This window comes from Cetorhinus maximus, chromosome 8 (assembly GCF_964194155.1).
Source record: "Cetorhinus maximus chromosome 8, sCetMax3.hap1.1, whole genome shotgun sequence".
Lineage (NCBI taxonomy): Eukaryota > Metazoa > Chordata > Chondrichthyes > Lamniformes > Cetorhinidae > Cetorhinus > Cetorhinus maximus.
In genome coordinates, this window is record NC_135886.1 from 4,336,449 (window position 1) to 4,408,537 (window position 72,089).

A 72,089-nucleotide genomic window follows, 5' to 3' on the forward strand; every position below is an offset into this window, starting at 1 on the left:
ACATCAATCGCCTTATTTTAAATTGAATAATGCAACTTTTAAAAAAAAGCAAGGCAAGGGCTGTATATATGTTGGGTGAAACTGCGTGGCTTATGATATGGCTGCAGTGTGGGCAAAGGGGCTTTAAATTCCAGGGGCAGGAAACCTTGAACATCCAGATAATGGTGGCAGGATTTTGCCGCCAAATTTTGATGAGCCCGCTGGGGGCTGCGATGAAGGAAAAAATTGCAGGCGTTTAAATTCTCCTCTGCAGCCAGGGTTTGCGAAGATGAACCAGGCAACCTGCGAGCTGATTGAGCGTTTAATTAGAAAGCCTCCAGGGCGCGTGGCGAATCTGCCGGTGGGAAATCGCAGATTTCCACTTTGAAAATCGAGAGTTTCTGTTTTTTTATAATAAGAAATAAATCCTAGAGCCGCTAAGAAGGAAAATGTGAGGGAACCGTGCCGGGATTTGCGCTGCGCCGCTGGGGTCATCGGGATATTCCTGGCGTTGCCGAATCTGCCGATCCGAAATTCGGCTCGCTCGGTGGTGGGGGTGGTGGTGGCTGGTTTCGGTGGCGCGACGCGAGAGCGCATCCGAACGTGATTGTCCCCTTCCCTCCCCCCCCCCATCTCCTCTCGGTCGTTGATGGACAATCGGATCGGCCAATCCGGCGGTGGGTTGTTTTTCAAACGCACCAATGGGAAGGCGGCTAGCGTGGCGCCGACCAATGGACGGGTGAGAAAGGGGCGGGGCTACTGCTCGGCCCAGCGAGTTTGGTTGCCCTGGAAGTATTTTGCTCTTTTATCTCTAGTTGTCCATTTACTGAGGGAATTCAGTCACATTTACTCCTAGTGTTTGAATATATATATATATATATATATAAACAACACCAGGTTCGGACGCGCGGCTTTACAAAAGGCGGAATTTATTTCCCCTTACCCTTCGTTTTTTTTTATTTTTAAAAAATATATAAGTGCATTTAAAAAGGGGGGTTTGTAATTGGTCGTCCGTCCGTGCGCTGAAGCCTGAGGCCTGCAGATTTTTTTTTTGGTGAATTTTTTTTTTATTTAACGATTTTTGGTAAAGAAAAAAAGAACACGGGGGGAAATATATCCTCTGGTTTTATTCTTCGAAAACCCTCTCGTTCCCGCCGAAGAGATGTCGAGACCTGTCAGGTTCGTATGTGGAGCGTTTAAGATTATTTTTGGGGGGGGGGGTGAGGGGGGAGGGGGTGCATTGCAGTGCAAAATGTGTGTGTTTTTTAATATATATATATATAAACATTTCGCCCCTTGGTATTTCTTTCTTAAAGCGGGTCTGCGAACCAAAGGGCGACCCCCTCCTCCCTCTCCCTCTCCCTCCCTCTCCATTTTCGTTCGTGTGTTATAATAATCCCCAGTAAAAAAAAATGCGCGTGTTTGTGTATTTTCCCTTTGGTCAATTTTTTTTAAAAAAAAACATTTTTAAAGAGCATTCATTTTCATCCCTGGATTAAAATCATATAAAGGCCACCCTCCCCGTTCTTTATTGTCTTATTATGCAACTGTTTCTGCAATCGGTTGAGCTGAATAGCTAAGTCTAAATGAAATCCAATTCAAATTATTACCCCTATCAATTGAATTTAATCGTTGAGAGCCATTTAATGGATTCCATGTTTTATTCCAATTGCGTGTAAACCTTGCTCTGTGCAAGATGTATTAGCATATGCATGACAGTATATGCTTTGAGTAACGTTTGTGGGATTTTTTTTTTTGGCTCTTGTTTTATTCTATGTAAGATTTATTGAGCAAAGTCAGCATCTGGGTCTCCATTTTGAATTGTGTCCTGTAAAAGACATGTGGTTTCTGGGAAGTTGGAGGGACAAATGGGCTCATGCTGTGACTGCATTCCAGATACTGTTGTTCTGAATTCCTCGTGAGGTAAATAGGAAACTTAAACCTTTTAAGTCAAGCGATTTCACCCCCTAGTGCACTTAACAAGGTACCCGAGGAGCTATCATGGCAGACTTTTGTTTTAATTGAGGTAAATTAAATTTGTACCTGTAGTCTGTCTCTTAGAGCTTGAATTCTATGGCTGACTGGAAATGAGTAGAGGGTGTGTATACATGTTGAAAGGATAGGATGTGCAGCTATAATTCCAGGTGCATTCACTTTCAAGATGGTTCAGAATACAAATGGGAAACAATTTTTCCCTCAAAATGAGCTATCCGTGTAATCTAAAATCAGGCAGTATCATATTAATTTTTGCTTGGATAATCTTTTCAGGTAATAAAAAAAAAACCAAAATACCAATACTGGCAGTACCTGTGGAGAGGGAAACAGAATTAATGTTTCTCTCTTTTCATCTTTCATTGGAATTGGGATTTTCAGATCTTTAAGATTTGTCACATTTTGTTTTGGAATTCCAAATGGCTAGGGTTGTTATGAGCATATGAATAGAGAGGTCAACAAAAGGATTTTAAATTTAAATTGGCAGCAGTTTACTCTTGTTCTCCCCATTATGAATTCTTGCCACCTCCCCTCCCCATCCAAGCAGAGTAACACCCTGTTCCCATGCAGATATTATTGTGCAACAGAGAGCCAGGAGATATGAAGGTACCAGATCTTTGCAAAAAACTCAGTTATATAATAGTTATTGGTTTTCATTGAAGTGGTGGCAGTTTGAGCAATTATTAATCCATCAAAACTGTAACTTTAATCTTAAAATTTTTCTACAATTTTAGTCTTTTTGTACTGGGTGGACTTGCAGTAACTACTAGTACTTGTATTTATATAGCATCTTTTAACATAAAACATTCCATGGTGCTTCACAACATTATAAAGCAAAATTAACTATTTTCTTTTACTTTTCTCAGGAATAGGAAGGTCATTGACTACTCACAGTTTGAAGACTCTGATGGTATGTACTATGCATGACATCAGGTAATTTTAAGTAGTTTGTCTTGTGAACTTAACAAAAAAAACCATTCCTAATTTCTTGAGGCTGCTAATTCATTTTGTATGTTTTCATAGAACCAAATACCCCATAGGTGCCATCTATCACAACAACTTTCACTATTTTAATGTAAAACCCATGAGCTTCACAAAAGTGTTAGTGAACAAAATTTGACATTGAGCCACATGATATTAGGATGTGACCAAAAGCTTGGTCAAAGAGGTAGATTTTAAGGTGCATCCTCATGGAGGAGAGAGCATGACAGGTGGAGAGGTTTGTTTCGGCCCTGAGTTGCTGAAGCTGCGGTTGCCAGTGATCGAACGAATAAATAGGGGTGTGCAAGAGGCCTGAATTGGAGCACAGAATTCTCGGAGGGAGATAGGGAAGGATGAGCCCCTGAAGGGATTCAAAAGCATAAATGAACATTTTAAAATTGAGGCATTGGCTTCCGGCCTGGCAATGTAAGTCAGTGAGCACAGGGATGATGGATGAACAGAACTTTGTGATACTGCCTATGGGCAGTGGAGTTTTGGGTGAGCTCAAGTTTAAGGAGGATGTAACATGGGAGGCTGGGCAGAATTAACATTGGTATAGTCAAGTCTAGAGGCTATAAAGGCATGGGATGTGGGTTACAGCAGTTGAGTGGAGGCAGGAGTTGAGACAGGCTATGGAGGTGGAAGTAGGTGGCCTTGGTGAAATGGCTATGTGGTTGGATGCTCATCTCTTGGTAACGACGCCATCGAGGTCACATGTGATCTGGTTCAGCCTCGAGGGTGACCAGCGAGATGGTTGGAATTGGTGGCTTGGGATTGTGGTGAGGACGGAAGACTGCCCTTGGTTTTCCTGATATTTAGTTGGGAACATATTTCTGCTTATCCTGTGCCTGAAGCCAAACAAAATGTGGTATGTCAGACAATGCAGGGATCGCGAAAGGTGGTGATGAAGTAGAGGTGCATGTTGCCAGCATATGCGAGGAACCTGATATTCAGTTTTCAGATGATGTTGTCAAGAGGTAGCATGCAAGTGATAAATGGGATCAGGCCAAGGATAGATTCTTGGAGTACTCCTGATGTAACGGTGCAGGAGTGAGAAGAGAAGCCATTGCAGATGCTTCTTTGGCTACAGCTGAAGGGATAAAAATGGAATCAAGCCAGGGTGGCCCTACTCATCTGGATGGGGGGGAGCAAGGTGTTGCAGGAGGATGGTGTGGTCAATTGTCAGTGGCTGCAGACAGGTTGAGAAGAATGGGGGGGGGATAGTTTACCTAAGGAACATACATGGGATGTCATTTGTGACTTTAAGGTCAATTCAGCAGCAATAGTGTTGAAAATCTGATTGGAGGGATTCAAACATGGAGTTTCGGGAAGGATGGACATGAATTTGGGAGCCAACAACTTACTTGTTTAAGTTTAAAGAGGTTGAAGATGAGTTGGTAGCTTGCATTGAGTTGATAGCATTTTATGAGGAGTGGGGTAATAATGGTGAGTGGGACAGTGCCTGAGAAGAGAGAATGGTTAGCTATCAGATGATGTGGGGGCCCGGAAAGAAAGTTTGAGTGGTCAGCATTTAGTACAAATAAGGCTTCGTGGACATGAAAAGTTTGATGGGAAGTGTCACAGCTAAGCACAAAACCTTTAGGTCTATTTATGTGCTTTCCGGGCAGGATTCTTATTATTTTTTCTTTCTTTATTCTTTCATGGGGTGTGGGTGTCGCTGGCTAGGATAGCATTTATTGCCTGTCCCTAATTGCTCTTGAGAAGATGGTGGTGAAATACCTTCTTGAACCGCTGCAGTCCATGTGGTGTAGGTACACCCACAGAGCTGTTAGGAATGGAATTCCAGGGTTTTGACCCAGCGACAGTGAAGGAACGGCGATATAGTTCCAAGTCAGGATGGTGTGTGGCTTGGAGAGGAACTTCCAGCAGGTCATGTTCCCGTGCATCTGCTGTCCTTATCCTTTGAGGTGATACAGGTCACAGGTTTGGAAGGTGCTGTCTAAGGAGCCTTGGTGAGTTGCCACTGTGTGCCAATGGTGGAGGGAGTGAATGTTTATGGTGGTAGATAGGATGCCAAACAAGCAGGCTACTTTTTCCTGGATGGTGTCGAGCGTCTTGAGTGTTGAAGCTGCATTCATCCAGGCAAGTGGAGACTCTTCCATCACACTCCTGACTTGAGTCTTGTTGGTGGTGGGCAGGTGTTGGGGAGTCAGGAGGCGAGTTACTTGCCACAGAATTCCCAGTCTCTGACCTGTTCTTGTAGCTACAGTATTTATATGGCTGATCCAGTTCAGTTTAGAGTCGAAGGTAATCCCCAGGATATTGATAGTAGGGGGTTCAGCAATGGTAATGCCATTGAATGTCAAAGCCATCTCTCTTTTTTCTACCTCCCCTCCTGAACCAATGGCAGACAAAAACATGGTGCTCTTAGTACCCTTCCTTTGACTGCAATTAACCATAGGTAAGGGAAGTAGAACCTGAGTATCTGGTTTGAATGGCATAACCACACTGGATAGTGAATGTAAAAATGACCCCCACTGGAGAACCCCCCTGCTCTTTGAAGGGTGGCATGGGCTTTTATTTACTTAACACCTGAAAAGGTAATTTATCATTTCATCTGAAAAATAGCACATGTGGCATTGCAGCACTCCATCTCTGCTGCACTGAAGTGTTAGACTAGGTTATATGCTCAAGACATGGGCTTTATCCCACAAACTTCTGACAGAGGTGAGAGTACTACCATGGATCTTTTGTATCTAACTACATACTGATGTGAAAAAAAATTGTGAATATTGTGTTGGCTATGACTATGTACGTATTTTTTGAGGGCCGTCTTAGCCAATGGCGATCATGATTGTTCCAAATGTGTGTTTCTAAAGCAATCTCTGGATTATAGTTATGCTGTTTGACTGGGTTTTCCATCAAAGGAGTACAAGCAGACTAAATAGAATGAAGATTAATGACAAACCTGGTTTCAAAATAGTACTGGCAAAACAGGATTGGTAGTATCCTGTGCAGAACCTATTTGTCATTTGTTCAAACAATTTAATGCTAGCTGAGCTGCGGCTGTGTATTTATATCAAATGAATTGTCACATTGATCTATATTGGTGTTTTGTGTTGTGACTTTTGTTTTAAAGACTTCTGTTTAGATAAAACGCGCATGTTTATTTTGATCTACTTTATTACTATCCAGCTTGATTGGTGTGTGTGCATCTAAATTTCTTCTGGTAAGTTTTATGCGATATTGAGTGTGTGAAGTAGAAGACTCATACAAGGCAGTGATACATCATGTGACTTGGATGGGTTTGACATCTGAACCATTTCTGTTGTCTTGTATTACGCATGAATTTCTAATTTGAGCTGCACCAGTGGTTCAGTACAGTAGTACATTCGTGTCCAGATTTTGCGATCGGTGGTGAAGAAATGCCTTTCATGACATTTGCGCTGCCTTCAAACTTTTCATGGGTTTTTGAGTGGTGGCTTAAGATTATTAAAGATCCTTCCAGAGCAGCAGTCTTTACAGGGATCTGTGGAGTGTGTAAGCAAGGCAAGTAACAGCATGTCCTTTCAGCCAATCAGATTGAAGAATCTTCACTGAGCTTTGCAGAGTCAAAGCCAGGAGGTATAGGTTAGAATATTTATTTCACTAACGTCATGTACAGAAAACAAAATAAAAAGGAAAGAAAGATGAAATTGATAGAGACAAGAGATAAAAGTTTTTTTTTAAAAAGGCACGTTTTTAAAAATGATCCAACAATAGTTAAATTCTGAAGCAATGAGATTGCAAACTTGTAAAGTTAAATTTTCAGCATCAGAGATTGTTCAGCAGTAATTAAGACTTGCATTGTTTAAAATAATAATATTTACACCTGAATGTACCAGCCCTAAATTTTCTGGTGTACCTGGTGGATATGCCCAGCAATTTTGCACCCTTCATGCGGAGATGGTGGCATATTGGTAATGTCACTGAACTAGTAATCCAGGGGCCCAGGCTGATGCTCTGGGAACTGGCTTCCCTTCACAGCAGTGGGTGGAATTTAAATTCAGATAATAAATCTGGAATGTAAAGCTCGTTTCAGTAATGGCAACCATGACAACTATCATCGATTGTCTTAAAAATCCATCTGGCTCATTAATGTCCTTTCGGGAAAGAATTCTTCCATCCTTACTTGTCACTCCAGACCCACGGCAATGTGGTTCACTCTTAATTGCCCTCTGAAATTGCCTAACAAGCCACTCAGTTCAAGGGCAATAAAGGATGGGCAATGAATGCTAGCCCTGCCAGTACCACACCCCATCAAAGAGTTTTTAAAAATGTTTTCGTGCCAAATCTCTCCGAAGCTTGTGAAGGAGCAAGGCAAGTCAGACAGCAACTTTCAAAGTTCATTGTTTTACTGTGTACGTGCAGGCACTAGAAGTTGCTACTACAACACAAAAGCAAAATACTGCAGATGCTGGAAATTTGAAATCAAAACACAATGTTGAAAATACTCAGCAGGTCAGGCAGAATCTGTGGAGAGAATCAGAGTTAACTTGTGGGTCGAAGACCCTTCATCAGAACTGATTCTGGTGAAGGGCTATCGACCTGAAATGTTAACCTTGTTTCTCTCCACAGATGATTATTACCAGCGTTTTCTGTTTACTCTAGAAGTTCCTGTCAAGGCAGGAGAATGCTCATTCGAAGAGCCTATGCAGACATGATGGTCGAAATGGCCCCCTTCTGTGATGATAACGGTGGCTACAGTTAGCCTCACCATTATTCCTATTGCAAAATTCAAGCAGGTGTGATTACTCATTGGCTGACATAGGCCCAGTGGTTCTCTGAATCCCTGTTTTTTTGCCATGTTAGTTGATCTCTACCAGATTTTTGCTGAAAGACAACAGTTCTCCACTAGTTCATGGGTGAGGAGGGTAAAATTGGCTGGATCTGTCATTCTGATTACTATCCTGACCTTGTTGGTAGCATGGGTTAAGGACAGGATCATGTATGGTTATGATATATCACCGTGATTGAATAGCCCCCCCCTTCTGACTTGTACATCAAGTGTGAGTCACTTGGTGAGGTTACAAGAGGTTTTGTTCCCTACTGAATCATACCTTCGCAGGAGTCCGTGCCATCAAGGGAAGATTGGTTTTAAAAATGAAAATTGATCAGCATGTCAACAATGTACAGATTAGCATTAATCCTTGCATGTGAACTGTTTTATTAAATGGCAATGCGAACACAAAAATTAAACAATCTTTGGAGTTCTATATTATTAATTTGCTCACATGTACGGTTATAGTAATCCAATCATATGTTTGATTCAACCCATCTTTGTTGACCTGCCAATTGATTGCAACCCTGTCCCAGTTGCTGTCTTCCCACTTGTTTCTGTTCTGCATCAAATGAATTTATCTTCATATCTGACCCCCTCTTATTCGCAGTCCATTTCTTTTTGTTTTTCAGATAATTCTTAAGTTTTTTTTTATGGAACTCTGTGTAGCCAGCAGTTTCTGTAAAACTGAGCTGCCAGGACCTGTAGCAGTTTGGACCTCTGTGTTCCATTAGACACTTTTAAAATTTAAAAACATCAGGATGCTGACACTATAGTGAATTACTGTGGAAAAGAAAACAATTGATGTGGCAAGAAATCTCACGATAGCCGTTTGTTGTCACAGCCTTCAGAAGTTTGCTTTCTGAATGCTGCATTTCTATACATGTATCATGTTTACCGCATTTGCTTGCTTTAGTCACATAATCATAAAACATTTTGGGTAGCAATGAATTGGATGTGAAATAAAAACAGAAAATGCTGGAAAAACTCAGCAGGTCTGGCAACATTTGTGGAGAAACAGTTAATGTTTTGAGTCCTTATGACTCTTCCTCAGAGCTAAAGAGAAGTAGAAATGTGATGGATTTTATACTGTTTGAGGGGGTGGAGCAAAATAGAAAGAAGATCAGGGGTAGGTGGGAGCTAAGGAAAAATTTGACAAAGATGTCATGGACACAGGACAAAGGGGGTGTTGATGGTAGCGTTAAGGACCTAAAGAAGGTGCTAATAGTGGCATAAAGGTAAAATAGCAGAACAAGGGCCAGATCTCTGTGAAAGCAAAACATAAAAGCAAGTGACAGATGGCCGGGTGAGGTGGGAAAGGGCGGTTGGGGAAAAAGGATAAAATAAATAAATAAAATTTTAAAGTAGGATTAAAAAGGGGGTGCAAATGGAGGAGAGAATTCATGGTCTGAAGTTGTTGAACTCAATGTTAAGTCCAGAAGGCTGTAAAGTGCCTAATCGGAAGATGAGGTGCTGTTCCTCCAGTTTGCGTTGGACTTCAATAGAACACTGCAGCAAGCCAAGGATGGACATGTGGGCATGAGAGCAAAATGGTGTGTTGAAATGGCAAGCGACAGGAAGGTCTGGGTCATGCTTGTGGACTGAGCAAAGGTGTTCTGCAAAGCGATCACCCAGTCTGCGTTTAGTCTCCCCAATGCAAAGGAGACTGCATTGAAGGGGTGAAGCACTGTTTCACCTGAAAGGAGTGTTTGGAACCTTGAACGGTGAGGAGAGAGGAGGTAAAGGGGTTGGTGATTGCGTGTGACCAGGGTGTCATGGAGGGAGTAGCCCCTACCGAATGCTGACATAGGGTGAGTGGAAGATGTGTTTGGCGGTGGCATCATGCTGGAGTTGGCGGAAATGGTGGAGGATGATTCTAAGAATGCAGAGGCTGGTGGGTTGAAAAGTGAGGACAAGGGGGACCCTCTCATGGTTCTGGGAGGGAGGGGAATGAGTGAGGGCAGAGGTGCGGGAGATGGGCCGGACACGGTTGAGGGCCCTGTCAACCACAGTGGGTGAGAATGCTTGGTTAAGGAAAAAGGAAGTCATGAAAGAAGCACAGTTTTGGAAGGTAGCATCATCAGAACAGAGGCGGAGGAACCTAGAGAATGGGGTTGAGTCCTTAAAGGAAGCAGGGTGTGAGGAACTGTAGTGGAGGTAGCTGTGGGAGTTGGTGAGCTTGTCATGAATGTTGGTATAAAAACAAAAAATTGCGGATGCTGGAAATCCAAAACAAAAACAGAAATACCTGGAAAAACTCAGCAGGTCTGGCAGCATCGGCGGAGAAGAGCAAAGTTGACGTTTCGAGTCCTTATGACCCTTCAACAGAACTAAGTAAAAATAGGGAAGGGGGTGAAATATAAGCTTATATTTCACCCCCTTCCTTATTTTTACTTAGTTCTGTTGAAGGGTCATGAGGACTCGAAACGTCAACTTTGCTCTTCTCTGCCGATGCTGCCAGGCCTGCTGAGTTTTTCCAATGAATATTTGTAGATGGTCTATCACCAGAAATGGAGACAGAGAAGTTGAGGAAGGGAAGTATTGGAGATGGACCATGTGAAGGTGAGAGGGGTGGAAATTGGAAGCAAATCAATTTTTTCCAAGTCCAGACAAGAGCATGAAGCAGCACTGATACAGTCATCGATGCACTGAAAAAGAGTTGTGGCCCGAGTAGCACTGGAACAGGGTATGTTCCACATACCCCATAAAAAGACAGGTATAACTGGGGCCCATGTGGGTACCCATAGCCACAACTTTTAATTGGACAAGTTAAAGGAGAAATTGTTCACTGAGAGAACAAGCTTAGCCAGGTGGAGGGGAGTGGTGCTTTTATACTTGGATGTGAATCTCAGTTCAAATGCATTGGCTGCCTGTCTTTGGGTATTAACCTCATGTTTTTGAATAAGGTTTTTCCCTTCTCTCCCAACCTTAAACTGCATCATTCTTTTTGTCATAGTGGATCCAAGGAATTGGAAAAAATAGCAAAATTAACCAGAATCTCTATTTGCAGATGAAGCTTATGGAAGAGATTCGCCCCCTCCTGCTAAGAGAGCACGAGCATCTCCCAGGGAAGGAAAAAACAAACGAAAGTCTGCAAAAAATGCACGCGATGAAAGGTAACATTTATGAGAACTCCTTCAGTGTCCATCTTTTTCATTTTGTAGGATTATCTTTTAAATTGTTACATTTCTGAGGGATTGCATTATCTGGGTATATGTGGCTAGGTGTAGAAGACAGACTTTGATTTCTTTTCTGGTGTAGAAAGTCATATACCGCTATGTTGTGGTTTCTTGGTGTAGTGCAGCAATGCTGTTAGTGAGCATATTGTTGGTAAGCATGTTGTTTCTGCTCTGAGGCACAAGTTTATATTCCCCATTCATCTGGCTTGCAGGAAGTATTGGTATCCCTTGACCTTAATGACCACAAGAGATTATTTTCAAGGTGTATGGGTGGATGTCAAGTACAAGTAATTTTTGGCAGTTTGAAACTCTTCTTCATGGGTTTGTTACTAGAACCAAGGATTTGTTTATTGACACAATTTAACATTGTCAAAATTGGGGCAAAAGTTGCAGATTGACATTTATTGGGACAATCTACGTAAATCTCTTGTGTTGACCTGTATACTCATTTATTTGGCAGTGAGGAATCCGATGACAAGCTGTATGAGAAGGACCTGAAGGCTGCCATTGCCCTGTCAAAGAAGGAGGCATCCCATTCACCTGGTGGGTTTACATTAAACTGTATGGTACAGGTTAAAGGTCAGACCGAAGGAAGCAACCTAATGTAAGTGTAGTTGTATGTCTCATAGCTCTCTGCATTTCTAGGTTTTGATTATTCCTGGAGGTGACATGCCTACATATTGTTCGGAATTTGATCAGCTGATGATGGGGATTTATAGAGTAAAGTCTTTCGCTGGTGGGACACTTAATCAATGGAACAATGTTTTCAACCAGGACAGTTTGTCATCCTTAGCTGATGGTTATAATAGCAAAACTGATGGATCTTGAAGAAAAATAATTAAAATTAATTAAAGAAATTGGCGATAGAGAGAAAATGAGGCGTGACTTTTTCATTTGACACTCAAATTGTTGAATGCTTGTCAGCCGCTTTACATCATATGAAACAGAATTCTAGTAATTTCTAGTTTACAAAAGTTTAGCAATGGGGAATTTTCATCTGAAATCTTGACAACATAACTTTACAAAACATGTTTTATGCAAGGTGACTGCTTTCTTGTATCTACAGAGAGGTCTGAACTCTCATGCCCCTCTGCTTGAAATTCAAGCAGAGTAAAACTTAACAGCGATTTGCTGCAGTTTTTTTGTTACAAGATCAATGGCAGAAGTGAATTATAAATGTTCATGTTAAAAGGCCACCAAATAGGACACATCAGAAGTAGTTTTCTGTGCCAGTGGTTGCATTTTTCTTTTTTTTTGGTCTTGTTTTTCCCTGTTTTACGTATATATGCACGTCTCTTGGTTTATCTTTGCAGTTGATTGATTGTGTCTCTGCATGCTTGTTCTGCTATTGTTTTGTTTCTTTCTCATACTATTTTTCAAGCCTCTTGGGTGGGTGTGTCTTGCGGTTTGCATCCAGTCCTGAGCGATTAACCTGATTATGAAGTAGCAAATGGCAGCAGTGCAGTACAGCTACGACACTGGCATCTACCCGGCAATGTGGAAAATTGCCCAGGTATGTCCTGTACACAAATAGCAGGACAAACCCAACCCGGCCAATTACCACCCTATCAGTTAACTCTTGATCGTCAGTAAAGTGATGGAAGGGGTCATCAACAGTGCTATCGAGCAGCACTTGCTTAGCAATAACCTGCTCAGTCCGCCAGAGCAATTCAGCTCCTGACCTCATTACAGCCTTGGTTCAAAAATGGACGAAAGAGTTGAACTCCAGAGGTGAGGTGAGAGTGACTGCCCTTGACATCGAGGCAGCATTTGACTGAGTGTGGCATTAGGGAGGCCTTGCAAAACTGGAGTCAATGGGAATTGGGGAAAACTCTCCTGTTTGGAGTCATACCTTGAACAAAGGAAAATGGTTGTGGTTGTTGGAGGTCAATTATCTCAGTTCCAGGACATTACTGCAGGAGTTGCTCAGGGTAGCATCCTAGGCCCAACCACCTTCAGCTGCTTCCTTCCTTTCATCATAAGTTCAGAAGTGGGGATGTTTGCTGATGATTGCACAATGTTCACCATTGCGGCGACTCAGATAGTGAAGCAGTCCATGTCCAAATGCAGCAAGACCTGGACAATATTCAGGCTTGGGCTCACAAGTGGTAAGCAATATTCGTGCCACATGTGTGCCAGGCAATGACCATCTCCAACAAGAGAGAATCTAGCCATTGCCCCATGACATTCAATAGTATCACCATCGCTGAATCCCCCACAATCAGCATCCTGGGGGTTACCATTGACCAGAAACTAAACTGGACTATCCATATAAATACTATCGTTACAAGAGCAGGTCAGGGGCTAGGAATCCTGCGTCGAGTAACTCACCTCTTGACTCCCCAAAGCCTGTCCACCATCTACAAGGCACGTCAGGATTGTGATGGAATACTCTCCGCTTGCCTGGATAAGTGAAGCTTCGACAACACTCCAGGACAAAGCAGCCCGCTTGATTCACACCCTATCCACAAACATCCATCCACCACCACCCACAGTGGCAGCAGTGTGTACCATCTACAAGATGCACTGCATGAACTCACCAAGTCTTCGTAGACAGCACCTTCAAACCCACGACCGCTACCATCTAGAAGGACAAGGGCAGCAGGCACATGGGAACACCACTACCTAAAAGTTCGCTCCAAGCCACTCACCAATCCTGACTTGGAAGTACATTGCCGTTCCTTCACTGTCACTAGGTCAAAATCATGGAACTCTCCCCCCCGCCCCCCCCTCCCTTAACAGTACTGTGGGTTTACCTACACCACATGGTCTATAGCAGTTCAAGAAGGCAGCTCACCACCACCTTCTCAAGGGCATTTAGGAATGGGCAATAAATGCTGGCCTAACTAGCGACGCCCACATCCCATGAATGAATAAAAAAGTAATGTTTCACATTTAAAAATAACTAATTTTAATAGTTTAGAAGCATCAGTCCACAGTCCAGAAAGTCTCAGTTTTGTTATAACTAACTTACATCTTTCTACCTTAACAGAAATGTTAACACTTATAGCAAAGTCTTGACCAAAACAATGGCCAGGATATAATGCTGCAGTCTTTATTTAGTTAACTATCTTGTAAATAGGGAACATTGGAAGGCATCTTTCAAGAGTCCTTGAAATCTGGCTTGACTAAAAAAAGTGACCTGGCCAGAAGAAATAAGACTGGCTGTACTTTGAACTGACTACCTCACTGCCCCTTAGAACAGTGAAGCATTGTAATGCAGTTAACCTTAACGTTATAGGTTAGCCTGGAAAAATGTTGTGTGATTTATCATTCCTCACTTACATGTACTAAAGAAACAAATATATATCCCAAAAGAAACAGTATTGGTTGATGTACTGATGCAGGCCACCCGACCAGATTGGTAGTTCTGGTTTGATTAGAAGTGATTAACTCCTGCCATTGGGCTCAGCTATTAGTGGATTGTTCTGTCAATCTTCACTGTTCCGTTTACCTTCTTCCTCCCCTCCATCTACTTTTGTAAAAAAATATTATGAATGATCATGCTCATTTGGCAACAAAGGCAGAGACATTGTCCCAGTTTCAGTACTAGGATTACCTGATTTAGTGTTCTCTGTCTGACTGGCATAAGACATCTGCCAATGCAGTTCGTGAAATGATTAGTCCAATTTGCTTTTTGTAAGAAGTGTTCTGTAATTTACTTTCAGATGAGGACATGGGGAGTGAGGAAGATTTGGACCATGGTGACAGCGATTATGAGGCTTCGAAGAAAAAGGGCAAAAAAGGAAAAAAGACTAAAGCAGAGAAGAAAGAAAAAAGAACACCCAAAAAGCCCAGGAAAGCTGCTGAAGGTAAGTTGTCCCACGTGTTTAAGATGAGGAAATAGGTAGTGATAAAGAGATTGAAATTGGTGATGGTACCTGAGAGCTCCCCAGAAAAGATGACAGGAGATGGGAACCAAAGCCAAAAAAAAGAAAAGGACGTCTCAAAAACCTGAGGAATGGGCTGCAGGTGGGTTGTGTTGTGGAATGTCCATCAGTTGTGGTTCTTGTGAAGTGCAAATTGGGCTAAAAAAGTGTGCATGACTTTTGGTGAAAGATAGGGCACTTTTCATGATGCCTGGATTTATAGTAAAATTCATTTATATTGCACAGGCAACAGCCTACTGTACAAAAAATACAACCTTATATATAGAGCAAGGCTAGTTAGTTGAAAGCTTGGCTAAGATTTGTTTGTTGTAACAGCTCTACCCTGACTGTTAACCCTAACCCTGCCCTTACTTGACATGAACATTTCAGTTGGTGCTTACTGTGTAGCTATCAAGAGCTGAAACCCTCACTGATTTTTTTTACTCCTGTACCTGGTCCTAGGATGCTAGCCAAAGTCAATAAACTCCATGCAGATTAAGGGATCAGAGCTGGGATCTTCATGGTCTGTAAGGCCCAATGAAACAGTACATTTAGCCCAAAAAATCAAGATCAGTATAAAAGCTTTGTGTCAGAACTAACTTTTTTCACTGATGAATTTTGTGTTCTTCCTCTTCACCTTTGCCCATTCCCTTCTACGTGCAGGAGTCAAAACCCTGCGCGCATCCACCACAGCAAAGTTTAACCTTGTCTTTGCCCTGCATCCATACTCAAGCAGTTCTAACAGGAGTCACTGGATAATCATTCGGAGCAGCAAACTTTTGTCAGCTGTCCCTCAGCACACTCCACATCTGCAACTTTCTGACCTCTGACTCACTGACATTAATAAATCTAGAGCTGTCGGGTGGTGGGGAGCATGGCGGAGAGTTCCGCTATGCAAGGTAGTGTAAGGTCATCTACATTAATTTTTCATAAGGACTATCAAATGGATAGATAATTTGTTAAAAGAATACACATTTTTTGTTGTCTGTAATTTGATGTGTTGTCCAATTCTTTTTATTTTCATTATCTGGCTACATACCTGAAACAGTTAAGATGGAGCTCCCACAGCTTTTGTGCTGCTTTTAACTGCTAGATAGGGCTGTTTGAGAACAACCTAGTGACGACACTTTTTATTGCTTACCCTTGCGCACACTTTAAGTGCCACGTTTGATAATTCAACAGGGATCCTGTGTGTGCTCTGGAATTGCGCACACTGGGGTTCCTGTGCTTTGTGAGGCAGTACAGAGCTACCTATTCAAAACTCTTAATAGTCCACAATAATTGAACAAAGTGAAGACATGCAGGGGAACAGTTGGCTGTAATGGGCCAGATCCCAGGCTGTCATTTCAGCTTACTGTTCATTGATTTATGAAAAATCCTTCCCAGAGTTATATTGCATCGATCTTATTCTTCATTACTAGTTCATACAATGTTTTATAACCATTGGGTGGGAATTTAATCAGTTTTCCGAAGGTGGTGATTAGAAGCTGGCCATGTGGGTGTCCTTCAGGACAGGTATCCAGGTATAATTGTATTTAAATATAATATTTTCAAAGAAGTTAGTCAAATGACAAAAAACATTCATACTCAACTTTGTGTGTATAATAATTTTTGGCAATGCGGCATTTTTTTCTTCTTTCTGGGTTCCTGGAATTGCTGCTTAAAGGATAACTCCAGTCTCCAAACAACTTCTATTTTAAAGAAGGTAATTATAGTAAGTACTCCTGAATGGTAAGTACTTACCTGTAGATGTGTCCCAGGTATGTATCTTCCAATTTTACAGTGTTCTTCCCTCTCCTCCCCATTTTACCCCACTGCCCCTCACCATGCCCGCGACTTTATCTCCTTTTTTGCTCTCCTGTTCTGCAGGTGGTGACTTGTGCTGGGTACGGTTCCACTGGTACCGCTACGTTAGCTGAGAAATCATTTGCTCAGATACTGAGCATTGCAGGCTGATTGTTAAGGACGTGGCTGATTACAGCGTCAGACTTCACTGCAGTGTCCATGTGTGCACTCTGTCATAACAGTTACTGGATAGTGATTCAAACAGGAGTTTCTCTCTGATTTCCTTTTCTTCCCTTAACTCCAATCTTCCAAGCCCATGGGCACCAAAGCTTATTATCATGCTACTATTGGTTGAGATGAATTAACTCGCTGAAAACAAAGGATCAAATCTAGAATCTTCCAGAAGTTCATTCACGTTCTTACACTCTGCTCCATTCGTTCATGTTATTTTTGAGGCTAATAAGCAGTTATAATGAAACGGTGTTTAAAAACTGCAAAAACACTCATTTTTTTGACTGCATGTGAAAATAAACCCAGTGCTAGGAAGCAGTGGTGGTTAAGCTTTAGTATCTGCTTTTCTTCCCACACATCGTGTGAAGGAGCTCTTCAGAATTGAGTTTTAATTATTTTTATTTCTGTGAAGTGTTTTAAAAAATATACCTGGGACATCATCAGGGTAGTATTTATTATCCAGTAACTAGATCCTAGCATTAATTCCATTTTTATATCTATATATACATATGCATAGCTTTTTCTAAAAATTTCAATTTGAGCCTTTTCACTTGGCTAGAAATGACCATTAATCTGTAGGAATCTTGGTACGCATATGTCCTGGTTTAGCACATTGCCGCCTACAAGCTTATTACCTGTGATCCTGTTTTTTTTTCTCAATTAAATGCTCTCTCAGGCTTTGGAAGCTTCCTGAGCACTTGGGGCAAAAATGGTGGCAGGCATCCCAAATGTGCAGCAAGTTCTCTTGTGTTTTTGGTTGCAACTGATTTGGGTTGTTGATGAGTCGCATCCAGAAGCCTTTGTTTTTTTTTTGCAATGAGCTGTGTTCTGTTGTTAATTTGATTTGGCCAGTGGCTGCTTCAAATGTTAATTATGCCAACTAGCATTGACCAACAGTAATTGTGACTGGTCTGAGTATGCCACTTTGAATAATCACTATTGTCACTGGTCCCAAGGAAGTTCAATGATTTTCTGTGGCAACCTTCCAAAGCTGACTGGTTCAAGTGAACAATGTGACTAGGAAATCTCATCACTCGTTGGTCCTCACTTTCTTGGGCTACACTATATTTTGTTAAACCTTCGTTGCACTATCAATATGAATTAGGGATTTTTTTCAATATTTATAGATTATAGAAATAGGCACATAATCAACAGGAAAGTTGTACAATACATAAAATGTACTAAATACACTACTTTCTGATTTTGCCTGGCAATGCCACAGGAAATTGGCTTGTTTAAACTGTATAGATCTCTTACAAGACTTCCAATGTTATACCTAATTCTAGTCACCAAACGCAGGCAAGTCATTTAGGCCCTGGAGTCTCTGCAGGGAGCATCTGCCAGACAGATTCTTGGCATCGGGGAGCTGTTATGAGGAAAGAACAGAAAATCTTGGGAATTTTTAGCTTTCAAAAGAGGGAACAAAAAGGCCTTCAGGGTTTTGTGACAGTGTAGAGTGTGGAACAGCTAAACCTGGAACATTATTTCAAATTAAATTGAACCCCGCTCTTACTGTTTAATTTAGTGAATTGGAAATTTAAGACTAACATCAGGCAATTCCTAGCACACAGCGGCTAACACTTAGGATGGACCTCTGGGCAATCAGAAATAAATGCCATGAATATATTTAAGAAGAAAGCGTGATTGGTGGGAGGGGGAGTGCTGCTTCTCTTTGGACAGATGAGCTTCCTTGCGTTGAGTAATTTTTTATATTTTCATTATGAATATATTGTGCACACTTTTACCTTTGGAAATGGCAATTTAAAAAACAAAATTGTATTTTCAGTTCAGACACTTGTAGTTTTTTGCCTCCTGTTCCCACTTTCTGCTAATTGCCTTTTCACCTCTTTCCTTCTGAAAGCATTAATATTTTGCCAGGCTTTAACTCCACTCATTCAAGCCTTACCTCCTGGCCTTGGCCAACGTCCAGATGTATACTCCTAGCAGAGGTCACTGGTTTGTAATAGGCCTGGCCCCAACCTTTTTGCCCCTCATCCCAGATATTGATACCGCTTGTCACGTTTGAGCTAGCTCAGCATAGACTGGGAGTAGAACCTGAACGTTTTGGCCTGTTGCCCAACTTTTTTCCTTGTGTCTTGCTAAATTACCTTCCTCACTGGGGTAAATTCTACAGGTGCCATTACACAAGTGCCAGATCTTTTATTCATGCATCGGTCTTAAGGAGTGGTGGCAGGGTACTGACTCTTGAGGATATGCTGCTGTACCCAGTGCTATCCCCAATTGCATTGTCTTGGTTTCTGCCAGTAAGAATTGACATAGAACATTTAAGGAGCAGGGGCCAGTCAATTTTTCCCTTTCCTAAACCAGGGGTTGTGCTTTTAGCTGCCATGCCCTTGCTGTTGTTATAGCTATAGTTTATATATAGAAAGAAAGATTAGTTGCTGGCCTCATGGTCATCTGTGACTGTGAAGTAGCTGGGCTCCCACAAATGCTGATGCAAAACAGGAGTTAGGTGGAGTACAGGAGCACCCTGTTAATGATCTCTGTAGAGACCAATAGCTTTTTTTTCAAAAACGAATTTCCCAGTGACCGGTTCACATTCTAAGACTTTTACTGCAATAAACAAACTAAAATCAACATAGATCAAACATTACTTAACAGGCAGTTAATTCACCAAACTGAAGAAATGGCACAGGAAAGCAAGTTGTCAAGAGGCAGTAGAGAATCTGCAAAGGAAATATAGACAGGTTAAGTGAGTTGGCAAAAATTTGGCATGTGGAGTATAACGTGGGTAAATGTGAACAACTTCATTTTGGCAGGAAAAATAGAAAAGCAGTGCATCATTTAAATGGAGAAAGATTACAGAACTCGATGGTACAGAAAGACCTGGGTGTCCTGATACATGAATCACTTAAAAGTTAGTATACGGGGTACAGCAAGTGATTAGGAAGGCAAATGGAATGTTGGCATTTGTTGCAAGAGGGATGGAATATAAAAGTAGGGAAATTTTATTGCAACTGTACAGCACCTTGGTGAGATCACATCTGGAGTACTGTGTGCAGTTTTGGTCTGCTTATTTGAAAAAAATATATAACTTTAGAAGCAGTTCAGAGAAGGTTTACTTGTTCATTTCTGGAATAAAAGGCTTATCCTATGAACAAAGATTGAACAGGTTGGGCCTATGCCCATTGGAGTTTAGAAGAGAGGTGATCTTATTGAAATGTATAAGACCTTGAGGGGACTTGATAGGGTGGATACCTGGAGGATGTTTCCTCTTGAGGGGGAGACTAGAACTGGGGAACATAATTTAAGAATAAGAGGCCTACTTTTTAAGGCAGAGATGAGGAGAATTTTTTTCTGAGGGCCATTAGCCTGCAGAATTCCCTTCCCCAGAAAGTATTGGAGGCTAGGTTTTATCTAACTCATCCTTGAACAAAGGTAGATTTTTGATTAATGAGGGAGTTGAGGGCTATGGAGGGGGCAGGCAGGAAGGTCGAGCTGAGACCACAGCCAAATCAGCCATGATTATATTGAATGACGGAGCAGGCTCAAAGGGCCAAATGGCCTACTCCTGCTCCTCAGTCCTATGTTCCTATGTATTAACAATTGAAATATGCTGTACAAAACATTTTTACTTTACACCATGCTGCTGAAAGACATGTAGCAAAACATGATTAAGTACCCAGTTATTCCCAGCTTTGCAGCAGGCTCACCTTTCCCTGTCATACCAGTTCAAATCTTCCCCATGTCCTTCAAAAGTAGTTCCCCTGACTTACACCAGCAAGGCCCACCTCGGCAACTCCTTAAATCTCAAAAGTTCATGACCTCTGTTCCTTTCCTTTCGAGCAGAAAATCAACTTTTGTAAGCATTCTGTTTTTGTGTTAACAACTAAGCAGTTCACCCTGTTTTTCACAGCAATAGCTGCTTGCCCATGCAGCAGTAATTTCTTTGCATGTCTCTCTCATGTCTGTGTGTGTCTAAGAAGCAACTGTCCCTCTTTTTGTGTCAAAAACTGTCACTTGATTTGCAATAGGTTTCGGTTTGGGTTTCTTTCCCCATGACAATTAAATCACTTGGCCTGTCTCCAGGCGGAGTTTGTATGGTCACCACCTCCCATTCAGAACATTATGTTTCCTTAAGTTAAAACAGACATAACTGGCTTGTAAAGTTCAATGTTTGTAACAGTCCCAATTTGATTGAAGACTGCAACTTCAAATATAGGGAATTGAACTTGTGTTCCCTCTGGTATCAGAGTGTGTTGCTATTTATCATTTCAATCAGGAAATAAATCATATAGAGTGCACTTGCAGGTAGTGTTTTGTTAGGCTTTTGTAAGCGTTTGATTGTAGGGCATATTTAAGTTTGATGTTATGCACTGTTATTTTTAAAGTTTAGATGCTTCCTGCTTAGCATCATGGACCAGAGATTTCCTGTGCATTACCTTAGGAAGAAGCAATCATTAATGGTTCCATGCTTTCTGGTTGGATGATTTTAGAGAATGGAGAATGGAAATGATTAGCTTATCATGAAAGAAAATGAAACAGTACAGATATCCTCCAGGTGGATGTTTTAATGTAACCCTTTGATTTAAAAGTGACTTGCCCATCCATCCTGTTTAGCTTTTTGACAGTTTTGTTCACAAGACAGGTTTCTTCAGAATAACTTTTGCTGTATCATACACACTATTTTTCAGCCTAGTTTTTGATAAAATGTTTACATGCTGTTATACAGTTTTGAGCCAGCAGTGACTTTGATATTTGTTCAGCATAAAGAGTTACGGGGTAGTAACATGTCAAGTATTTTTGGGATCCCGTGAATTGAGGAAGAAAAAAGCAGCTTGTCATCTGACCCTTGAGATGCTACTTCTTTGAAAGACCAGTGGTTGAAATGTTCCTAATATGGTGGTGGGGGGAGGGGAGATGGCGACTCGGGTGTGTTTGGGGAGAGGCCTCTAGGTCAAGAACTAAACTTGCGTCTTTCAGTAGTTTTTCTCCTATCTCCCTATGTGCCCACGCTGAGCTCATCTTGTCCATGAGACCTACCTCCTGCCCCGTCAACCCTAATCCCACTAAGTTGCTGATGACAACTTTCCCTCTTGCTGTCCGTGTTAGCTGATAATAATGGCTCTCTCTCTCTTTAGGTGTGCCCATCTCCTCCTTTGCTGTCATCGCCCCCTCCTCAAAAAGAAAATCCCTCGTCCTTGCAATCTACCATCCCATCTCCACCCTCCCTTTCCCATCCAAAGTCCTTGAAAGTGTTGTCTTGTACCTCTGTCACAAAGATCTATCCATGGATGCCTCCTATTTCTTACTTATATGCAGCCCCTCAGCAATATCATCTGAAAGCTCATTGTTAGTTTTCACATGCACAGTGACAAAACCCAGCACTGGTACTGGCATGAGCAGAAATTTTCTCCAATTAAGTGTTGGGAAGACTGAAAGCCATTGTTTTCGTCCCCTGCTCCAAACTCTGTTCCTTAGCTCCGACTCCATCTTGAATGACTAAACCAGACTGTTTGCAATTATAGTATATTGACCCCGAGATGAGCTTCCAACCACATTTCCACTGACTGCCTGTTTCCAACTCTGTAACATTGCCTTACTTTGCTCCTGGCCTCAACACATCTGCTGAAACCCTCACTCATGCCTTTGTTACCTCTAGACTTGACTATTCCAACGTGCCCCCTGCTGGCCTCTCAGATTTTACCCTCCGTAAGCTTGTTACCCATGTCCTAAATAGCACCCAAGCCCCACTCACCTGTTCCCCTGTGTTCATTGACTTACATTGGCCCCTGGTCAAATGACGTCTTGATTTTATATTGGGGAATATTGGCATTGGGTAATATCTGTTACTACAATTCTCCAAGATGTCATGTAATACTGCCCTCTTGAGTATCCTTGATTTTAATTGTTTCATCACTGTTGGCCATGCCTTTAGTTGCCTCGGCCCCAAACTCTGGAATTCCGTCCTTACACCTTCACTTCTTTTATCTCACTTTCCTCCTTTAAAACACTGCTTAAAACATACCTCTTTGACCAAGGCCTTGACCATCTGCCCTAATATCTCCTCGTGGCATTTTTTTTATTGTGCTCCTGTGAAGTGCCTTATGATGTTTTATTGCACTAAAGGTGTTATATAAATGTAAGTGTCTCATTTTTTCTCACGTTTGTACATTTCTGCTGTGGACAGTGTGAGGTGGCTGGTAGCTCAAACAAAATAAGCCAAAGGCTTGAAGGATAATAATGAGTTTCACTTCTAGAATGAAATAGAATCGTTTATGCTTTTTTGTACACGATCTTTGCTCTGCTGCTTCTGTTGGTTGGTAAACTTGCCGGTGTGGGGAATGTTTTCAGTTGGCTTTTTATTCAAATGTTTTCTTTGCATATAAGCCTTTGTTTGGATATTTCTGTTGCGACTTTTGCATCTGCAATGATGTTTTCCCAAATGTGAGCATGCTAGTCCAATCCCTCTGTGTTGCTTGATCCAAGTTTTGGTCCCTGTAAAGTTTAATAGTTTCCCTCGTTCAAGAAATATTTTATTTCCCTTTTATATGGAGCTTAAGTACTCGGTTTCAGTTCTGATTTAAGGTGGAGACTTCCACATTCAAACCACCCTCTGTGTCATGAAAGTTGATTTTGAATTTGTGCCCTCTATTTACTGTTTTGCTGACCAACAGAAACCATACCATGATTCTGTTTGCCTTTTTGTAGCCTTGTTTACTTGTGCTGTTACCTTTTTAATGACCTGTATATCTGTACACCATAATAGGTTTCATTTTCAGAACGATATAGAATTGTTTATGCTTTTTTGTACATGCTCTGGTCTCTGTTCTGTTGGCCAGCAAACTTGCCCTGAATGGGGAATGTTTTCAGTTGGCTTTTTATTTAAATGTTTGATTTGCATATAAGTTTCATTTAAAATTTTACTATTTTAAGGTACATTTTTGCTTCCACTATGTAATCAGAAAGTCCTATTGCAGAAGCACCTTGCTAATTTTTCTTTATTCTTTCATGGGATATATGCGCCATTAACAAGGTCAGCATTTGTTGCCCGTCCCTAATTTCCCTTGAACTGAGTGGCTTGCTAGGCTATTCCAGAGGGCGGTTACGGGTCAACCTCATTGTTGTGGGCCTGGAGTCACATGTAGGCCAGACCAGGTAAAGATGGCAGATTTCCTTTCCTAAAAGACATTAGCGAACCAGATGGGTTTTTAGGACAATTGATAGTTTCAGGGTCACTCTTACTGATTTTTTTACTAATTGTATTCAAATTCCACCTGCTACTGTGGTCGGATTTGAAACCCTATCCCCAGAGCATTAGCCTGGGCCTCTGGATTACTCGTCCAGTGACATTACCATTATGCCACTATCTCCCCATAAATTAGAGGATCTCCGTGATTTCTCTTTTTTTTGTCTGTTTCTAAGAGTTGCAGCAGAATTACAACATGGTATCCATGACCTGGTTTCCACGCCTGGGTAGGAGGGTGCTTTGAAGAGAGCTGCTGATTTTAAAACTGAGCAAATAGCCTGTAATCTACCACGTTATTTGCTGATTTAAGAGCTCCTCTGTGCACTGACATTAAAGGGACAAGTTGAATTGAATGCCGCTCCACCTCAACTAAACATTGTGATCATACTCCATATCGCAACCTACCCGTAACCAATGACACGTGGATGAATTAGTGATTGTTTCAACAAGTGAAGATTTTTAACGCAAAAGCAAAATACTGCAGTTGCTGGACATCGGAAATAACAACATAAAATGCTGGAAAAACTCAGCAGGTCTGGCAGTATCTGTAGAGGGTCTTACGGACTCGAAACGTTAACCCTGTTTCTCTCTCCACGGATGCTGACTTTTTTCCAGCATTTTTGTTTTTATTTTTTTTATATGTTCACTAATGGTTCCCTTTTCACCTTCATGATGTTTCGGCAGCTGATTTTTTGAAACATTGCTTCTTTGCTGAGATTTGACTCCTTTTTATATCATCCTCTTGCTTTTGGTTATATGATTTGAGTCCTTTACTAAGGAGGCAGCTGTATCCTGAAACTTTCTGTTTTTTCTGGTTTCCAGCAAATCAGCATTTTGTTGCCTAGTAATATCCTGTGTTGTTTTCTAAACCACTTGGGAAGCTCGGAGAAGGTGTGTGGTTTTCTTTCCTGAACTCAAACCTCTTAACCGCAATTGTGGAATAGAAGATCTCAATTGCTTTAATTGAACAGAGTTCATAGATTCCCTTGACCGATCAATATGATGCCACCTGGCGACAAAACACTTGTTTACCTCTGGAAAATGATTTGTGTGTATTTTTGAGCAGGGGGAAATACCAAATTGAAACTGGGCAAATGTAAAAGATGAGTGAATTGGTGCTAAGATCTGGGTACTACTTTTGAGGAGTGCTCTGTAAAGTCAAAATTGTTATCAAAACCCATTTACCTCTTGGGGGGAAAGTATGTCTCATTTCCCGAAAACAGTTGTACAACGCTGCTGTTAGTGTTAAATGGTGGAACACGTGAATAAATAACAAAATGAGAATATAATTAGAAATGATCAAGAATGGAGTCTTTCTGCAGCCTCGAACAACTCAATGCATTGGTTTCTTTTAGCAGTTCTTAAGTTGCCTGGAAAAATTGTACAAAAGAATATTTAAGTGAATGGTATAAAGTTTTTTTTTTAATGTCATTACTCTAGTTATTAAATGAATAATGCTGTTATTTTCCCAATGTCCTACCGACACACTGTTTTCATTGCTTGTTTTTTTTGATAGCCAAGTTTAAAACATTACCTTGATTGACAAATGGGATATAGGATATAAAGGTCTATCGATATCACTAATTATAACATTATTGAAAATATGATTAATCTGTTCCAATCAATTGTTTAAAAAATTATTTTGGCCACAGAAACAGTTCACTCGTTTACAATCAATTTTTGTTTGCAGTTGACCCAACGAGTGTTAGTATACCATAGGCGCCAGTGCAATTTGATAGTTACAGCCACTTGAGAAATTGACCGTATCAGATTTGTGAATTTATTGTTTGCACTTTGACCAGTTTCATTTCTCAGTCCCTTCACTGCTGATGACATTTTTGTATTATAGTGCCAATGATGCTTAAAATTTATGGATTCAGATGGTCGCTACCACCAACCATTGCCCCTTGATGTTCAATGGCATTTACATCACTGAATCCCCCACTATCAACATCCTGGGGGTTACCATTGACCAGAAACTGAACTGGACTAGCCATATAAATACTGTGGCTACAAGAGCAGGTCAGAGGCTAGGAATCGTGTGACGAGTAACTCGCCTCCTGACTCCCCAAAGCCTGTCCACCATCTACAAGGCACAAGTCAGGAGTGTGATGGAATACTCCTCACTTGCCTGGATGAGTGCAGCTCCTACAACACTGAAGAAGCTGGACACCGTCCAGGACAAAGCAGCCCGCTTGATTGGCACCACATCTACAAACATTCACTCCCTCCACCACTGATGCAGAGTAGCAGCAGTGTGTACCATCTACAAGGTGCACTGCAGGAAATCACCAAGGCTCCTTCGACAGCACCTTCCAAACCCATGACCACTGCCACCTAGAAGGACAAGGGCAGCAGATAGATGGGAACACCACCAACTGGAAGTTCTCCTCCAAGTCAGTCACCATCCTGACTTGGAAATATATCGCCGTTCTTTCAATGTTGCTGGGTCAAAATCCTGGAACTCCCTTCCTAACAGCACTGTGGGTGTACCTACACCACATAGAGTACAGCAGTTCAAGAAGGCAGCTCACCACCACCTTCTCAAGGTCAACTAGGGATGGACAATAAATGCTGGCCCAGCCAGCAAAGCCCACATCCCGTGAATGAGTAAAAAGAAAGGATTGTGGTGATGAGGCTTTTGGGCACATAAAAAAAAACAGATTAGAAACTCCCTGATGCTTCTGATCGCATCTGTGGTGGTAGATTTGCTGCAGTCGACCCCTGCAAATTTGCGTTATGGCCCTGATAACCTGAAGCATAAACGCCAGCATGGACTGGTTGGAACAAATGGCCTGTTACTGTGTCATATATCCTCTGTTAACCACCACATGGTCTATACCATGAAGTAAAAAAACACTCTTTGCCTGTCTGCATGAAGGTTGCCAACTGTGTGAACATCAGGTCATGTAGATCATAGCTACCTGGAGAGGAAAGGCCCTTTTACTCTGCCCTACTTACGTGACCCAACTTCAGAGTCTCATTCCCAGTTGAATTTGTGGAATTTTTTTTCCACACTGTCCACCGACCACCCCTACAGTGTTGAGTGAGATTACTGTCACGATTTCAGAAAGATGTAATCACCCTAAGCATCACAAGTGTCTATAATGTCTGCATGTATTAGCACTGTGGATTTAAGTGATTTTAAAATTAAATTCAGTGTCTGTTTACATTATTTAGCAGGGGATGATGAGAGTGAAGATGAAAAAGGCCACAAAGATGGTCGTCAGAAAAGGCAAGCTGCGTCTAAAGCTGCAAGCAAACAGAGAGAAATTCTGCTGGATGATGGAGGGAGTGAAGAAGAGCATGAAGATGATGATGAGGCTGTTCAGGAAAGTGAGTGATCTGATTTGTGCCGAAGGCTACAATAGTATTTCTGTGCATGGTAAAATTGTAACTGTAACCTCTAATTGAATGGGAAGATCATAGTGCTGTCCTCTAATTTATTGCAGGTTGAGTATCCTTTTTCCGAAACCCTTGAGGCAGATTGTGTTTCGGTATTCAGATTTTTTTTTCGGTTGTGATATAACTCCCATATATAGGGTAGGCCTAAGCCAACTTGTGCTACAATAGCCTAAGCCTAGGCTAGTTGAAGTCTGCAAATACTAGGTTGTTTCTCCATTTGTCAACTTCTACATCCTATTTCTTCCCTGTTAACACTTACTACACCTGTAGTATAATATTACATACTTTATTAACCACCCCATACTCCTCACTTAGTTGCTCCACAGACGCACCAAGGTCAAGTTTCTGCAACAACTCCATTTTCTTAGCAATTGGTAATGAATTATGCTTCCTTTTCCTTTTCTCACTGTTGGGTATCTGATGGTCTTTTTGACATGTTCACATGACATGAATAAAAGCACAAAAATCACAAGGTAAGGTGAGAGCATGTGACTGAACAGTGCAGACAAAACGCCTAGACTTTCCACGCTAAGGTTGAGTCTGGTTGTCAAGGTTCGTGTTGGCTCTGGTCACAGACTTGGCGCGCAAAAGGTTGATGAGGTTAGTGTTGGCTCATGCTAGGGTCCGTTCAAAAAAAAAGTTCGGTTTTTGGGTGTGTTTGGTTTTCGCATGTACGGGAAAAGGATGTTTGACTGTGGTATCTGAGGGATGGTGGTATGTGTTTCGGACCAGGAACTCCCTAGCCTCTGTTGAGTTAGCTAACTATGGCAGTTGGGTGCTTGGAGTAAAAATTAACCAGTGTGTAAATGTGAGCGACAGTAGGACAGATGTTTTCGATGGTTCCATCCGTAGTTTGAAAAACGTTTGCGTCTCTTAAGAGTGGATACTGGCTGATGGAGTACTCCTGTAGGGTTATTGCAGGCAATAGAAGATAACTGGGAGCAGTGGGGAAAACAATAAGTTTAATTAAATTACCTGATCCTCTGGCTTGCTTTGTATTATACTATTAACCGTCCTCATTGAAACGAATAGATCTCACTATCATATATTTGGCTTTAATTTGGAGCCATGGTTAATATTTCTTAAAAGCAAAGTTGCATTTATTGAATTGTGCAGCATAGATATGGTAAATCTAATGAAGTGAAATGCAAAAGAGCAGTAATAGGACATTTTTTGAGGTGGGACAAAAATCTTGAACAGTTCATGTAATAGGCTTGAGTTTATGTAATTTGTTGGTAAACTAGAGTCTAAATTGTTTGATGTGTAATTAAGGTGGAGGCATTTTACTCAATTAAATTTTGTGGTTTTATTTGTATGTAATCCTATATTCTGTATTGGAAACTCTCAAAATCGTTCTGGTTGTTAAGTAATGCTATGTAGTTATGTTGCAAAACAATGTCAATAAATAGTTCTGAAATACTGCCAGAGTCCCCATGTAATAGCGCCAGCCCTGCTCATGGAATGGTTTCCACTGTACCTGCAGAATAGAAATACTGTACACTATTTTCTGCTTGCTACATATTCCCCAATGACTGGAGAAGTTATCACAAACCAGCCAGGGGATAACTGCATGATAGACCTATTATGGTCAGTGTCTGAGCCTTTGTAAGAAGCTTACTGCTGGTGAGGTAAGTACTGTTGCTGGTTCAATTGGAAGTTTTAATGTGTGCTTATTTAGGGTTTGAGTTAACAGTTGTCTAAGTGCTCAGTAATTTTAGCTGTTTTTCTGTGAGTATACATTATTATGGTGGTAACGTTTTTCAGTTTTAAGATACTCATCAGACTGTGTTTTATTATATCTTGTTTGCCATGGTAAACTGACTTGAGAATTTTTGTTTTACACATGGTGGATGTCACAAAGTAAATGCAGTGTAGTTTCAAGTATTTTTGTTTCTGTGTCAGTATATGGTTAAAAGATAGGAGAGCCTCCTGCGACTTAGTTGTAAGGAGGGTACACGTTTGCAGCTAGATACTAAAGATGGGAACACCTGGGACCTCCTTTTATCTGCAGTCCAAAAAACTTCATTTGTTGTGAGTAGTTTATGTAGTCCTTATGGTACAGCTGGAGGTGGCTAAAATAAATGTGGTTTATTCTTTATGGATCCTGAGAATAATCATGTACACTTGCTAAATACGCTTGACCTGGACTCCAATGACTTTTGAAGGCAAAAATTCAGGAAATTTTCCAATGATGAAAAAATGGCCAACATTAATTCCCATAAGTGCTTCTAAATGTTAACTTCTAGCTAATGTTTTACATAAATTACCATAATCTTCAATTTGTTCACTGGCAGCTGAGAATCCTGTTTGAAAGTAGTGCTTCTGGTTGGAAACCAGTGCCCTGTTTTGGAATCTGACCACTCAATCATTTATCCCTTCTTGACTGCTTGGAAGATAATTAGCAAAACATTTATTTTAGTTTTGTATGTTTTGAGCACCCCTTAAGAAATCTATAAAAGCACTAGAAGGTTGCATCTTGGATTTACTATAATGTTACCAGAAATGAGCTTTAATTTTGAAGCACCACTTGAGAGGGAAAAGCTTTTTTAATCAGAGCTAAGATTAAGGAAGCTTATTTGGATGGATGAATGAATACCCTTTTCCCCTTAAAGTTTCTTAAGAGAGATTTGACTTGTATTAAAGAGGTTCCAGGATATCCTGTTATATCTTTTATGTTGGAAGCTATTCAACAGTCCTGTTTGATTTCAAATGTTATGAGCAATTGCTTCACAGGTTTATTGGCAAATGGAAACCTTCAGCTATATTTTACATTCAGATTGTGTTAGAGTTTCTATCAGTAGAGGCTTCTCAGTTGTGGCACCTTCTTTATTTGTTCTTGTCATGTGGGCGATACTGGCATTTGCTGTTGCTACTTGCTTTAACAGCTTTATCAGAAAGTCATGTAAGTAGTCAGACCAGGTAGCTGTGGCAGGTTCCCTTCTTTCAAGTTGTGTTTTTAGGCAACCTGAGTTTTTCTGTTGGTGATCAGAATTCTACTGGAACTCAGTTTCACAACTTGTCATGGTGGCCCCTGAATTCACAATTTGTGGGTTTCCAGCCCAGTATTGTAACTGCTCCATCACCATGTAATATATCTTGTCCCTGTGTATGTGTGTGCTTAATAAGCATCAACACAGATTTCATGTTGGTGTTGATGAAGGAGGACAAATATTTTCAAAATCCTAAACTTAAATGTTAGTGTTTAATAGGACCAACATGAAAAGAAAAAATGCTAGTATGGCTGAATTTCACAATTGTTCAATATTATTATAGAAGGGGATTCTGGAAGTGATGCAGACTTTTATGTGGAAGATGATGATGACAGTGACTATGAGAGCTCTTTGAAGAAAAGCAAAAAAGGAAGGAAGACTAAAACAGTACCTGAGAAAAAAGAAAAGAAGACGCCCAAACCCAGGCTTAGCGCTACAGGTAAGCTGCATACTACTGTTATGGAAAAGTTACTGTGCAGGGGATTATCTCAAATCAAGCTTAAAGGCAAAGGACCATAGTGGTGTTCACCATCATTGGTGTAAAAAAAGGCCGTTAGGTAAATAATGACCCTAAGCTTAGCTTTTAAAATAATGCCTGTTAAAGAAAGAAGGCATTACCTGAATGTCTAGAGTCTAAGGGGAAAACTGAGCTAAAGTAGGAAATCAAGATGAGTTTTCAATTCTACGTGAGTAAGATGGTGTATTTGGAGTCTGTGTAAAGCTAAAGGGCACTGACTTCTAGTTTCACCCTGACATTGATCAGTTGAAAAAGGAAGGCTGTAACAGGAGTTGTTTGGAAGTTCATTCAGATGCACTGGGGCATTGGTGATCATTCTGAATGGTTACTATTTAAGAATTCTCATGATTTAAAGCTACTGTTTGCCAGCTTGCTTCTTGTTAGAAAGTGATTTGCTGGTTTTATTCTCATTTGTTATCTTTACATTCCTATAGTTTTGGGCACTCAGGAAATCGAAGGATATCGGGTTAGGCTGGAAAGTAGAATTGAGATAGAAAATCAGCCATGATCTTGTTGAATGGCAAAGCAGACTCCAGAGGTGCACCTGGTCCTGCTTCTATTTCCTATTACTTTTCATCAGTTTGCACTGCCACCAAGCTTTAGAACACCTAATCAAACATAGTTTTTGTTTCAGAAAGGGTAGTTAAGTTACAAAGACTAAATTTGGGAAAGGAAAATTAATTTTGAGATTATCTCTAATGTGATTGTATGTTCAAGTGTGTTTAGTGGCGTTAAGCTTTTATGAACTATGAATTCATGCCAGAAAGTTTGCAGTTATAAGGTCAAGAGTTCTTTTCTTTTCTGTTTCCTCGATTCTGCTGGATTGAAATTTGGATGGATTTGTAGTAATATGTCTGTTTATTACAGCGTAACTCTAAAATTTTTCTTGGTACTTCTCCAGATTTCAACAGAATTTAAGTCCTTGGAAAAATAGCTACGCACAATAATATGCAACTGTGCTGTTGCATGACCAACAATTAATGTAACACCTCAGTATTTGAGACATTTATTTATCACTGATTTTTTTTAACCACTTTTAATGAACTTATGCCAAATTTGGGCAAAGTTCCCTTGAACTAATTCTTGGTTCCTTCAACAGTGACCAACTATATTACTCAGCTGTGCATACTTATACAATTTTAAAGAAATTAGTAAGCATCAAATTTTAGCAAAGCTTTTAATTATGCGGTGTTTTTATGAACAGCTTTATGGAAAAATGATTGCATGCTGTTGGCTTTCTCCTTTTTCATTTTCAACTTCCAAGTACGAATAATTGGCAACTATCAATCTAGACGGATGGAAGGAACGGGGACACTCTTACGTTATCACAAAACTGTGTGGTCCTCCTTCACTCCTGTTTTTACATGGTCTTATTTTGGAGGCACATCAATGTTAGCACAGCAGGGAAAAATTCATCTTCATGCTAAGTGATCATCACACAGCTGATTTGTAGGTTGCAGGCAGCCATTGAAGCTTTGGATTTGTGTGCCCATTATTTGGGTTAGGGTTAAAATTGGTCTGTCTAGAAAGTTTATACTAAAAGTTTGAGCTTAATGTCTTGGGAAGTCTGCTGCAACAGTTATAATGCTTTCTTGTTCAGTGTAGCTCAACAATAAAGTATAAATCTCAGTCCCTACCTCATGTTTCTATCTTTACTAGCACAAGTGAAGCATCCTGTTTTGTATATTTTGATCTCTACTGCAACATGGTAACATTTATCGGCAATTCAACATCAATTTTTTTTCTCCCAAGTGTTTCCTTCATTTGAGTGCTTATTCATCTGTGAAATGTAGAGGTTTTGATATCTAATGCTATCCACATCTAGGAAGGCATGGGTGTTGAATTTATGAACTTTCAGTGCTCAGTATGCTGCTTACTGTCTCACTTGCCACAAACTTTATGAAATTTTTCTTTTACTTTTAAAAACAAAAATGATCTCTAATGCCATTACTATGCAGTGTTTAAGTGGAGTCATCTTTTTACAGTTGTACTTAAATATTTCATGCCTTTTGACTTGTAAGATGTGAATCTGAATTTGACTAGTTGTGAAGCGGTCGCCTTTATGGCATTAAAGATGAACTGCCATAGTGAAATTCTGAAAAATGTTTTAATATAATTATCTATTTTGTGTACTTTTACTTCTAAGTCACCCCTGCAACTCCTAGTCCGGTAAAAGGCAAAGGAAAGGGGCGGGTTGCTACCACAAAGGCATCACCACCTTCTAAGGGGCAACCACCTGAAAGCCCTGCTAAAGAGTCAAAGAAGGAGAAGAGTCCTCCACCAGAAACAAATGAGGAAGAGCCAGAAGATGAAGAGGAAGAAGAAGAGGAGGAGGAAGAGGAAGAAGAAGAAGTTAATTCTGGGGATGACTGAACAATGCAAGGGGATATTTTTTTATATAAGTAGGGATAGAAAATGACTTCACTGACAGCTTGGTTCACAAGGTTTAGACACAAGACTTGTATGTTTTTTCAAGAGACTGTCCCTTTTTGTGTCCTGCAGACCACTAATAGAATCAAATCATTTAAATTTGGCCTGGCATTTTATGGGAGTTGCTTTGATCTTTCCAAAATTAGGAACTGCAAGCCTAGCATGATGTCTAATATTTTTGTCAAATCATCTTTTTTTTTTGTATTGGCAGTATCAAGTGAAGTTGGGAAAATCTGACAGCACGATAAGTTGTTTTGCCACAAAACTCAGATGAAGGCAAACCCTTTTGATCCTTACCATTTAGGAAACTTAAGTTACAACACCTAATTCTTGTGCACAAAAAAGACAAACCATATGCAAACTTGTCATGTAGAAGTACGTTTATATAACAAGCTGATCATTCATCTTTTGAGAACTAGCAAAAAAAATCTGCAGATCATTTTCTTCATCTCCATTGTGCTATCTGTCCTTCCAGTGGATTCCTTTGTCTGAAATGTTTCATGTCAAAGTTTTTTTTAAACCGAGAACAAGATCAAAGACTCCTGTAAATATAACATCAGCTTAACTATCTCAACCTTGTAAAATATAGGTGCTGTACATAACATGTAGCCAAATGACCTAGAAGTTTAGATGTTGTTTCATTTTTAAAAGTGTAGATTTTGCTTATGACCATTTAACTTCGAGTAAAGAAGTGTCCCTGGTGACTAAAAGAAAAGTATCTGGCAACAATGCTAACTGATTACCACCTGTCTCCCAGTACGTTATCTTAGTTTCTAAAATCTGTCTCATTGGAATTGTAGTTTTTCACATGAAAATCATGAGTCAGTCAAGTAGATAAAACTTAAGTTCTTAAGATGATTCCATCCATTTTAATTGAAAATGTGAACCCCCTGTTGCATCCTTCCAGCATAACTAGATATCAAGTAGTCACAAATGAAAGTTCCCAGTCTATTTCAGTCCAACTGTAAAATTAATTTGGTTACTCTTTCAACTAATTTAATGTTTTTTTTTAAGAAACCTGAATGTTGCATTTTTAAGGTGTCTTAAACTTTATGGGTCTGCCTAGGTTTTTTTTTTAGAAAAATATACTTTTTGGGATCTAAATGGACGCAATATTTTATAGTTCAAATCTAACCGGTTCATACATGGGCAATATTGCATTGCAAGCAATGAATGTATCTAAAATAGTGTGGTCAAGCTGTTCCTAGTAAATGAGTGATGATGTAGGATGCTGTAATCCTGAAAAGCTGTCTCAAAATTGTCAATGCCAGTTGTATCTTCCTAGAAAAACAAAGGCGGCAGGAAAGAAAGCTGCACACCACCAAAAATCACATGAGTCGTCAGGTCTGATCTTGTGAACTAAATTGTAATTTTTTTTTTTTGCAGATTGAAATGTTTAAAATGAATGTGATTGAATCCTGAAAAACTGCTCAATTGTTTGTCTGTATCAGCATTTTGTTAAAGCAGCCATATCTTTGTAAGTTACAAAAAAGAGAACTTGTACAGCCAATTCTTATGATGTTACCATCCAATTCACATGGGCTTTCAATTTCTTTGGTTTTTATTTTCGCTACAGAACATTAAATGTCTGCTGGTGTAAAATGGTTTCTTCGAGCAATTATTTTGGAAATTGTGAAATGGGTTAGTTAAAGGGGTTGTGTGGGGGTGGGGGGACGTGCTTTTTTGAAACAACATTCTACTTCGAGAAGTATACCTAAATGTAATTGTCTTTTTGCATTAGCTTATAGAAATCTTTATGCATGCTCAGACCTATTAGCTACAAAAATAGTTCTCAAATTTTTTTGTTTGAAGGGCATCCTTTTAAATGGATTAGTAATCACGGACCCCCTCTAAGTTATAATAAATAATATGAAAGTGCCACACATAAAGAATATTTTAATAATGCTTGAAGGAAAACGGGTATTTATTGCAGATATCAGTAAGATGGGTGTGTCAGCTTCTCACTGCGAATGTATCTTTGCGGTTCTTGGTAGGAGATCTGTGCTACACATATATTCAGCCTATCCAGTCCCAGCTCCCTCACAGCCTGCCTCTGACTGCCGCTTCTTCACTTCCTCTTGACCATTGCACCCTCCTGACCACAGTGTCCACTCATGAGGTCAGCGCTCCCCAGTAAGCATTTACACATTATTTAGCAAACCCCAAAGGGTAACATCCCACTTTTGAGAAACACTGAGCTTAGAATGTCTTGATGATCACTGATTTTAAACATATATCACCCCTGTAATACTGTTAGGAGCTGGCAAGTGTTTAACATGTTACAAAATATCGATTTCCTCCCGCCCTCATTTCATTTCAGAGATCATTTTTTTCCCAGCAAGGGATATGTTCCTGTGCAGTATTTTGTGGAAAATTAAAATACATATACTGACAGGGAGGTGCAACCCATCTCTTTTAAAATCATTCTAACCTGATGTGCTATGCGATGATAATTCCATATTTCCTCTTGGGTTGAATAGGCGTTTAAAGATTTTCGTTGTAGTTTAGATGAATACGTTATTGTACAAACTGATCTAATCTCTGCTCATAAATATAGTGAAACATTGTTGATTGTGAGCAACTAAAAAGTTGCATCTTGCCAAAAAGTAGTGTTATTAGTGAAAGGTATCACTGCCCATTTTATTGAGGAATGTACTTTTGAAATGAAACGTTCTTGTGGAGTATTGTGAAAATTTTTTATTTTTAAAAGGAAAAAGACAAATTATATGTTGATTTGGAGGAGTCTGTTAAGATAACGTAATCCCTTAAATAGTGACCTGGATGAAGCTAATATGAAGGACATGCTTGGCATTCCTATAATGTAAGAGAAACCATGCGATTGCTATAATAGTGCACTCCATATTTCCAAAGTGCTTCTGTAAAAGTGAACTTCAGATGGGTTCCACGATTTTGGGGTAGTTCCCCATTTTTCCCTTGATTTTTTTATTATGCCAAGGTTTAAATTATATGAACTGCTTACTTAAATGGTAATAACAGACCAGAACTGTACTGATGGTACAAAGAAAAAACTCAAAACTAGTAACCCCTTGGGCATTTTGAGACATACAAGTGCAAATTCTCTAATACCAGAAAGCAAAAAAGGAAATGGCAAATGGCTAACGGTTGAGTTCAGCTGCATTTCATTATAGCTTCCTGCCTGAGGAAAAGTGCCAAAAACTCTTTTAAATTTGATTATCCCACATTTGCCAGCTACTTCTGTTTGGTATCATCCATTCCCCCTGCCCTGCTCAACCCATCCCCAAATAGTTTTTCACTTATCTTTTCACTCCATATCATTCTAATGGATCTTTTAATTATGATTCAACTTTCCAATGAGCTGAATATCAAAATTGGAATGAAGTTAAATGTGTTTGTTGAAACAGCAGGCATTTGGGTGACTCTCAGCTTTGCATTTCTAGAACAATGGGAGAAAAAAATCTAAAGTTTATGTGTGGTTCACTGTAATGCAATAGTTGTTTTGCAGCATATTGAGAATTGGCTGTACATTTTGAAAGAAAAAATGGACAGCATATGTAATTTCAACCTTCTGTAATCATAGTGTTACTAGCTTAACCCTTTGAATAAAAAAAAGTCCAAAGTCCATCTAGTTTAAGTACATATCCTGAACTGTTTTCCCTTGGTGCGAATTGCAGAAAGATACTGGTACTAAGGGAAATGTACTTTGTAACTTCTGAGACCCTTGTGAACAAGTTTTGAATCTGTCAGCAGCCAACCTTGATTTGCACTTCTTCACAAACCTTTTCCCCACGTGGACCCATTTTAATGCCTCAGACTTGGTGTGACTCCGTGGCTGGGGGGTGGGTAGGCTTCAAAAGCTGTGTGTGGTGAAGGTGTAGGGGAGAAGTTTAACGTGATGCGAATTGTTTAAAATTCAGGTCTTTATTTTTTTTTTTTAAAAACACCTACCTTTTCACGGGCTTTTTTTAGCTGCAGCTGCAACCAGGCCTCAAAAGATTTGCCTGGGCCACACCTACCAACAGGGGGAAAAAATTTAAAGGGGCTTCACAGCTCTTTAGTATTCAGCCAATGCTGCCTCTGAATTCGTGACCCCAAAACCTCATAATTACCAAGAACAATTGCAGTGATTTTTTTTTAGTGGCCCACACAGATTAGGACAAATCATAGGTGTGAATACATTGACATACTGAAAGATTCAGATAATCAGAACTTTTGAGAACCTGTTGTGAAGTTGTTGGTATACTTTCAACAAATACTTTGCTACATGCGTAAAATATAGGATGGCATTGTTCCATTCATGATCTTTTGTGGATTTCATGAAAAATGGATAGTGAGATTTAGTTTTTGCATGCTTTCAACTGAAATGTTCTTCGGTGTACTATTGGGTCTAATTTCACTGAGTATTGCAGGACTGTAATGTACCCTGTGTGTATTAGAATTGAAACATTGTGGCTTTAGATGAATGCCAAAACATTTTTTTTGTGAAATGGAAGAAATAGCTCTTGAGCCAGCCCTTAGCAGTCAATCCATTATTGACTGGGTGCCTTGTGTAGTTGAGATGAAAACAATTAGACTTTCTAACAAGTAATTACTGTGATCCCTTGTAATGAGGGATGATTGTTTTTCCTAAGCTAATAAATGGATGAATTTATAGTTAATTTAAAAGATATTGAGAACTCTTCCATGGTCTAGCGGAAACTTAACAGCACAGATTTTATCTACTGTGTGAAAACATGCTCAAGGGTTTCAGACTTGAGAGGCCTGGAGTAGATTGAAAACCAGTTGCTCCTAACAGGGCTCCACATGTAGGTTACTGTTGATTCCCGAGTGGGAATGTTCCTCTTAAAAAAAAAAATCCTGTGGTCTTGCCACTTTGGCTGCTAGAACTTTTAAGAAAACTGCTTTCCACAGAACTGGATTTTTAATTGTGACAGTCACGCATGGTTTTGTGTTGTACCAGTTATTTGCAATCGGCTGCTAACATGCACGTGTGGGGGAGCAAAACCTGTTTAAAGTGGGACTTGACCTGCTAAAAGTAACACTCGGGTGGGAAAATGTATCAAGACAAAATGTAAATTGATTGAATTGTAGGCTTCACTACTGGATGTATAATTAGCAATTGCTGACTGAAATGTAGCTGATGCCCCTTCTAATTGGCACAAGGATAATGAAAACGTTCTGTTTTGGGGCTGTGAATACATTGGGTGACTTTGTATTAAAATTTAAGCTTTTCAAGTGGGCCTAGTTACACAAGGGTTGGGTCATATAACCTTTACTCACGCATAACACTTTGTTATGCATCTGTGTGTAGGGCCATTACCTCTATGTAATCTGAAAAAGACCAATAATGTATTGAAGCCACTATATGTTTGAATGGGTAGTGTACCCAGGGATGTTCGTTTGGATGTGCACATTTAATTATGGCTTTAGTGAGGAAAGTATTCTGTACTCTTATTGTCTCAAATTGACATGAAACCCTAAGCAGCATGTTCGTTTGCCCTGGTTTTTCATGGAAGTTGATGATATGTGGAAATATCACTGTATAGAAACATGGACATTTTGCTATCCCTGGATATACTCACCTGTTAAACATTCTAGATGAATGGCAGCATTTTATATTTAAGTGATTTAGGAACAGGAGTGTGTCCTCCTTGGGGCTTACACACCCAGGTGCTCTTAGTTGGGTTAAACTGGTGTTACTTTCACTCAAAGGGTTAAGTTGAAACACATGTTTGCATTTTAGTGCTAACTTCTTTATGTGTAGCTTTGTTTTTATTTTGTACTTTATAATCTGAATGTACTCGGCATATTGGACTTGTGTCTTTAAAGATGAGAACATTATGGTGATGGGGTTCATTTTGTGCAATCATCCCATTTACCTTGTTAAAGATCAGCTTTATAAAAGGGTTTCTCTCCCTATGTGCTTTTAATTCTATTTTCTTAATCCCATTTTATTAACATACTTTGGTGCTTTGGTTTGTCAGTAGAGTTTGAACGTTCTAATTAACACCTGTCACTTGCTTAAAAGCTGTTATTTGAAATTCTTAATTTGCTTTAAATTGGGAACAGGTGAAGTTGAAAGCAGGTACACTTCAGAAAACAGTTCAAGAATAGACTATAGTAATAGCAAGAAAACACCTTCGTTACATAACAAATGGGCTATGGTCCAGAATGCATTTGACCCATGATTTTCTGTAGCCCTGCACCCTCCGTGATTGCTACACTCCAGTTCTGGCCTCTTGTGTATCCAATTTTAATCACTCCACTGCTGATGGCCAGACCTTCTGCCAAGGCCCTAATCTTTGAAATTCTCTCCCAAAACCACTCCACCTTTCTTTCCTCCTCTCAGAAATTCCTCAAAACCTACCTTTTTGATCAAGCTTGTGGTCATCTGTCTGAATTTCCCTTTTTGTGCCTTGATGCTAAATTTTGTTTGGTAATGTTCTTAGAAGGGCCATAGGACACATATATGTTAAAATGCTACATAAATAGAAGCTGTTCATTTGACTTGCCGACGCTGAGTAGCAACTTGACCCAAGTTATTTAGTAATGTGTTACGCAGTTATCTTTATGCCACACATAATTAGAGATCAAAGTCAAGAAGCATTGAGAAATGAGTAAAATAATGAAAAGCAACAAATTCAATAAACATATCAAGAAAGATACAGTGAAATAAACAGTGTAATTAGAGAAAAGGGAATGCAATAACTAACTACGCCTTCTATCTATTTACTACTAGCCCATTTACCATCATTTCATTTATCAATCTGTCCCATTATGGTTTCTACAAAAATATCACAATGGAAGCACTTCCGAGACTGGGAAGGAAATTTCAACTTTTAAAACTTCGCACACGCTGGAGAAGCAGAAATAATATTGTAACTTCCTTAGCAACAGTAAAGTCTTGTAAAAAATTGCACAGCTACTTGGTCTAGATACTGTTAGGTGTTGGAATGAGGCTGAAGAAATAGTTGTGGGTTGGTTGCTCCTAATGTACTGCGTTCATTTTGGTTTGACGTTGAGTGCTCATCAATGTCTTATCCTTAAGGATTTTCACTGCCAGGTATTCACCTAGCATATTTTAAATGAGTTAATCTGCATAATTATTTAATGGGAGTCCTTTGTGCCTTTCTGAAATAAAGGTGCCTGGGGACAGAGAAATCAAATTTTTGTTTTATACACGTGTTTATGATAAAGCTAAATTAATATCCATGTTTACATTTCTTAAAGTATCCAATTGTCCCCTTTCTACACCTCTAGGTGTGAATTAAGGGACACCGCTTAAAAATCGGGTCTCCCATTTAAGACTGAGACGAGAAGAAACTTTTTCTAAGGTAAAAGCAAAATACTGCAGATGCTGGAAATCTGAAATAAAAACAAAATGTTGGAAAAACTCAGGTCTGGCAGCATCTGTGGAGAAAGAGTTAACATTTTGAGTCCTTATGACTTCTTCAGAGCTAATGAGAAGTAAAAATGTGATAGATATGCTGTTTACGAGGGGATGGAGCAAAATAGAAGGTCAGGGATAGGTGGGAGCTCAGGAGAGATTGACAGATATGGACACAAGACAAAGGGAGTGTTAATGGTAATGTTAAAGACTAAAGGTGCTGATAGTGGCATAAAGGTAAGAAAGCAGAATGCGTTAATAGCCAAACAAGAGTTGGAGCTCTGTGAAAGCACAACATAGACACAAGTGACAGATGGCCTTATTGGGGGTGAGGGGAGGGGGTTGGGGAAAAAGGATAAAAATATATATTTAAAAAATAAGTAAATAAATTTTTTAAAATGGATTTTAAAAAGGTAAAGATGGAGGAGAGAGTACGTGGCCTGAAGTTGTTGAACTCAATGTTAATTCTGGAAGGCTGTAAAGTGACTAATCGGAAGATGAGGTGCCATTCCTCCAGTTTGTGTTGGGATTCATTGGAATCTTGCAGCAGGCATAGGATGGACATGTGGGCAAGATGATGTGTTGAAATGACAAGCAACGGCGTTATGCTGCACAAAGCGCTCAGCCAGTCTACGCTTAGTCTCCCCAGTGTAGAGGAGACCGCATTGGCAGCAGTGAATATAGTAGACCAAATTGAAGGAGGTGCAAGTTTCTATTATTATTTGTTCATGGGATGTGGCCGTTGCTGCCTAGGCCGGCATTTATTGCCCATCCCCTTGTTCAGAGAGCATTTACGAGTCAACCACATTGCTGTGATTGGTGACCAGGTAAGGGTGGCAGATTTCCTTCCCTAAAGGACATTATGAACCAGATGGTTTATTGCAACAATCAGCAATGGTTTCGTGGTCATCATCAGACTTTTAATTCCAGATTTTAATTGAATTCAAATTTCACCATCTGCCGTGGGATTTGAACCTGGGTCCCCAGAGCATTACCCTGGGTCTCTGGAATGCTAGTCCAGTGACGATACTATGTTACCGCTTCCCCGGAAAGGGGTGTTCAGTGCCTTAGATGGTGAGGAGGTAAATGGGTATGCGTTGCAACTTATGCAATTGCATGGGAAGGTGGAGTTGCGGACTCCAGCATGATGCCGCCACCAAACACATCTTCCCCTCACCACCTTGTCAGTGACACCCTGGTCCATTCCTCCCCCACAACTCCTCATTCCCTTCCCAATCCAGAAATGGCCAGCGTGGTTTCAAAATAACCTATTTTGGGGTTCATTCCGGGTCTTGATTCATTTAACGTGAAATAAGTGTGGTTAATTGTTGCATCATTCTTTTTCATTGCTGCTGGGATTCAACAATTGTGTACATTTCATCTGCTGCTTACTCAGTTTAGTAACATTGCAGCCATCTTGAAGGCTCTAACGTTCCTTTAAACTGGTCAAGTAAATGATTGTCAGAAGCAGCAGACTTCACCTCTCTTAACAAAGCGGCCAGAAGTTGAGCCATAGGAAGTTTCATTGTCTGCTTGTTTGATCCTAACCCTAACAACTTTTTGCATTCTACTGTCAAGATCTTTGTCAACCCAACTAACAGCAACGCAAAATTCTTGTGTCCTGTCAAAAGCAGTCAATGTCAAACCTTCATCAAATATCGCCTAAAAATTCAGGCTGGTTGTATCTGTCGAATTTCTCTTAACTAGTGATGATTTTGTCACTGCCTTAACAATGCCTGGTATATTCCCTTGATATTTTCTATCTTGCATGGTTCAGCTTTTGATAGTGTCTCCCCTCTGTGGATGCTGAATTAAGTATAATTCCCCAATTTTCCTTTTTATTTCAACCCCTGCCCTCTGAATTACCCCCTTTACATGTGCTGCAACCTTAGGATGCTATACTTTTGTACCTAAGTAACTAGGACAAATTAACATTTGTTTCAAAATGGTAACTTGCATCAGGATCCAAAGTTGACCACAGCAAGCTGAAGATGGGTTTGAGTGAACTCTGCTGAGGATGTGACAGGTGAGCTGGCTTAGTTGATTCAGTCATATTGGGGTTTTGTAATTTTACTGGTTGTTTATCAACAGATTTGTTGAGGCTAACCCACATTGCTAGTGTTGATGTGTGCATCTGTGAGTAATGGGATTCAACACTTATAGTGCATGCTGTGCTCAGATTGAAAGGGTAAGCAATTGCTGCTCCCTACTGGTGAATTTCTAAAATTGTAAAAGGAAGACTGAAAGATACCTTGTAGAAATGGGATGAAGGGGTGAAATCTGGTTCAACACTGCCACCAATACAGTTTTCAAAAGTTCCAGCAACTCTGGTATTCTACTTGCCTTAATGAATTGGTTACAGTAGATTTTCTTAGACCAGCATAGGAATTGGTGGTCTAAATTATTATCACAACCACTAAATGTATCCTATAAACCATTATAATGCTCTGAGTTTATTCAGGTGACCAATTAAATAGCAAATCTCAGAGCTATAATTTGCCAGAACGTTCTTTACTGAATTAAACATCTAGCCTGGCTTCTACCACATCAGTTCAAATATCTGAAGCTCTAATTGACATTCTAAGGCAGGTGCCAGCAATTATATTTTACAACTATCTGTGCCAGACTGCAGAATTAGAGGGAGAGGCTTACGTGGAGAAAAAACATCAGCATAGACCAGTTGGGCCTAATGGCCTATTTCGATGCTGAAAAAAACAATGTGCTTATACCGAGGTGGATGATTTTATTTCTCTCCCCCTCTTGACTGCGGGAGGGACAAGGGCAGCATGTCAACACTTTTTTTTAGTTTGCTGCTCCGTTTTGCAGTCGATATCCGAGTTTAAGCGCAGCCTGAATCCAAATTTAGGGACTGACCTGTTACCAGAACAAAGCAGAGTGATACTCCCTGGAGCAGGATGTAAACCTGTGGGGTGTGGAGACACAAATGCAAGTCTTGTGCCGTATGTCCGTATACTTAAGATGTCACACTTCAGGGTTTTTATTTCAGAAAGAAACTGAGCTAATTTCTGTGTGTTTTTCTGACCTTGATAACTTGGCAAAACCTGGAACCAAAGATTTAGAATCAACTGCAAACCTACTAAAATTTATTTCCGTAATCCCCTAATTTGAGCACAGTGAATAGTGGCCTTCATCCTACTATTGCCCTCCATGCCTTAAGTTCTGGATTTCTCTCCCTGAACCTCTCTGCCACCTCCTTTTAAGAACTTAAAACCTGCCTAATTGACGAAGTTTTTGGTTACTTGCCTTAAGTAGTCAGTTTTTGTCTGAAAACACTCCTGTGAAGCAGCTTGGGACATTTTATTAAATCAAAGACACTAAGTGCAACCTATTGCTGTAAAAGAGTAGAGTGTATTCAACACTGATCTATCATAGCTGCTAAATATCTCAACCTTAGATTACATGTGAGCTGTGCCACAGGAGATGAGCCAGTTTATTTGAAAAAGCTACTTGCGTACGAACATGGAGCAGGGGTAGGCCATTCAGTCCCTCGAGCTTGCTCCGCCATTTAATAAGATCATGGCTGATCTGATAGTAACCTGAAATCTGCATCGCACCTACACCATCTATCTAGCTCTGCCTTAACAATATTCAAAGACTCTGCTTCCACCATTTCTTCAGGAAGACTGTTTCAAAGACTCATGACCCTTGAGTGAAAGATTTTCACCTCATCTGTTTTTAAATGGGCAACCCCTTACTTTAAAACAATGACCCCTACTTCTAGATTCTCCAACTAGACGAAACATCCTCTCCACACCCGCCCTATCAAGACCCCTCAGGACCTTATGTGTTTCGATCAAATCGCCTCTTACTCTTAACTGCAGTGGTTACAAGCCTAGTCTGTCCAACCTTTCCTCATAAGACAACCCACCCATTCCTGGTATTAGTCTAGTAAACCTTCTCTAAACTGCTTCCAATGCATTTACATCCTTCCTTAAATAAGATGACCAATACAGTACAGAGTCCTCCAAATGTGGCGTCACTAGTGGTCTGTATAACTGAAGCATAACCTCCCTACTTTTGTATTCAATTCCCCTCACAAATTTATTTTTTTTGGCTTTCCTATATATTTGCTGTACTTGCATACTTTGTGATAACTTAGTTTGAGGAATGATTACAATATATCCTGTATGTACATTTTAAAAAAAGTTTTACTGTTATAATGCCATTGAGAACAGTGACAGTCCAGATGTGCAGCATTTGCAATACTGCAAGATGTATTAAATGCAGCAACATGAGCAAACACTTTTATTTTACAGTTCTTTGTATGAAACTGTATTTGTGAAATATTGAGTGTGGCAAACATTTCCATGGCTCCAGAATGTGTCTCTGGATTACCATGCCAGTAACACATCTTGAAGATCATTTATCTAAGATACCTTCATGACCCTTGTGGTCATGAACTCTGATGAAAGAACAATGATAATAACATGTAATGATTGACAACACAAGATCCTGAATCTTGTATATAATGTGTTTTAAATCAAACATCGTTTATTGCCAAACAAAAGGAAACCTATTATTTACTCAATGGGTATCTGGTTAATGGCAATCTGCTTCAACTACTAAAAGTATGTTTTGGTGGGGGGGAGGTGAAGGGAACTGGCCTGTTTTTAATTACAGTGTTTAGTTACCCTAAGTATAATATTGCGTACAGTTAAACAGCTAAAGTGTTACAATTAGACAATGTTCTTGCAATATTTCGTACCCAGCAGAACTTCATTTTTAAATTAATCTCAGCAGTAAAGTTTTGCACAGCTTAAGTGAAATAGTGGACAGGTTTTTATCTTCGAGCAATGTTTTGGATATTTGCTGAACTGAAACACTGATGTTGAGGGATGGCAGGTGTAATTTGGGCTTTGACTGGTAGCATTAAATGGGCAATACTAGTTGCCCATAAGTCCTGCCCCTTTTCTCCTTCCACTGACTATTAGATGGGAAAATCAGTCGTGGTGCATAATGGGCAGTTCATTCAATATTGTACGTTTCACACCATTGCCCAAAGTTATGATCACCTCAAGAGTTCTTTGTATTTTTAAAAACGTAATTTTTTTCTCAAAAACTTCACTTATGCTCCATCACTTTTTAAACACTATTTAAAAATGCAAATTATACAGACGGTACCAGTGTGAGAGTTGCCTGCTTTACAGCAACAAGCAAGTTGAATTACCAGCTCTGCCTCAATCTATAGTCAAGAATGCTCTCATTAATATCTCCATGCCAATTAAATTTTAATAGCAGCAAAAATTTTGTGGAATGTTAGCTGTTCTTTAGTCATAAAAAGTTACAAATGAAAGTTCCCAGATGGACTGCCTGACAATTTCAAAATTTCACTTAATACATGTTGCCGCTGTTGCATACCATTTTTCATCAATGGCAATGTAGGGAAAAAACAGCATCCAATTTGTGGACAGCAAGGTTATATGAACAATAATAAGACAAAGCAACAGACTTTATTTTAGCAATCTTGGGTTGATGTCAGCATGTTTAGCAAGCTCCCCTGCTCCTCATCAAAATAGTGCCGTGAGATCTTTAACATTCACCTGAGAGGGCAGATAGGACTTTGGATTAGTGTCCCACCAAAAGATGGCGCCTCTGACAGTGTACTACTCCCTCTACTGCACTAGTGTGACAGCCTAGGTTATGTGTTCAAGCCTCTGGAATGGGGCTCAAACCTCTGACCTTTTGATTCAGAACCGAAGATGTGACCACTGAGCCAAGACTGACTGACTGTTGTAGGTGTGGAAATCTGGAAAGAATCACGTTCATACTTATTACTGAAGTCAAAGATAAATCTCAGGTCTGCAGAATAGATACAGATCTACTCAGAAAAATCCCACTATCCTACCTTGTGAGAGCCCTCTGATTTTTTTTTTCCTAAATGATTCCAGCAATGTTATTTTTACTTCATGACCTGGAAGTTCATCGAGGATGTTGATCATTTTGTGTATTAAGAATTTGCTAATACAATTTCCAGTTACTGTTGTCTGACTTTGGAGTTATGTTCACTTGCTCTACTGCAGTGATATGATTTGAAGCAGTATTCTTTTACGTTTCTAAACTCTCTTCGGTTCTACATTTCAAAGGGGCCCATCAGTTTCTTTCATTGAAGGCTGAAGCACCCAGGTTTCACCCAGTCTTTGTCTTTAACTCAGTCTCTCGACATGAGTTACCAAACTTGCACTTTATACGTGAAATCGAACCTCACAATCTCACTGTGCTTTAATGTTGCTTATTCTTTATTCAATAAAAATAAGATTCAAGGTACATCTTAGTGTAATTAAATGCTATGAGATCATTTCCGTGAACTGACCAAAGTGCACAATCTAGCCAAAAGCCGAAGACGACGACTTTCAGTACTAGATTCATACATGGGATGTAGGCATTGCTGGACACACCAGCACTTATTGTCCACTCCTCCTACTGTCTCCCCATCTACTCTGCCCAGACCCCTCGTCATTTTCAATACCTTTATCAAATCCCCTCTTACTCTCTTGTCCTTCAAGGAGAAGAATCCCAGCTCCTCCAATCTATCCACATAACTGAAGCTCCTCATTCCTGTACACTCCGCTTTCCCTGACTCGTAGGTTCAGACAAGAGTCAATGAAACCAATGGTAATTTTTTCATATGCGAGCCTGAAAGTGAGCGTCAGATTGTTCTGGTGATGGGGAATTGAACCAACAGTCCTTCAGGTCTGTTAGCGTAAGTGCTGCTGAGTTATTGCAGACCACAAGAAAATAGTATTTCAAACAGGGAACAGTGGATGATTTGTGGCCCGACTGCTCATGAGCAACACACGAGCAAGAATGAGTTATGGGCTAACTCATGAGTTAGTATATCCCAGTAAATCATTGGCCGCTTTTACTGACCATAGTGTTTGCTTAGCATCAAAGTTTGCCTGAATATGCTCCTGTAAAATGCCTGGTCTTGGGGAAATTTACTCTGTTAAAGATGCTATATAAATAACAGATTGTTGTATTTTGCACCAAGAATGTTGCAAACAGAACTTGAATATTGCTGAAAAGTGAGACATGTTGCTGAAACTTTGTGTCTTGCATTCATCAGGACAAATGCAAGAATGCCAACTTTCAAGTGATTGCAACAATTTATGCCACAGGAAGAAAAGGGGGTGCTGATTGGTCAGCAGTAGACTCTGATTGGCTGAGGCATTGCCATGGAGAAAGCAGCAGAAAACTCTAGGCTTCCAATGCTTCTGGGTAATTCAAAAAAGGCACAAGGCTTGAATATATTTCTTTTGTTTGCAGAGAACCAGTCCCTGCCTATGAATGTATGCTGCTCCTAGCAAGCATAAATAAGCCATGTTACAAGCTTGACCGATTATCTTAACCTGGGTGAAATGTAGCTATTAGTGCACTCAGCACTTGTTTCACAACGGCTGCCCAAGTGCAGAATCACATTTAACTGTAGACATATTTCAAAAATTTGAACAATTGGTTAAGCCAGCTGTTTCTCACTGCTGCTATGTGATGACAACACAAGTGGTGTTTTCCATTAATAGGATGCTACTGTCAGTCCAAAAAGATGTCCTGCCTATCACACAATTGAGTAATGCTATGTATGAATTTCAGTGCCAGCGTGATGTCAGTTACGTGGGCTGTACATCCCAATGACTGGCCAATCGAATCAAAAACAAACAAAAAAATGCCCTGGCTATCTGTAATAGGCAAAGATCGTACTCAACCCGCCTATGTTTGCAAACCACAGAACAAAATATCCACTGTTGGATGTGATTCTGCAATTGGGCAGCACTTGCTGAACAATCCTGAATGTGCTAATAGCTACACTAACAACCAAATACATTATAATCAGTTAAGCTCATGATGTCGTTCATTTGGGCTTGCTGGAAGCAACATACATTCATGTGCAGGAACCCGTTCTCTGCAAACAAAAGGAATATGTTCAAGCCTTGTGCTTTCTTCGAATTACCCAGAAGCGCTAGAAGCCTGGAATTCCCTGTTGCTTTCTCCATGGCAACCCCTTGGCAAATTAGTCAATTTATCAACTAATCATCACCTTTTTTTTTGCCCTGTGGTATAAATTGCCATAACTATTTGAAATTTGGCATTCTTGTGTCTGTCCTGATGAGTGCAAGATGGAAAGATTTGGCAACATGTCTCTTTTCAGCAATATTCAAGAATGTTGTAGTTAACTTGATATCAAATTTTATTTCTAATCGGAGACTGTTGAGAGTAGAATTTCTGATTGAAACATTTACATTATAATAAATAGGTCACTCTTGAATGTGTTGTTGTTTGTGCAGTAACAACATCCAGGGATGTTTCTTAAAACCCCGTGATGCAGCTTAATACCACACAGTGGCGCTGATGCAGTTTGGTGTTTAATAAATGATATTAAGTATTGTGATTGAAATTGCATATAAACATCAAACACAGAAAATATGGGTTTCTTTGAAAGGAGGCATTTTGGTTCTCTGGCTAAATTTCAAAATTTGTGGGGGTGAAAAATGATTGGCCACGGGTTGGCTGCCCAATATACAGCTGAATGAAAGCATTCTATCACCTGTGAGCCACGAGGCTGAGGATTCAAATCCCATTCCAAAGTCTTGAGCTTGTATGTGTAGACCTGAGGGAGTGACCGATCAGACATTAAACTGAGGCCCCGCATGCCTCCTCCGATGGCCATGAAAGATCCCCCATGCCATTATTTTGAAGAAGAGCAGGGCAGTTTTCCTTGGTGTCCTGCCCAAAATTTATTTGTTCAATCAAGGCCACTAAAACAGGTGATCTTGTCATTTATCTCCATTGTGGGATCTTGCTGTGTGTCAGTTAGCTGCCACGCTTTCCAAACTTGGGCAGGGTTGCACAACGGACAGCCAATCCATTGCTGCCCAGTTTCACTATTTCCCATACCAAAGCTGAGTTTCACCTTCACACCTTCAAATATCCTTGATGTGCTGGATATGGTTCATTGGAGGAAAACAGGGATAAGTTCAGAACCTATATTCATGCAGGTTTGTTCTGTTTTGATAGCACAATCCAAACCAATGCAGAGCTATCCGAGCACTTAAATTATGGTTGGGTCTCAAATTACATTAAATATCTCTTCATAAGTCTGAGAAATAATCTTAGTTATTACTGTAGGTGCAAAAAGGATTATACAATCACCTGTGACTAATGTAAACATATACCCTAGCTGTAACACTTAGATAAGAAACTGCTACAGCCACTGAAGATCATCTAGGGTTGGTCTTTATTGAAATCTTTTGTTTCTGGAGGATCCTCTGTGAACTTAATGAGTCACATCATACAATATGAGGATAGGTAGGACAGGCTGGGCTTGTTTCCATTGGAGTTTAGAGGAGTGAGGGGCGACCTGATTGAAGTCTTGATAAAGTGGACGTGGAAAAGATGTTTCCTCTTGTGGGTGAGTCCAGGACTAGGGGGCACTGTTTTAAAATTAGGGGTCACCCTTTTAGGACAGAGATGAGGAGAAATTTTTTTTCTCTCAGAGGGTTGTGTGACTTTGGAATTCTCTGCCTCAGAAGGCGATGGAGACGGGGTCACCGAATATTTTTAAGGCCGAGGTAAACGGTTTCTTGTTAGGCAAGGGAATCAAAGGTTATTGGGGGTTGATGGGAATGTGGAACTTGAAACACAAACAGATCAACCATGATCTTATTGAATGGCAGAGCAGTCTTGGGGGGTGCTGAATGGCCTACTCCTGCACCTATTTTGTACATTCGTAATATGGGCCCGAATTTCCTGGAGTCAGTCTGTCTCTCATCTGAGCCTGTCTCACATCTCCTGGCTGGAGTCATTTGCAGAAATGGACAGATGCCCACATTATTCCTGGAATTTCCTGGGTACCCATCCCCAGGGTCTAGAAATTTCAGAGCAGACATTAGTTGCTTCGTTGACAGAAATGAAGCAATCCTATTCACTGGATGGTCTTTGTTTTGTTTTAAAAACATCATGTAGCTGTTTTCCTGTTGGGAGGTAGCAACAGGTGCTATATAAATGCAAGCCTTTCTTTTATTTTGCTTCAACGCAAGTGGGTTAGTTTCAGCATTGAGAGTATTGAAGGCACAATGTGAATGTAAGCTGCCTTAAAAGGCTTGTTTTTAATTTTTATCAGTGGAAACTCTCACTTTGGGTAAATAAACAGGAAACGTAAAGTTCAGTGAGGGCAAAGTCAACCCAATTTTCACATGGCTGCTTCGACATTCGGCAGAGGAGGTTCTTATACAAAGATGACAAGATCAGGTTTGACCTTCAGCAAAAAAAAAGTGCCAGCCACAACGATTTCACGGAAACAGCATGCCCACTTGCATTTTCATATTGCCCCATTTCAAACCCAAAAAGGTTTCTGAGCAACCAACTTCAGGCTGCAAACAGGTTAGCTGTCCAACAGCATCACTTGTGTCTGTCGAAATACATTCTGGAGGGTGTAGTTCTTGCAGTCACACACAGGAGGAACTATTGCTGGAAAGAACATTTTCACAATGCTGTGTCTGGTAAAGCTGTGATGCACAACAGCATATAGCCTGGTGCACGGAGAGTCGATCCTACAACTCGATGGTTATGAAGGGTGAGAGAAAACACTTTCATCCTACATATATCCACAAAATATTTAAGGAGCTGTCAATGTAGTAAGGAATATGTTTCTGGTTTTTATTGAATGTGTTGTGAATTTTTGAAGATCTCACGGTTATCACAAAGAAACCCTGATTCACTGAGATAAAAACAAAAAACAAAAAAAACTACTGCGGATGCTGGAAATCCAAAACAAAAACAGAATTACCTGGAAAAACTCAGCAGATCTGGCAGCATCGGCGGAGAAGAAAAGAGTTGACGTTTCAAGTCCTCATGACCCTTAAACAGAACAGTTCTGCTGAATTTTTCCAGGTAATTCTGTTTTTGTTTTTAACCCTGATTCACTGTTGTTTACTAACCAAACTAGAAAATATGGGGGGGTCACCTCTCCAACTTCTCCAAAAGCAGTTCGCAGTGGTAATATATTTATTTCTGAGCAAATTGAACAACGTAACTTATGTTAAAAAAAACAATAGCTCCTTTAACTTTTTAAATTTCCCCCTTTATCACGGCTTGGAAAAGCCATGCTGGAGCAGGACTTTCAAGACTGCTGCTGCCGACCTCTTTGAATCCTGTGAGCTGTTTCAAGTCAGGGGGCTTTTGCAATCTTTCAGTAAGGGGAGATTTAGTGAATAACAAATCTCACGCTGAACTTACAACCAACAAGTGATTGCCAGGGCCCGTAGACCCAGCTGCACCCCAGCCTGAAGAAACCTGGCAGAAGGGCAGCCTTGAGTAGGCGCCATCCTTGATTTGAGGGACACCCGATGACCTCAGCAACTAATGCAGCCTTCAGGAGGGGAGAACACTGGAACAATATTGCTAAAGATGAACTGAAAATGACTCAATACCTTCAAAACAACCCTAGTGTCATAAGGTTATAGTACAGATGAGGGTGGCCCTTTTCATCATCCAGCTCAATCCTCCATAGAAACTTATGACTCCCCCCCAACCCCCCCAGAACATTTACCTGCTTCTTGAATGTCTCTAAAACTTTTGCCTGTACAGCCCTGCCCAGACCATTCCAGGCATTAATCACCATTTGGGGAAGAAGTGCTTCCTGCCATCAATGCTAAACCACGTTACATCTGCTCATTCTGAGATTTAGCAACTTAATGAATCAGCAAAATTTTTGAAGTAAAGTTTGCATCATTTACATACCATTTTGCTACTTGATTTTTAATCCTTTGAAAACTGTCAACTCCATTTATTCTCAAATTTAGGCGGTCTGGATAACCTGCCTGCACAGGGGCTGCCGATGCCACATCTGCTACAGACGCTGGAAGGTTGTGGGGCTGTGTGTGTTGGGTGTCTTCCAATTGCTGTTTCTCCCCTCCCCTTTCTCCTCTCAATCTGGTTTACTGGGCTCCTGATGACCTGACTGAAATCTGCACCAGTCATAGAGTCATTACAGCACAGAAGGAGGCCATTTGGCCCATTGAGTCCATGCCGGCTCTCTGTAGAACAGTCCCATTTCCCTGCTCTGTACATGCAGTCTTGCAAGTTTGTTTCTCTCAAGTGCCTATCCAATTTTCTTCTGAAATAATTAATTGTCTCTGCTTCCAGCACCCTCGTAGGCAGCGAGTTTCAGGTCATTACCATTTTCTGCATGAAGAAGAACGTTCTTCCTCACATCCCTCCATATGTATCTCTTGCTCAAAACCTTACATTGCACAAAGACCAAGGGATACCAATCAGATGAAGGGAATGGCTTAATTGTACCTTATCCAAACCTGTAATCTTGTACACCTCTATCAGATCTCAACCTCCTCTTCTCCAAGGAGAACAACCTCAACTTCTCCAAATTAACCTTGTAACTAAATCTCCTCATCCCTGGAACCATTTTGGTGAACCTCATCCTTCCTAAAGCGTGGGGACCAGAACTGGATGCAATACTATCGTTGTAGCCTAACTGAAGCTTTTTAAAGCTTCAACATAACCTCTCTGCCTTTATGCTGAATACGTCTCTTTATGAAGCCCATGACCCCATATGTTTTGCTGATGACTCTCTCTATGTCCCTGACACTTTCAAAGATCTATGCACATCCCAGGTCCCTCAGTCCCTGCACATACTTTAGAACTGTGCTGTCAAGTATATATTGCCTCTTTCTATCCTTTCTGCCATTTCTCCGCCTGTCCTGCTGGATTATCTATCTTCTGTTGCAGTCGAGTGGTATTGTCCTCGCTGTTTGCCACACCTCCAAGTTTGGTATCATTGGCAAATGTTTTACATCAAAGTAGTGATGGAAAAGTATGAATTCACATGCTCTTTTCTCATTTAAAATGAACACTTAATTACCACTCTCAGTCCCATTATTTATGAAAACCAAATGGGTAGCGAAGAGTTACACTGTAGCAAATACTTTCTCCAATCTTTCTCTTCACTCTCGTGATAGATTCTTGTTGGTGTATAACTCCATGACCACCAACAGCCCTTCAGTGCCTCACTTAAGCAGCCAGCCTCCTTTTTGAGCTAAGGTAAAGAGTGTTAGCAGGCTCCAATTCACCCACAATTGAGCTCAAAGCCATTTTCACTCTGCAGCTGCACGCATATACCTTCTAGACAGGAGTCACGTTAAGCATTCGTATAACAACATCCCTCACTATTATTCCCAGTCAATAGCAGTAATGCAGCAAGGGCCTGTGTAATTTACACCAAACATTTGAAATTCTAGCTGTACTTTCCCAAATAAATCCCTTGGTAATTAGTATTTCACACTTATCCATTAGGTATTTTTGTACACATTTTAACCATGGACTGCGATCACAGCAAATTACGGTCCATTGTGGTGCTATTCATTGAGGGAAATACAAATGAGGAAGAAAAATGTTTTGATGTAAATTGTGCTCAATGGATCGTTGCCCTGATTGCTATAGCCTGGAAATGACTGTGAGTGATGCTGCTTTATGAATGCTTAATGTGTTTATTTCAAATTCCTCCCTGCAATCAAATAAATGGGCAAATGCCTCCATAAAGATAACAAAGTGAACAATTGATTGTAAGCACGATGAACATTCGCACAATAACATTCAGAGTAATTTCTAAGCTTGTATCTCCACAATGCGGATAACTTGGAACGACCGAGTAGCAGTTGAAAATAGTAATATTCTGTTGCACTTAAATGAAGGGGCAACAGGTAGTGCAGTTTTGAAATGTTCTGTAATGCCATATAATGGGTGGAAATTAGGTTGTAAAATTACATCTGATGGATCTTATCTCAAGGTCTGAAGAGTGCAACCTTGATATAAGAATTAATATTTCCTAAAATCAATTTGTTGCAATATTTCTATTCCTGAGGAATTTCTAGATGGGCTGCTCATGTTAATAGTATGTTAATTATAAATTAACACATATGATCACATATAAATAGGGGACCACATTCGTGGCTTAGTGTCCCTGGAGATGGAGCACGCAGTGTCCACTGGTACACTTGAGGCCTTCCATAACCGGTGGGCACCACAGGGGCTGGATTGCATCATTCGCCCCGAAAATGACATTGTCATTTAATTATGTAAGGTTCCTTTAAAGTTTTGTTTTTGTTACAGTGTCCTTTAAGGGAATATCAATTGGTCTAATTGGCTTTTTTCAATTGGTTAGTTTGTTAGATCGGTACTCAAAAGAGTATAAATAGTAGACAGCTGGGACACTGGGGAGAGGAGAGGCATGAGACTGAATAAAGGCAATAAATTCTCTTGGTAAAGAAAAATTCTGTGTCTTGGTTTTGACTTTACCAACTGGCTTGGATTCTGTCTGTTAATTAGATTTTGTCATGGTTAGGGCCTCCAGTGCAAAATTGAATTTTGTTCATGGTCTTTGTAGCACAGAATTGAAGGAGGGGTATTAGCTACTGACATGGAGAATGTTGTGAATTATCGCAGTTACAGAAAAGTTCTCTTGTTTTCCATGAGGGTGCCATGATCTCACCACCTTATTTCAAGGGAAAGGTCAGGCAATTTATAGGAATCAGCTTTTAATGTCAACTCTGCAAATTGTGACAGGCCCACAGAGATCTGTGATTTCCACCCTGAGGAGATCCTGTGAATGTTACAGTGCAGGGCTCACCTGGAATAAGCTTGAATTTAAATAGTGCATTTCATGACCTCAGAATGTCTGCAAGAGCTAAAGTGCAGCACAGTCAATGAAGTACTAAGTATCATCACCATTGTATTGTATGGAAATACCCCAGTAAATTTGCACAAAGCAAGGTCCAACAATCAGCAATAAGATGATTGACTATCTGTTTTAGTCACGTTGATTGTGTCCAATACGGACTCAAAACGTTAACTCTGTTTCTCTCTCCACAGGTGCCGCCAGACCTGCTGAGTTTTCCCAGCATTTTGTTATCATTTCAGATTTCCAGCATCCACAGTATTTTGCTTTTATCCATCTCTGCTGCATGATTTCATGAGTTTTGAAATTAATTTGAGCATAATGGCTTTGTGACTCAATACAGATAGCCAGAACACTCCTCAGCATGAGCAGCACAATTTATAATATTCACCTTTACCTTTTGATAAACATTCACTGGTATGATTTCATTTAATGGATAATGAATGTAATTAGCAATCCATTGCACTGATAAATTGAAGAGTTTTTTTTTACACGCACTGGTTATGAATAAAAGAGCAGAGTTGAATTTTCATTTTACTATCAATGTGAATTGAGTGCTATAACCAACTTGATTCGGGCTTGGAGTTGGGTGGACTTGGATTTGTTCAGAAAGCAGATTGTGAATGGGGAGTGAATAATTCACCCCTCGTGTTATGAGCTGTTTCTCAGTGTGGAAAGCAGACTCAGAAACTGATGTCGCTCATCAGCAATTTGACCGGCCGCAAACACTATAGAATTAGAAGCAGATTTTGCTTTGTACGTGTGATACATACATCCTGTTTTCTCAAAAGGCAGTATCACTTTCAGAGAAATCTGCAGTCAAATGGCTCAATTTTTAATTAGTCAACTCATTAAATGCTAACACTGCATTTAGTTCCTGTGACTCCCATTTTTACACTTAGCCATCAAAAGAGAAAAAGAAAGGCTGACATTTATATAGCGCTTTTCATGACCACCGGACTTTACAGCCAATGAAGTACTTTTTGAAACGTAGTCACTGTTTTAATGCAGGAAACACGGAGGCTAATCAAGCTCCCACAAACAGCAATGTGATAGTGACCAGATAATCTGTTTTTTGTGATGGTGACTGAGGGGAAAATATTGGCCAGGACACCGGGGAGAACTCCCCTGCTCTTCCTCAAAATAGTGTCATGAGATCTTTCACATCCACCCATGGAGGCAGATGGGGCCTTAGTTTAATGTCTCATCTAAAAGATGTCACCTCTGACAGTGCAATGGTCCCTCAGTACTGCACTGGAGTGTCAGCCTTGATTTTTGTGTTCCAGCCTTGGGGTGGGACTTAAGCCTGGAACCTTGCAACTTCACCCATCTCCTATTTGTTAGTTGTCTGTTTAAATATGTATGAACCCTCTCTCTAACCATTTCTAAAGTCTCCTTCTCCTAGTCCTCTGCCATTATTGAAAAATAGCAGCCCAGGGAAATCCACTTATTGTTATTCATTTAATTATGTGCCCCACCCCCCTCACCTTCCGTTCATATCGTGACTCGATACTAAAGGCACTGCCTAATGTGGAACTGGGCCATACAGACTAGGGAAATCATAGGCTCCAGTTGACGGAATCATACGGCACATACAATAATTGAGCGGTTACAGCACGGAAAAAGGACCAGTCATTCCTGTGCTCTTTCTCTAAAACAGATATCCAATGAGATGCAATCCCATATTCTTTCCCACAGCCCTGCAAATCTTTCCACTTTCAAGTATCCATCCCATTTCCTTTTGAAAGTTGGTATTGAATTTGCTCCCAACGGTAACAATTCGGTAACGCATTCCAGATCATCATGACTGAGAGTAAAATTTCTTCTCCCACTGACTTTTTGGTCAGTTATGTAATTAGCTGCCTTTACTGCGGCAGTAGTGACAGCATTACAATCGACCTTCCCTAGGTTAGAAAAGAGAAACCCAACCAAGATTCCCCTTTAGGAAGGTGCATGTTTGTGGATGTCAGCGAAGGTGGTGGCGGGGGGCACAGGATCTGACTTCCCCATGGTTGATCAGCCCACCAGTGCCGATGTTTACATAAACTCAGTTGGTTTAGACACTGGAGGATGACTGACCCTCATGGAACGGAAATATAGCAAGTGTCTTCTGAAGAGCAGGTGGGGGAGTAAATTGGAGGGGAGTTAAAAACTATTGAGCCTTGACTTCCCATCTTCTCCAACCGATGAGATTGGGAAACCAGACGTCTGAATTGAAGTGTCTTTCGAGGTGGTGAATTTAATTAATTGCCTTCATTTTAAATCCCTTCTCAGCGATGAACACTCCCAGCGCAGGCTTGCACTTGTTCTCAACTCCAACCGTAGCAAATTCCTGCTAAACACTGCCAGGAAATTTCTATTTTTCTATACCAGCTTTATTTATGCCAGTTTGGGCTGTTGCATCTAAAGAGTAACGGGGTCACATAATGTGGTAATAGTGATGACCATTGACATGTTAGGTGTAAATAGGCTTAATAGGCAACTAGATGTGTTTCTGGAGAAACAAGGGACTGAAGATCCAAGGATTAGCAGGTGGGGTTGATGTGTGAGAAAGGGCTGAGAACATTTGCCAGAATGTATTTTTCTGTTCCTAACTGTACTTTTATTATGAAAAATGAAATGGTAGCAAACAGTTTGAGAAGTATTACAGACAAATTGTTTCAGAAATAGCAGGGAAAATGCTCCCGAGCTTGTCCAGTGGGCAGTTTATCAAGTAACAGGATAACAAGGAAAGGAAGGGCAAACCAAATATTTTTATGAAGATTTAATATCGATATAAAAACACCTGCAGATTTGGCGTGCGGTCAGTATCATGGTTTCTCCCTGGGAGAATTTGCGGTTTTCATATTGATCAGCAGTCTTAGAGAATTCCCTGGCAGTCAGATGTATAAGCCTGGTGTTGCCATGGGAGCTGTGTCCTGTTTCTTTGGGACAGCTCATGGTAAACAGGTATCTTACGAATTCCATGTTTTTTGAGGAATTTGTGTGGGTGCTCCTTTCCCTGGTGGAAGAATAGGACCTGACAGTACCCAGGAGAAATGGGCCCCTTGGGTGTGTTAGTGCCAACATCAGTGGAGCTGTGCTCCAACAGAGGCACACCCCTGGGGACTGGTAGCCTGGTGGCAATATCACTGGACCAGTAATTCAGAGGCTTGGACTAATGTTCCAGAAGTATGAGTTCAAATTCCTCTATGGCAGCTGGGGAAATTTAAACTCAAGAAATTAATAAACCTGGAATAAAATGCTAGTTTCATTAATAACGATCATGGAACTAGTGGCTTGTCATGAAAATGCATTCGATCTATTAAATGCTGTTCAGGGGATGAAATCTCCCCATCCTTACCTGGTCTGGCCTACATGTGACTCCAGACCCGCAGCAATGAGATTGATTCTTGGCTGCCCTCTGAACTGGCCTAGCAAGGCACTCAGTTGGATCAAGTGCCTGCAGAAAGAAACACAGACGGAGAGAGTACGTCTCCAGAACATGTGAGGAGCAAATGCCAGCAAAATTAAAAAGGAAATATCACAGTCTCTCTGAAAAGGTCAGAATACAATTTTTTTGGCCTTTTTTGGTGTATAATTAGGACAGAACCTTTTTTTTTAAACTAAGGAATTACTGAACGTTTGAGGACTCTGGGTCTATACTCGATGGAGTTTAGAAGGATGAGGGGGGATCTGGTTGAAACTTACAGAATACTGAAAGGCCTGGATAGAGTGGACGTGGGGAAGATGTTTCCATTAGTAGGAGAGACTAGGACCCGAGGGCACAGGCTCAGAGTAAAGGGAAGACCTTTTAGAACAGAGGTGAGGAGAAACTTCTTTAGCCAGAGATTGGTGAATCTATGGAATTCATTGCCACAGAAGGCTGTGGAGGCCAGGTCATTGAGTGTATTTAAGACCGAGATAGATAGGTTCTTGATTGGTAAGGGGATCAAAGGTTACGGGGCGAAGGTGGGAGAATGGGGTTGAGAAACTTATCAGCCATGATTGAATGGCGGAGCAGACTCGATGGGCCGAATGGCCTAATTTCTGCTCCTCTGACTTATGGTCTTATGGTCTTATGAACTTTTAGAGGTATTGTATTACAGAAGAGACGTTAACCAAGGCTCCATCGGCCCTCTCAGGTGGACATAAAGATTCCATGGCACTATATTGAAGAAGCGGGGGAGGGGGGGGGCATTCTCCTGACCAATATCAATACTTCAACCAATACCTAAAAGCTGGTTCTTATCAAATAGCTGTTTACGGGATCTTGCTGTGTCTAAATTGTGTTTCCTACATTACAACAGTGGCTAAACTTCGAGCAAAGTATTTCATTATCTGTAAAGGGCTTTGAAACATCCTGAAGTCATCAATGGTATATAAATGCAAGTCTTTCTTATTCTGTTAATAGTCTTGTCTATCACAGGATCACAGTATATCTCTGTAAAAGTCTCTCTGAGGGGGTTGCACAGGTTTTGAGCTAAATGGGAACACAGATAAATTGCAACCTTATTGACTGTTAATTCTTCCCCTCATTCTGATTGTGTGTTGGCGAGAGGCAGCAGCAAACAGATATTGTACAATTGCTTCCCAAGAACAAAAGGACACAGGAGATGGGAGCAGGAGTGAACCAAATGGCCCGTTGAGCCTGTTCGGCCAATCAATACGATCGTGTGTACGCTGGTAATCTGGGGCAGAACTTTTTGCTCGGCGGGCAGGCCTGCGCCCGACCAACGCGCCCGAGCGTAAAATAGTGCGTGACGACGTCGGGTGAGGGTCCGGACGTCACCGCGCACTCGCGCGATATTTCACTCGGTGGGCGCCCACATGTGCTGGAGCCGCGCCTGCCATGAATTAAGAGGCCAGTTAAGGCCATTAAAAAGTCAACTGACATCGGCTTTTTGTTGCCTTTTTGTGCAATTTTGCGTTCATCGTGTGGGCAAAATGGGCAGGCGGCCAGACCACAATTTCAAAAACTCATCCACGTGCAGGATAAAAAGGGCCAGCAGCATTGCCGGCGTGATTCGCTTGGAGTTTGGGATATAGTTTGCTGCTGGTGACTTATTGGTACTTGGCAGCTTCATCTCTGTTCAGGGCTTCATTGTTAGCATTTCCAAGCTTCATTTCAGGACTCCTTGGTGTCTCCAAGGCCCCCGGAGGATTCAGACCGTGTGGACCCTTCCAGGTATCAGACAGCTTTCTGTTACCCTGGTAATGGGGATTGTGGTCTCCGCTGGAGGCACCTCCTCTGAGGAGGGAGAGAGGGGCAGAAGGGAGAGGAGGCCGGGTATCCCAATGCAGCTTCCAGGGGAGGGACCTGTGGGAGGAGAGGTGCAGGCACAAGGGGCGCAGGGTCAGCAGGTTGTTCAAGGTGGAAGGACCCGCAGAAGATGCCACTATCCTGCTGTTGGGTTTATAAGCAGTGATGCAGCTACCTCAATATGTCTGAGGTGCAATGCTGAAGGAGCCTCCGCTTCTCAAGGGAGACAGTGACCTCCATTTGTCAGATAATTGGGCCTGAAATCAGCTCTGACTGTACGGGTGGACACCCCATGCTAATGGCTCTGAAGGTCACAGTGACCCTCAACCTCTATACCTCCGGATCTTTCCAGGGGTCAGTGGGGGATCTGTGTGGAGTCTCCCAATCAGCTGTCCACAGTTGTGTCAAGCTGGTGACAGAAGCTCTGTTCAGGCGGGTATTGAGTTTCATTCATTACCATATGGACGAGGCCAGCCAGGCTGAGCGAGCCAGAGGCTTCGCGGCCATTGCTGGCTTCCCCCGTGTCCAGGGTGCTATAGACTGTACACATGTGGCCATCAAGGTGCCAGCGGGTGAGCCCGGTGCCTTCGTCAACAGGAAGGGCTTCCACTCCATGAACGTGCAGATAGTGTGTGACCACAGGATGCAGATTCTACAAGTCTGTGCAACATACCCAGGCAGCTCCCACGACACCTACATCCTCAGACACTCCCAGGTACCGGGGCTCTTCAGTGCTCCAGCCCGGCTGGATGGATGGCTGCTGGTCTATCCCCTCAAAAGGTGGCTCATGACGCCTCTCCTCCACCCAAGAACAGAGGCTGAGGCAAGAGCAGAGGCAGAGCAGCGTTACAGTATGAGTCATGCATCCACAAGGGCAGTGATAGAGAGGACCATAGGTCTTCTGAAGATGCTTCCGATGCCGGACCATTCAGGGGGAGCACTACAAAACCCACTCCCAGAGCGGGTGTCACTGATAGTGGTTGTATGCTGCTCTCTCCACAATCTGGCACTGGCAAGGGGGGGACCCACTGGAGGAAGAGGATCTTGATGCAGCTGCACAGGCCACAGATGATGAGTCCAGTAGTGAGTCTGAAGAGGAGCACGGTGAGGAGAACGCTGAGGGCGTGGAGTGAGACCTCTGTAACCTCCAGGGAGGAAGGGACACCAAGGATGTCTTTATACAACACTCCTTCAGCTAGGCTGCCAAATAAGCACTACCACCTCATGCCAGGGCTGCTGCCTCCATCCCAGATGCCTGAAATGCCTCTTTCCTTGGACCCCAAAGTCCACTCAATGCCTGTGCAATAAAGTTTCCAGCCGCCCACGTCCAGCATTACAGACCTACGTACCCTGCAGCACATTAACTAACAATGGGGAAGCATACTCAGGCCATTACAACAAAACAAAATTTATCTTGTGTTGACAGTCAAAACAAATTAACAGAACCTTCTCTGGTCTTCAGCACCAGAACCAGTTAAAATAAACAAAACATTGCACAACAGAAGATCACCCGTGAACTGTCCCTCTTGTGTTCATGGTGCCTTAAACTTACATTTCTGAGTGCTACATCTTAGTCCTCTCCCCTCACTGGCACTGGCATTGGAGACGGCCCGCTGACTCTGGTGTCTTGTTGGCCTTGATGACCTTGGCGGTTGTCCCCTCACCAGTGGAGCCTGTGCTGGCCCCACCTGGGAGGGAGTGGCCAGTGTCACGGCTGGCATCTCCCCAATCACCGCAGCCTCATCAGATGCCACGGTCACTGGCAGAGGGGCGGAGGAGCTGCTGCTGACACCCAGAGCACCCTGAGAGGAGTCCACAGAGATGACAAGCAGCTTGTGCGCCAACGTGAGGTTGTTCTGGACCTCCCTGCTCGCCATTGATGGACAGGCACCCAGCTGGGATACTGGGTGCCCCATTCATCTCCCACAGGGACACTGACCACCTGAGGTCAGTGCCTGTGTGAGGGTTTGCAGGTCCGAGCGCAACCCCAGGAACCCCTGATTCTGTCCCTGGAGCTGCCTCTCTATGAGAGTCACCACTTTCCCAATGGAGGAGGCAGTGCGCTCGGCCAACAGAGTCAATGCAGTGCTCATGCTCTGCAGGGACTCCTCCACAATGGAGGCCATGGCACACATACCCTCATGGATCTCTGCCAGATCCTCCCGGACATCTCACTGGACATCCAGCATCTGCCGCCTAATGGATGGCTCCAGAGGCTCATCACCTCAATCAGTCCACTGATTGCCGGTGCCCTGGGCACTCTCTGCCTCCGCCTGCTCCTCAAGCGAGTGTGAAGTGCCCTCACCGCTGTGCACCGACGCTAGCTGAAGTTCTAATGCCCACCGAGGTGCAGATATCTGCACTGGTGCCTGGTTCAGAGAGCGGGTGTGACACAGGTGCATTTGGAGCTTGGCAGGCCTCGGGGTCCTGTGATTGGGTGCGTGGTGGCAAACCTAAATGAGAACAACGACATGTCATTAGTTTAAGTCATCACACTGTCACTGTGCATGCCGGGCACCCTGGTGAGGCAATGGAGATCTGCATCATGGTGCCATCGTCTTTCAATGGTCAATGGGGAATCCAGTTTTGAGGCTCCCATCAATGATGAGACTGCACAAGAATGTTTGCACCATCTGAAACTCTCACTGCACTGCACTCTTACCTTCATCTGACACCCCAGCCTCTCCGTGGCCAGTCGACCGAGGTGCGTGGTGCCTCTCCAGCTCCAAGGTGTCCTGCTTGTACCTGGTTAGGATTAGGAGGTTAGCGGGCCAATGACCTCTCAATGTTGTTATGGGCTGTCTTCTCCTGAAAGGTCAGAGGAGCATTAATTAGTCCCCTCTCTACCTGCAGCGCCATTGCAGCCTGGCCAACCCCACCTGATAAACACCTTGCAGGGCACAGCAGAGTTGTGGCCCTCGAGCCGCAAGGCACTCAGTCCAAGAAGCCAGGGCTCACTCCCTTGGCCATATCCGGCGTCATTGACAATTGGTACTCAGACTCTAACACCTCTGAGCTCCATGGGGGTACAGCCAGACCTTAACACTTCACCACACTGATCCATGCCAACACAGTACTCACCCTTCCTGAGGTCAGCTGGTTGTTAAACCTCTTCAAATTCCACCATCTGCCGTGGCGGGATTCGAACCCAGGTCCCCGGATTTTTACCCCTGGGTTTCCAGATTACTGGTCTAGAGACAATACCACTTCGCCACCTCTTGCAGCACTGGACCCAGGTGCGCCGCACAACATCACGGCTGCTGACCAGCACTGCCATCTCCTCCCAGGCTCTTTTTTTTCAGGTGTGATACCTCCTCCTTCCATCCCTGGGGACTAGGGTGTCCCTCCTGCCAGCCGCCTCCTCCAGGAGGACTGCGAGGCACTGATCTGAAAACCGGGAGGTGGGGGGGGTGGGGGGTGAGTGCCCACCAGACCTGCCCTCCCCCCCTGGCGTCTGCAGCCGCATTGGAATCCATCGTGTTTAACCTCCCGCTGATTAACACCGAAGATGTCTTCCTCACTGGCAGCCTTCCCGGGGCCTGACCGTGCCGGCTTTATACCAGCCTCCGCGTTGCCATTGGACCCGGCGGCCCAACAGGCCCCCCCTCCCCCTCCCCCGCCTGCCCCTTCCCGACCATTGGGAAGCCGCCCGCTGTTCACGCTTGCCGGGCCTTTATCGGTGCGCCAGTGTGAAATCGCGACTGGGGCACCGATGGCGGGCGGCAGGTGGCTTCTCACCCGCTCACGGGCCTGCTGACCACATCCGCCCTCCGAACCCACACCCTGGGAAATAGAAACCAAAACGCCGGGTATGCCCAGCATCTGTGGAGAGAGAAACAGAGTCAAAGTTTCAGGTCAACCCCTGCAATGACATCATGAATAGAGACAGAGGGCTTTGAGCAGTGCTCCGCCTCCATTCATGATGTCACTGGGTGATAGTTCACAAGGTAACTAGGCAGAAAATTCTACTTTAAATACCTGTTACCAGGTTGTCCCTGACTTAGGATCTTTCAGGTACAGCAGAGCAGATATCACAGAGACTGTGGGTAAGAGTGCAGATGCATTATTTTAACACGCTGTATATACTTGTGTAAAAGTCAACCCCATGATTTTTGGCCTAAAAAAAAAACATAATTTTTCATATATACTGTTGGCCCTAGTTTTTCAGGGACCAGAACCCAAAAATTTCAGAACCAAAGTATAATTTCTACAACCCCAACAAAAGCCTTAATTCACTTTCCATTGACAAAGTTCCATTTACTGTATTTCCTCCAGTTCCTCCTTGTCAATGAAGGCAGGAAGAATGTGGATCGATTTTGATTCTGGGGAAGCAGGGGGGAGAAACGGACAGATTGGAGGAGAGAAATAAACAGCACATATGGAAACAGGACGCAGGGGCAGACATCCAAAGGGAACGTTAGATAAATGAAGCCTCGGGCCTTGTATCCTCAACCATCACCCTCAGCCCTGGGGAGGGGAAGGCAGGCTCGAGCCTTTGCCAATCTGGGCCCTTGCTAGTGCTGACTCAATGCAATTCCCCTGCACCAAGGCCTAGGTCCAGGGCTAGGAGCTGTCAGCCTGACACCTTCTAACATCACAGCTCTTCCTTTCCTTCCCCTCCTCTGGCCCCCGAGCAGGACTGAAACGACAGGTCCGGCTAACACCACTGCTTCCTCTCCCAGAGTTTGGTGGGGAAGGGGATGTTCTTGCATTGGAAGCATCACAGCGAAGGTTCAGTAGATTGGTCCCTGGGATGAGAGGGTTGTCCTACGGGAGGTTGAGGTGGGCCTGTATTCTCTGGAGCTTAGAAGAATGAGAGGCAATCTCATTAAAACATACAAGATTCTGAAGGGGCTTGATAGGGTAGACACTGAGAGGTTGTTTCGCTGGCCGGGGGATCTAAAACCCTGGGGCACAGACTCAGGATAATGGGCCAACCATTTATGACTGAGATGAGGAGAAATTACTTCACTTAAAGGGTTGTGAATCTTTGGAATTCTGAACCCCGGAGGGTGGTGGATGTTTCATCACTGAATTTAAGGCCAGGACTGACAGATTTTTGGTCTCTTGGGGAATCGAGGGATGTGGAGAGTGGGCGGGAAAATGGAGTTGAAGCCCAACATCAGCCATGATCGTACTGAATGGCAGAGCAGGCTCAACAGGCCAAATGATTAACTCCTGCTCCTTGTGTTCTTGTGAGAGAAGCTCCTTAATAAAAACAGAGGAGGGAGAGAGAGAGAATAAATGGTTGGTGTGGGTGCCACTTCCCCTATTACCTTGTGGATTCTTTGAGATCCAGGTTAGTTGTGCCAACTGGGTATGTTTTAGTTGAAAGTAAGCCCGTCAAAAACATTACCTGTGTTGACCTCAACTTTTTGCCTGAAAATTTGGTCTCAAAAATTTGACTACTACATGAGTGTTATGGTGATTTTAGACTGTGTGGCATCTCTCATGAATGTCTTGTCTCTTTGAATAATATTTGGCTTCATTCTCAGGCCATAAAAGTCTCCAGCTTTAATTCTTGCTGACTAGGAATATGGAAGGAGTGGCTGGGGAGGAGGTGCATCACATTTATGACATCAGAGTTAGCTTCAGTGTCCCTGGGGAAGAGAGGTACCCAGTTAAAGTTCCTCCTCCTGCCCGCTATCCAATATCAGCTGCAGGAAGGTGGGTGCATTTAAACAGCAAATAAAGAGTAAGATCAGGTTGACTATGATGGCCTCCAATGTTAAATTTACTTTTTATTTGTTCCTGGGATGTGGGCAATGTTTGCAAGGCCAGCACTTATTGACCAATCCCAATTGCCCTTGAGAAGGTGGTGAGCCGCCGTTTTGACTTGCTGCAGTCCATGTGGTGTAGGTACACCTACTCTGGTGCTTGGGAGGCAGTTCCAGGATTTTGATCCAGTAAATAGTCTGTCAACTTCACTCCCCAGTCTCTGCTGAGGTATAGTTCCATTGATATCTCAGCAAGGAATCTTCAGGATTAGACGTGGCGGGAGAATGGAAGACGATGGCAACTCTGTTCAGTTGTGGCTGACTGTTCATAGATGTCGTATGATGCAGAATATTACTACCTTATTTCTACTAACACTTTAAAAAGAACAATTAGCCCCAGAGGTTGAATTAAACACTAGGTAGTAACTTGGCAAGAGTTGAAACCTAGTCCAGTCAGGAATGTGAGGACGATGTCACATGTTACTTTGCGATATCCATAAAATATGAATAGTGAGCGCATTGGCTCTGAAATAGTGAACTCTTTGAGAAATTTTTTTTTCCCTCTATACCAGAGATCTTTAGCACTCTTCTAAAGATCTCAGCTTTAGGTGGATGGACTGGTGTGGAATTGAACAGTCTAGGTCAGGAAGGTGTCAGGTTTGACCCCGTGTCTGATGCTGAGCTAGCTCATCTTAGCTGAGGTAGCAATAAGAGGTATATGATATGCTCCTGCACCAGTGCTTAGGGTTGCCAACCCTCCAGGATTACTCTGGAGTCTCCAGGAATGACAATTTAATCTTCCCGATGAAATTACCAGGAATCCATCCAACCAGAGTTGGCAGCCCTGCCTTTGTGTAATAGGAACATTTAGCTAATTTTCCTGCCAATTGCTGCTCATTGAGCCCTACGGTAAAGGGTACAGCAGGAGTCGTCAAGTAAGGACTATGGCAGGTTTGGGTTTAACATGTCCTATGATCAAATAGCCCACTGACACTCGCCTCAATTTTAACTCAAGGCAGGAGTTGCATTTTTTTTTAAATTCACGGGATGTGGGCTTCGCTGGCTGGGCCAGCATTTATTGCCCATTCCTAGTTGCCCTTAAGAAGGTGGTGGTGAGCTGCCTTCTTGAACTGCTATAGTCCATGTGGTGTAGGTAAACCCACAGTGCTGTTAGTGGGGGAGTTCCAGGATCTTGACCCTGCGACAATGAAGGAACGGCGATATATTTCCAAGTCAGGATGGTGAGTGACTTGGAGGGGAACTTCCAGAGGATGGTGTTCCAAACTATCTGCTGCCCTTGTCCTTCTGGATGGTGGATGTCGTGGATTTGGAAGGTGTTGTCTAAGGAGCCTTGGTGAATTCCTGCAGTGCATCTTGTAGATGGTACACACTGCTGCTACTGTGCCTTGGTGGTGGAGGGTGTGAATGTTTGTGGATATGGTGCCAATCGAGCGGGCTGCTTTGTCCTGGACGGTGTCCAGCTTCTTGAGCGTTGTGGGAGCTGCACTCATCCAGGCAAGTGGTGAGTATTCCATCACATTCCTGACTTGTGCCTTGTAGATGGCGGACAGGCTTTGGGGAGTCAGGAAGTGAGTTACTCGTCGCAGGATTCCCAGCCTCAAAGGGGTAAGTTCTGGAGAAGTGACCAACACACGTGCTGAGGTCCTGAGAGATTTGGACTCTCAAGCCTCATTTGAATATTGAAGCTCGGACTCCTGCCCAAAGATGACAGGAATTGGGTGATGAGAGCAGGATTTCTGGCAGCGGGATGCAAGTTCAGACTCATAGGAACAGTGTTTTAAGGACCATTGCTTAGGCCACATATGCCAGCATGCCACCAATATGACGGGGGGGGCATGCTCCTGCTTTCTAAAGAAAGAGAGACTTGCATTTATATAGCGCCAGATACATATACATATATATATATATGGTACGTGTCTGGCATCCAAAAAACAGATGTGACGCCATCCACTTTGTGGCCTTATATGCTTTGCATCTGTCAATTATGTGCTATGTTCAAGTAATAGCAACCAGCCCCTTGTGATAATGAGAGAAACCAAGGTCCCTGTGACAGGGTGGTGCGCAGCAGTGTGGTCACCCTTTCTTTCTAGACTTTTGAAGGGAAATCATTATAGGGTATTATTTGCAGGCCAACTGTTTGTTATTAATCCAATTCTGAATCTGCCGTCAATGGCCTTGCCAATAAAATGACAATTTTTCCCTTTTCCCTGCCCCCTCCCCCCACAAGTATTTACAGTCCCATCTCCACTTTGCTGCTTGCTATTTCTTCTGGTAGAAGGTGTAAGAATAACATAGACAATATTGCCACTGTTTAAAATCACAAATCACAAAAGACTTTTGTCTTTAGCAGTTTTCCCACAAGGTTCTGGGCAACACTCCAGCAGTATACCACTGATACATATTGATGGGAGTATATTTGCATGTTGCTATAAATAGAGGTGTATGTTTTGATTTATACAGTGCATGCCTCATTAGTTTATAACTGATTTTCCACAGCCTTTAATGAAATATATACTTAATATACAACACACAGTTGAATTTCTCTTGCGTTTGAGCGTAAAGGTCTCTCTAAATTCCTGGTTTTCTTGGATCACGCGCGAATTGCTACCGAGAGAGCAGGAAGACCCCTTGATATCGGGCAATGTCACCTCTGATACACCAGCTAAAGGATGTGTAGGAGAAATGTTGCTGTGTCCCTTGGAGCAGTTCCCATGAGCAGACAGGTCAAATACCAGAGGCCTCCAATTTAAGATGATTGGCAGAAGAAGTAATGGCGACAGAAGGAGAAGATTTTTACACGGCAAGCAGTTGGGACGTGGAATGCACTTCCTGAGAGTGTGGTGAAGGCAGATTTAATCAAGGTTTTGAAAAGAAAATTGCATAAGCACCTGAACAGGATACAATCGCAGAGCCACAGGGAAAGGACTGGGAATTGGGATGAGCTGAGTTGCTCTTGCAAAGAGCTGGTATGGACACGACGGGCCAAATGGCCTCCTTCTCTTCTGTATCCTATGATTCTATAATCCCTATTGGCAAAAAAAATAAGAACTGGAGTAGGCCATTCAGCCCCTCAAGCCTGTTCTGCTGTTCAGTTAGATCATGCATCTTAATTCCATTTCCCAGTCTCAGTTCCATATCCCTTGATTAATAAAAATCTTAGTTTTAAAACTTTAAATTGACCACCCAGTCAGAACAGATTCATGTGGGAGAGTGTTCCAGATTTCCACTCCCCTTTGCGTGATGGAGTGCTTCCTGACTTCACCACTTAAGGTTACAACTCTTGTTCTGGACTAGGTGAAATTGTTTCTCTCTGTTTCTCTCTTCAGATACTGTGCCCTAAGAGGGCATTAGTGACCATGGGCTTCCATTGGTCCATGGTTATGCTTGGCAAGGTACTGCAGTGGTTTGCTGTTGCCTTCAGCAGGTTCTGACTAACCAGGAGTCTCTCCCAGTCTTCCCACCTGTCTATTGGAAGGATTTGCAGGTTGATAATCAACATGTTTGGCTGCGTTATGAATGCATCTTCCATGGCCATCAAGCCCTGAAGCAGGCCGTGAACACAGAGCTTCTGGCTCAGAGGCAGGAATGCTACCACTGCGCCACAACCCCTCCCCTTGGCTACTCTATTGAATCTTTAATCGTAAACACTTCAATTAGGTTCACCTGGAGAATGCAAGCCTAGCCTTCACAATCTGTTGCCATAATTTATTATTTTTAGCCCCAGAATCATTCTACTGAATCTGCATCTTCATAGAACAGGAGAATTGTTAGTCGACCATTAGGCCCATTAGATATCTTTTTCATAGGCCGACCCTACTTACTTGCTTTAGCATCATAACTTCTCTCTTCAAATGTGCACCCACTTGTCCCTTGTTTGCTGTCTTGGCCCTGCAAAGCAGTAAGGCAGAAATTGGGAAATTAACACTGTAAAGAACCAATGTACCAACACCCTGTGGAGCTAAGCCAAGCCAAAGGCAGCCTTTTAAAATGGTTTTCTCTCCTTTCTCTTTATACAAACCATCCCCAGGCATAATGGCCACTGGACCACCAACCCATGCCAAGTCTCTCCACCGATGCCACTAAGCATTTACAATCTTTCACTGTAGGGAAGTGTATAGCACCTGTCACCAGTGTCCTTCCTGCATGGCTCCTGCCCAAAAGCTAGAATTGGTCAAGGAGGGAAGAAAAATGGCAAGTCTCACACAAATCCTGGCACGATACTTGTTGGATCCTAGTCACCAGTTTATTGGGACTCCGGTTGTACACTTGTTTTGGGATGGCCAAGTTGGTACAATAGGCGGAGCAGGTCAGCATATAGTTCTTAGGTGGAACACATTCTGTTTATTCACAAAGGTACTAAGCAGCTACACTTGTGTGCTTAACTCAAACCCCGTCTCTACACTACTGACTCTGTAACTATAGACTACTGACCACAGAGGTAGCCCGCGCTACTCTTCTAGCAGATACTAAGATCATGTAATCTGCTATTATAATATTCTTCTTAAAGGTATGTTACACATCAGATTATCACATCCCTCCCCCTTTACCCAGAAATATATTTTACAGTTACAGTTACAATTTTTGAAAAATACTAAATTATTTACAAAGTTAAGTAATTTTCAAATTCAGTATTTGTGGGGGTTTCCTTATGTGTGCAGAACGTCTCAGTTCTACAGCTTCAGATACTTTGCCAGGAACCTCCTTTTCTGGAGTTGTCTGAACATCAGTTTCTTCGGTGGGCACCAGCAAATCTGTTTCCTCAACTTTTGCAGGTACAGCCAGCCCTTCAGACACATCTGCACTCAGCTGAGTTCTCTCAACAGGAACTTTGACTCGGTCGTGAATACTGGTGGAATCATTTCTTGGTGATTTCTTTCTCTCCTCCTTATATGATCCACATGTCTCCGCATGACTCGGTCTTCCACCTTCACGTGGTAAGAAAGAGTTCCAGTCGCTGCACTTATTTCACCCGATAACCACTTTGGTCCTCCCACAAAATTCTTCACATATACCGTCTCTCCTACGGTAAACTTGCTGCCACGACTATGCCAGTCCTGTCTAGTTTTCTGACTTCCCTGACTCCTTTCCATCTTCCCCCCCTAAATTTGGTGTAATTAAACTCAATCTTGTCCCGAGACGGCGTTTCAACAACAATTCCGTAGGTGTGACGCCTGTTGTTGTGTGAGGGGGGGTCCTTTAATGGAAAAGAAAGCGTGCTAGCTTGGTTGCTATGGAACCTCCAGTTAATTTCTTCATGCCAGACTTGGAATGTTTGACCCGCCCTGTCGACCAGTCCATTTGAGGAAGGGTGATAAACCGTTGAAACTCAGCACTTGTAAATGCCGTGCTGTTATCAGATACGACCACTTCTGGTAGTCAGTGAATGGCCTTGGACGTACTGGTGAAATTTCTCGACACCAAAGATGATTGACAGGCCACCTTTTTCTATCTGTGAGTATCCCTTTTCTGCTGTGGTGAGCGTTCTTGATACATATCCTATAGGTCTTTCCGTGACATCATCCATCCGATGGGAGAGCACTGCTCCCACTCCATAGGGTGATGCATCACATGTCAACACCAATTCTTTCCTCTAGTCGTAATATACTAATAGATTGGATGAGTGCAACAATTTTTTTACCTTTGTGAAAGCTTCTTTCTGTGGTGTTTGCCAAGACCAACGTTGGATTTTCT

The 72,089-nt window shown here is 41.9% G+C and overlaps 1 protein-coding gene across 2 annotated transcripts; it reads left to right on the forward strand.

The window, feature by feature from the left end:
* Positions 1-795: 795 nt before the first annotated feature.
* LOC144683382 (uncharacterized) lies at positions 796-34,950 on the forward strand. Of its 2 annotated transcripts, none has more exons than XM_078546337.1 (8): positions 796-1,158; positions 2,838-2,881; positions 10,743-10,848; positions 11,372-11,454; positions 14,580-14,723; positions 27,187-27,342; positions 30,685-30,840; positions 33,065-34,950. In XM_078546337.1, exons 1-8 carry the CDS (start codon positions 1,142-1,144, stop codon positions 33,289-33,291), a joined length of 933 nt encoding a protein of 310 aa, XP_078402463.1. In that variant the 5' UTR covers positions 796-1,141; the 3' UTR covers positions 33,292-34,950. The 2 variants fall into 2 exon arrangements, with proteins under 2 accessions (XP_078402463.1, XP_078402464.1); XM_078546338.1 differs by having other exon boundaries at positions 828-1,158; positions 27,190-27,342.
* The last annotated feature ends 37,139 nt before the right edge of the window (positions 34,951-72,089 follow it).

What these genes read in the sequence shown, in the direction of transcription:
- LOC144683382 (XM_078546337.1), top strand. An exon ending in GCCCAGGAAAGCTGCTGAAG is followed by an intron (nt 14,724 to 27,186) that starts GTAAGTTGTCCC and finishes TACATTATTTAG; the next exon opens with CAGGGGATGATGAGAGTGAA. An exon ending in TGATGAGGCTGTTCAGGAAA is followed by an intron (nt 27,343 to 30,684) that starts GTGAGTGATCTG and finishes ATATTATTATAG; the next exon opens with AAGGGGATTCTGGAAGTGAT.